The following is a 71,597-nucleotide window of genomic DNA, read 5'->3' as shown; positions in this document are numbered from 1 at the left end:
ATCCAGATACCCCAACTTGGCCGCTTTCACAGTCGTCTATCGTAGCATGGAGTCTGGGGATTTGATCAGGGTTCTAACTTTTGCGAAAGCTGGATTGAGAATAATGTGAAGAAAGGTTCAACTTACTGTGATATTTGATCAGTGAAAAGCATATGATCCACGATGATGGGTCTTTGCTGTGAAGAGCACGACGCGCTGTGATTTAAGCCAGACATGACTTTGTAACCCCTGGTACTAGAGTTTAAAAACCTTTGTGTCGTAAGTCTAAATCTGCTAAATGGTATTTCCACGACTGTCGTCTGCCTTACAGCACTTAGACTAGGAAAAGCACTGATCTTTAGCCGCAGTTTGTTGTTGCAACCCAATACCAAGGGACTCCGAAAAAATTCGAATGTGATGACGGCTGTCATGAAAACAAACAATGCCGATTTTTTTTATGACAATGGGATAGACTATAGACAAACATACCTAATATGTTTTGTAAAAGAAGTTTTTATGTGATAGAAACTTTAATATTTATTATTACACTACGCTGAAAAAGTTATCGCATACTGCTGTTATTGTAAGGGTTGGGCTATGTTTAAATCATAATATTATATTACGTCAGTGTTGTCAACTACTTATTTCTCTTACCTTGCTCCTCTAGTTATAATATGAAGGTTTTGTTTTGGTTCACACACGTTGCTATCGGGATTTAATCAGTACGTGCATGGTTGACGTATTATGTAGATATTAGGCCCGGTTCATATTTAAAATAATGACGTCGGTTAACATTAGTAGTAAATAAGTCACCAACGCTGCAAATACATAACATACATACTTGCTAGAATCCATATTATTTAGAGAATAAATAACAAAACAGACTATGATAAACATTCTCCATGTACTTATTAAATACTAGCTTCTGCCCGCGACTTCGTACGCGGATCCTGTCCCTTATGCCACCGACTACGGGGTCAGCAAAATCAAAGATCTGAATCGTCCGATATTGAATTTTAAGGGCTCGTTGACTTGAAAACAACAGAATGCGCATAGCCATTAGAAACGATCCATATATTTAATTTTTGTACTTCAACGGCAAAAGCACAGCAGACTAAACAAAACGTGAACCGCAATAGACGTAACCATAGGGATAAAAGTAGTGATTCTCATTTAAGTTGAGTGTGGCAAAAATATTACACGTATTATTACGTAAAAAAACATTAAATGTTACTGAGATGACATAGTCGTGATGACTTAGTGGAAGTCGTGGTGGTTTAGTGGGTAGCGAACCAATCTCTCAACTATGAGCGTGCGTCTTTGATTCCAGGTCTGGCAAGTACCTGCCAATGCAACTTTTCTAAGTTCGTATGTACTTTCTACGTATATTTTTGATACCAATGACCGTTATTTGGAGGGGATGTTAAACTGTAGGTTCCGGCTGTCATTGAACATTCTTGGCAGTCGTTGTGGGTAGTCAGAAGCCAGTAAGTGTGACCAGTTTTATCAAGGGGTGTTGGGTTGAGCGGTTAACTGGGTTGTGGAGGTCAGATAGGCACAGTAGCGGCGTAAGGGGGGGGCGGAGGGGGCGGTCCGCCCCGGGTGCCACGTCTAAGGGGGTGCCATCTCGGTCGGCACATATCTGCACGACCAGGATGGCGCGGGCAGAAGGGACAAGTCACTGAGGGTGCCATTCTAATCTGCAAAGCCTAGGTTCACTAAATGCACGATATTCAAACAAAACCACAACAGTGCATGCGCGAGACGTCGAGGCAACACTGAGAGGGGTGACACAGTCCGGCTGTCACCCCTCTCTTTCTTGTTTATTTTTGTTCTGTTTCCTGATTACTTAAATTAATTCCTCAAACTTAGAAAAAAACTTCTTCTGCGTTTACTTCTTGAGTCCTCAATCTAACAAAAAGTTAAAGCACCGAAGTAGCAAACACAACTGACGCTCTACACTGACGATTTCTAAGTTGTTTAGGAAGTGGAGGACTTTTGTGTACCAAAACTCAAAAAATTTCGCGCTCGCTCCGCTCGCGCCTTTCACATTACGGTGGTTTTTCTAATTTCTTTAGGTGTTATTGAGTCCCAAAAATCAAAAATTTCGCGCTCGCTACGCTCGCGGCTTTTCCACTTTACGCCTGTTTATTTTAATCTCTTTAAGGGATTTTACTGTCGTAAAACTCAAAAATTTCGCGCTCGCTTCGCTCGCGACTTTTCCACTTTGCGCCTGTTTATTTTGAACTCTTTAAGGGACTTTACTGTTCTAAAACTCAAAAATTTCACGCTCGCTACGCTCGCGGCTTTTCCACTTTACGCCTGTTTCTTTTAAACTCTTTAAGGGACTTTACTGATCTAAAATTCAAAAATTTCGCGCTCGCTACGCTCGCGGCTTTTTAACTGGACACTGGTTTTTTAGAAACATGTTTGAGTTATTTTAAGTCTCAAAACTCAGATGACACGGGATCGCTTCGCTAGGGCTTTTTATAAGTTTGCAGTGATCTGTCTCCGGTTTCTTTATGTTAAACCTAGCAAAAAGCACCATGAATGATTTCTACACGATTTTTAAGTACTTTAATTTACAATTTTAGCCCGTGATTATATTTTGTCGTTTTTTTTTGGGGGAGAGGGGGGACGGGGGGGTGCTCAATAGGTAGTACGCCCCGGGTGCCACCCGATGCTACGCCGCCACTGGATAGGCAGTCGCTCCTTGTAAAACACTGGTACTCAGTTGCATCGTGACTGGAAGTCGACCCTAACATAATTGGGACAAAGGCTCTTGAGATAATAACAACAATAATAATGAGATATAAGCAACGCAGGACATCTGAGGCTGATGACGGGGAGTAGCGACCCCGGGCATATATGCTGAGTTCTCCAGGGAGAGTATACTGTCCCCCATTTCCGGCCGGTCGGAGTGAACCATGATGGGGTAGGTCTCACGCCTCTGGCTTGGCTTGACCTACAGAGTGGAGTCGCTAGAGTAGGGTTAGTAGCCCTGCTCTGAGGATAGGTGCCTCGTGGTAAGTGACCCACAGAGAGCGCGTAATCTGCGTTTAAAATCCGCCGAGGTATCCTAAAGCGTGTTCAAAATTCAAGCGTGTTATATCTTCGTTATTATTTGTTTGTGAGAAGGAGAAAAGAAAAAATACGTGTCCATTATTTTAGGGTTATCTAAAAGATGGACTAATTACTTTTTTTGATTCACCATACCTATTTCATAACATTCGATTCATTTCTATACATTTCGAGTGTAGTATTGCTCTTGAAGTTCCACATCAGGTGTTCCAGATCTTCGATGTTTATACGTCAACAGAGAGTGCTTATCAGATTGAACCTCTTTTGCTAAAACGTCATATCTTTATATGCTATAGTCTAGCTGGGCTCCTGGGGTTCCACATCAGGTGTTTTACATCTTCAATTTTTTTAAGTCAACAGAGAGTGCTTATCAGATTGAACAACTTTTGTTAAAACGTCATACCTCTATATGCTATAGTCTAGCTGGGCCCCTGGAGTTCCACATCAGGTGTTTTAGATCTTCAATTTGTATAAGTCAATAGAAAGTGCTTATCAAATTGAACAACTTTTGCTAAAAGGTCATACCTGTATATGGTACAGAGAAGCTGGGCTCTTGGGGTTCCACATCAGGTGTTCCAGATCTTCGAATTTAGTATCTCAGCTGAAAATGCTCATCACATGAAACAATTTTTGCCATGGCACCATTTTTGTATCTCTTATAGTTTTGTTGGTCTGTTGGTGTTCTGCATCAGGTCTTCAAGTTTCGAAGATAAATTATAGCCTATATGTTGACCCGGCTTAATACTGACACAACAAAGAAAAAATCATTGAAATCCGTTCGGTAGTTCGGAAGATTAGCGTGTACAAACAAACAGACATACAGACATACAGACATACAGACAAACAGACAGAATTTTTTTTTTGGATTTGTGCTCCATTACTGTTTCTAAACCCCACCCAATTATTATTTTTTTAATATATTCAATGTACAGACACAGGTTTTTTACAGATTTATTATATGTATAGATTAATAAGTAAATTTAATGCTGTGTAAAACAGAAATTGAGAATATTTTTGAAAATTCTGGCCTACACGCTACCTTGTAAGGTGCGCTACGCATTTTACCGTAGCTCAGGCGTAGCGTGTAGCACGGCTACTGGCTACTGTTCTACGCATTACCATGGAGTTAACATTTAATTATACAGAGTCTATTGTTTATCCATTTTTATAATTATAGTTATGTCTGTTTGTTATTGCAAGTTGAATTGTATTCCTGCCATACAAATAAATGCAAAGAAGCACGAATTAATATATTTTTGTATGCAAGAGATACATGATTGTATTATGACTGTTTACTATATGCAATGCTAGGGAGTGAGTTTGTAAGTTCTTACTACATATCTAATACCTAAATGCAATACCAATTATGAATATGGAAATTACATGTTTTGATCCAGTCATGCGCATTGAAGAATATTTTGTTATTATCTTATTTAGTTAATAACATCATGACGAGTTTGATCATTAATTAGTTCAAATACATATATACGTAGTGAAAAGTGGATAGTAATTATTGCTAGCTCATTCATACATGACATGATATTTTCTTATTATTAAACATACTTACATATTTATTTGTATTGAGAATAAACAGTACTTTAGGCCAAGGTTTTAACATTATGATTTATCAATCAGTGTTCAAGTCATGACCTAACTCTTATTTATCAATATCTCTCTAAATTATGCATGAAATAGAATACCAAATATTGTTAGTAAATATTTATATTCCAATAACGAATGATATGCAAAACCGATAAGAGATCAATTAGCAAGTTATTAGCGGCATTTAAAATGCACTTTTAGATAGCATAATGATGTGACTCATACAATTTCAGGATTTCAAGTTAAATCCAGAGCCGATTTGTGAAAATAACTGAAAACGAACAAAATCAGTCGTTAAACAATGCTTATGGATATACATTTGACATGGTTTATATAAGTACAATAAAGAGGAATGAGAAGAGAGTGAAGTGTTTGAAAAACTCAGTTCGAAAGCTACACTCTTCCCGAGTAGCGTAGGCTTATATATTTTATCCCATGGGATGCGGGAAAACGGCTAGTGTAAAATAAAAACCTTGATAAGTTTATGCTCAGAGTTTATAGTAAATACTGAAGAAGACTTAGATAATATTCTCTTGTATGTAACTGGGTTCAAAGGTTCATAACCACACGTGTCCCTATTTTGCATTTCAGCTTTCAGTAGCTATCTACTTGTATTAGTTTGTCTATTCCTTACCTACTCTATATTTATCAATGATCTAAGAACGTAGTTTTTTCTATTAGGGTAAAGGCGGGATAGATGCCGCAGTGGGATAGATGCCCCATTTTTAAAAAACCTAACTTCCCATGCTCGCGATTAAGAAACAACCGTTTAACTAGAAGCCACAAGCACCCCGCACCTAAATTAGCCCCGCTTCGCCGAGGGGTGAGGTCGCGTTTCGCTCCTGTGTGAATTCATCTCCGCGGCGAACATACAGCGAGCGTAAAATTTTTAAAGGTGAGTATTTGCTGTTGTATAACTTTATAAGTAGATATTAATTCCATCAAATTTTTTATTACATATGTATATTGTTTCATGAAGTATACATTTTAATGTAAATAGTTGCTCTATTGTATTTATTTATTTAAAAACATACTAGGGCATCTAACCCTGTCAAAAAGGATAGTTGCCCTGATTTTTTACGGTATAGGTGCCCCTAGGGGCATCTATCCCTTCATACGCCACGTGTACCCTGAATGTATTATAAGTGCTTTGAATATATATTTTATATATTTTTCATGTGTTTATGTATGGGTATTTACACTTTTTTTTGATTACGAATGATTTACAGTTCAAACAGTGAAGATGAAGACAATTCACCTAGAACAAAGTTAAGGAATAGAAAACTAAAGGTTTGCCGGTGAAGAAGACTAAAAGAGATGGACAGGATGAGCCTAAAGATACAAATAAAAATAACTGCATAGAATGCTTTGAAAACTATGAACAAACAAAGTCTAAATCCGACTGGATTCAATGTGTAATGTGTCAGTGCTCACGAGATGTAGAAAACTTAAAGCACTGTCCGGTTAAATATTATGATGCTAAGTATATTGTGTTATTTTAGTTTTTAAGAAAGAATGATTTTTATGATTTTGCATGTTGAAACTAAATAATTAATATTTTATAATAAGGGTTTAAAATATAAAATACATTATTTTTGTTGAACAAATACTTTTAGAATTTTATTGTGTTAATTTTAATTAATCTGATAATGAATATAAAAAGATTTAAAAAACTGCAAAATACTTTTCATTTCAAATAATTAAAGTCAAAAAATATATAAATATTATTAATATAATATACTTAAACAGTATGAAGGGCATCAATCCCGCACCGTAGGCATCTATCCTCGCTAGTATTTTCAAGGTGGGGCAACTATCCATAGGGGTAGGCATCTATCCCCAGCTGCGGGTTGTTCGAAAGAGATACCGCGGCCCTGGTACATAAAAGGCCTATGACGGAACACGACGGTTTTTAGTCAGTAAGAGTCTGACACTCCCTCTCCGCTGCTAACCCACAGCGGGAGGGGTCATTTGATGAAATTTAACGTCGGAAAAAAAAAAAAAAGGCATCTATCCCCAAAAATTGAGGTCTACAAAAAGCTAAAATCTGCAAAACGTGTAGTATATAGGTCCAAAAAGACAAATCACAAATAAACATAAAGGATTAAACTAGTTACATTCATAGGTGTTATTAATGTAGAACCAATATTTATTAAATTATAAGCATATTTCAAAAAGTGGGGCATCTATCCCGCCTTTACCATACACTGTTGTATGTATTAGTTTAGTTTCTAATGCAAAGTTCATACAAACATATCAGAGCGGAACTACTCGTATATAGAATAGGTGTTATTTTTGTGATTCATTAAAATGAAAAGAAATATGAACATTGTTAGGGCATTATCTAGATTGAACAGAAATAGCCTGAAATAGTTCCAGTGATTCACGTGTAGTATAATATTCAGTACACAAGGCCTTTCTTTACCTCGAATTAGCATCACACAGTGTAACATAGTATTTCTGAGTTATCGTTATTAGTAATCTACAACCTGGGGATCCCGATATTTTTCAGTTTGCCATGAACTGAAAAATATTGAGAAACACAATAACGTTTAGTGCGTACTTGGTTTTTTCATATGTCAATTTGTGGTCGAGGGGCACACAATTACAGAAGTGCCTTATGTGTCAGGTAATGTAAAAGAGCAATGACTTTTTTACGATTGTTTTAGGGTACAAAGATCCTGGTAATCTATAAAATCGCTCGTCATCATATGATTTTGTGACACCCTTACTACTTAACGAGCGAAATAAAGCGCGAAGCTCAAGACCGAACGCGATGGCGGAGCACTGTGGGTGGATGCCCTCTGTCCCATCTAGGGGACATAGGACTCTAAGTCAAGTTACTACTTAATTCTTATTTTATAACACTTACATGCTAGGTACAAATACAGGCTCTATTTTACTTACTCTGTTTAACTAATAGGTACCTAAACGTATCTCACACATTTATTTTATTTTTATTGTTGTTTATTTGCCCCATATCAAAATAATTTTAAATACCTTCAAAAGTTGAATCTAATGTTAGCTCCTATCAGTTTTGACTTCAGTTTCTTATCTGGGATGACGAATAAATTGCTCGTACGTGATTTCCGAAGATCGAAGACATTGACCTCTGGTTTGGCAAGGTCACTGATTGTACTGAAAGAGCTCGTTATCACGTCTTTTGGTTTTCAGAGCACACGCAGCTATCTATGACTAAAAATATAATGAGTTTGATGAGCGTTAGGTTAGGTTATGTCATCATGAAATACTGGCTAAGTGTGAGAGGCTCGCATGTCAAGGGGTTCGTGGGGGGACCATCGTAAATGTGAGCTTCAAGTACCAAGTCAGTGTCACGTGGGGAGTTTAGAGCCGTGGATGCGGCCCTAAACTGAGCCACCCACGAAAAAGATTAAAAAATCCAGCACTAGCATTAGATTGATTCCAGGAATCTAAAAATAAAACTTTTCATGAACTTCTCCAGTTTAATATTCCAAAAGTTTATGTATTTGAGATAGAATCAATAACTCCACAATTGGTTTTCCGAAAAAATTATATGCTCGCGCCCTTGATGTGTCAACTTTAAGTTAAGAAAAATATACCGTTGGCCTATTCTTCTTCTTCTTGCTTGTTCCCATTCGGTTCCAATACCCTAAAAATATAGGAAGTTAAAAGGAAGGTTAATGATTTTTTGTTAACACATATACAGTAAATCTACAACTACACTTTAGATAAGTTGAACCTGCAACCTCATTTAAAATGAGAACGTATTATTTCTTACCGTACCAGCTTAAAATTCAGTCAAGCATGCCCTTTTACAGACCCGTAAGTTTCTTCTCGTATACCTAGGTAAATAAGAGAACGAGATGGCGAGACGAAATATTGTCGATAAAAAACATTTTAATTATAAGATAAGATATCGACACAAATCACGACAAGCTATATCGATACCTCCCACGTAAGTTGTTGTATCTTCAAAATTGTAATTTTACACTACAGCGTTTTAAAGAGGAACACTCGCGTCAAATTGTCTTGCTTCAATATATTCTTTTCAAATTTTGCATACACATATATTTTAAAGTGCTTTCAATGTTTGCCTACGATTTTTTTGTTCAATAGTTGTAGTTTTTGAGATTTTGTTCATACAACATTCTAGACTGTAGTATTACCTTACATAAATGTTGTACAGGATACTTACAACCATTTACAGCGGAAAACAATATTTGCATTTAACTGTATGTGCTAAATACTATAGTGTACGTTGATATAAATTTAATATTTTGTGGCAGTATGTGTAGTTCCATATAATTAGGGCTTAGTAAAAAACCATATTTAATCCTCTTAAGTAACTCTGAAATAGTAACAATGCAACATAATTAAAAAATCTAAGTAAAAACTGTTTCTTCTGACATCAAATAACAATCAAGATTCTAGGTTAATTATTAGTAAGATTAATTATTCCAGTCTTTTATTTATTAAAACTTTGATACCTATATTATGTTAAAGTTACTTAAACATAAAAAGAAATAAGGTATCGATGAAATACTGTGTGATACCTCCTGTCACAACAGTCTTAAAACAGTAAAAAATAAATAAATTGAAAACGAAGTATTAAAATAAGAATAGTACTGACTGTAGAGGCGGATGACGGGGAGTAGCGAACCCGCGGGGCTATAGATCCGAATGCTCCAGGGAGAGTATACTGTCCCACATCTCCGGCCTGCCGGAGTGAAGCATGGCGGGGGATAGGTCTCCCGCCTCGCTAGAGCAGGGTTAGCAGCTCTGCTCGGAGGGTAGGTGCCTCGTGGTAAGTGGCGAGTGGGCCGGTGATGCTGGACCCACAGGGAGCGCGTGATCTGCGTTTAAAGTCCGCCGAGGTATCCTCACCCTTCAGCCGCTCATGTAACTGTTGCCCTCTTGTTACCATTTAGCGACTGATTCCCGGGGGCCCAGTAAGTGAGTTGGCGAGTCTGCACCTGCCATTTTTACGTATACAAAACGGCAGGTGCCATAGTTCCCATAGTTATCCCCATTCCCAGTCCATTACATTAGCATCCCGTCACAATAGCCCTAGTAGTTTTATTCCATATTTAGCAATAGTTTAGCACAGAACCGGGGATTGTCTTTGGGTACGTTTTTATATAGTATACAGGGATAATCGTCGGTTTTGTGTCGCCATTTCATTAAAGTTGTCTCAAAGGGCTTCAGCGTGTTGGCTTCGGCCCCACGTTCGCCTTCAAAATCCGGGACTTTGTAGTCCCGTGGTCGAGTAGAGACATACAAGATAATAATAATACCCGTTGCCCTCTTGTTGCGATTTAGCGACTGATTCCCGGGGCCCAGTAAGTGAGGTGGCGAGTCTCCACCTGCCATTTTACATGTATTTAATACATTGTCATCGGCAGGTACCATAGTTCCCGTAGTTTCCCCATTCCTAGTCTATTAGCATCCCATCACAATAGCTCAAGTAGTTTTCATCCATAGTAAGCAATAGTTTAGCACAGAACCGGGGATTGTCCTTGGGTACATTTCTATATTGTATACAGGGATAATCGTCGGTTTTGTGTCACCATTTCATTAAAGTTGTCTCAAAAGGGCTTCAGCGTGTTGGCTTCGGCCCCACGTTCGCCTCCCAAAAATCCGGGACTCTTTAGTCCCGAGGTCTGGCAAAGACATACATAATAATAAAAAAAAACTTAAGAAACTCTACTACTCCGAATCAGAAGTTTCACTATCGGAACGCGTTGCTACCACAACTGGCAGACTCCTGAAGAAGTTATGATATGTAGCTGGGATAAGCCCACTGTTACAAAGATCCATCAAGTTTATAGTTTGCGGACTATTTGATATTACGGACGGTGGACTATTTGCTTGTGGAGTTGAACAGCTACTTTATGCAAGTAGCTGTTGGTGATAGTTGAGGTACAATATCCAACACTGATGAATTTTCTTTTTCTCGTCGTGTGGTCGGAGTCGTGGTGGCCTAGTGGGTAAAGGACCAACCTCTCAAGTATAAGGGCGCGGGTCAGGCAAGTACCAATGCAACTTTTCTAAGTTTGTATGTACTTTCTAAGTATATCTCAGACACCATGGACTGTGTTTCGGATGGCACGTTAAAACTGTAGGTCCCGGCTGTCATTGAACATCCTTGGCAGTCGTTACTTGTAGTCAGAAGCCAGTAAGTCTGACACCAGTCTAACCAAGGGGTATCGGGTTGCCCGGGTAACTGGGTTGAGGAGGTCAGATAGACAGTCGCTTCTTGTAAAGCACTGGTACTCAGCTGAATCCGGTTAGACTGGAAGCCGACCCCAACATGATTGGGAAAAAGGCTTTTCTTTTTCTATGTAGTACGGGCAGAAGTTATTGTCACAATCATAGTCCAAATGATTAATGCTACAGGTAGGTGAAGGATGAGCTGTTTCAAGAATTACGGAGTCATTAGAATTTGTAGTGTTTGTTATCTCCAGATTTTCAAAAATGTCAACATCTGATATCATATTCGCTAATTCATTCATCTCAGATTCATTAAAAGTAACTGGCAACGGAGAATCTGTAATAAAATTATCAATTTCATAATTATCTATTGATTACTGAACTAAATTCGGCCCATGATCATCACAACTTTAAATCAAAAATTTTTAGAGCGTGGTAAAATCATCAAAATCATCCAGAGCAGAGTGGAAGGGACTGTCAGACTTGTACTGACTAAAATCCACGGTGTTATTCAATAGCCCTTTACCTATATTGTTGTATGTCATTAAAAAAAGAAATATCTTCGCAACGTAAAATATACTATGTCAACATACAATAATTATTTGTGTGTGTAATTCAGACGTAAACTGTTGTATGTATTACTTCACATATAATTTGTTATTATTCAACAACGTAAAGTGTTGTATGTGATTATACAACGCTGATTTGGTATCTTCTAAGCGACGTAAGTTGTTGTAAGTAATCTTTAAAACAGTTTAGGTTGTTGTCGTTATAAAACTACATAATTCTAAAATATCGTTATAAATTATTAATTACGTAAAAATCGACGATCATAGGCGCGCGACCTCCACGCTTTATGAAGTCCGGCGTGAACTGTCGTATGTCATACATACGAGGCGCGAGCGCGCAACGCACCCCGCGCCCTCGCCCGGGTAAACCGTTGCGGAGGTAGATACAATGTTACACGCCGCCGTTGTAATGATGATACAACTTAATACGTCTGGTAAATATAGTTAAAAAAAATTTTTAATTTTTTTTTTTACTCTTAACGCATAGAGTAGGCAAAAATAGGCGGTTTGGTTTAAAAAACGTAAAACATGCATATTGTGGGTTACAACAACTTACGTGGGAGGTATCGATATAAGCTATATGGCTCCATAAACATTGTAATAAAAATTACTTATCATTGAATTACTGGTAAGGTATTAGGGTAATATTCGACGTCAGGACTGGGTGTTAGGTACGTAAAAAATGCTTAAGTCTCCCTTGCCATCGCTGGTTTACCTGTGACAATGCATTACCTATCAACAGACAATCAACAATTCTTCCCAATTGCTGAAATTCGACAACATGATCTCATACGCTTTGTTTAAGAACAACACATGTTTTCACCAATTTTCAATCACAGCCGAATATAAGTAGGTCCATAACGTGATTAATCTATAGTTATCTATTGATTGTGGTTGCAGATAATTTGTAAACAGTGGGTTGTTTAGCACAATAATTAGTACGGCTGTCGCCACGAATGAAAATACATTCAGTCCTGAAGACAATCAACAAAAGCTGTTTTGGATTGTACTCGTGCCGGAATGTTTGACGCTATTCAGTTTCCAAACACTTTCGTGGAGTGTCTTGTGTTGGTGTAGAATACAAATGGACGTCCCCAAATTTAATCTGACATAACTTTTGTGATTTTTCTCAGTGATTGTGCCTTGAAAATATTTTCAATTATGTTCAACGGGTGCAAAAAGAGTGATTTATGGAAATTATGCAGGAACGTCATTTAATAACTAACTTCGTTTATTTTGCCATATGGATTTCGATTTTACATGGGACACAGGTAATTTAAAGATTTTTTATGGGTCACGACCCGGACCTCAAAACAAAACAATTTAAATCTCACTTTACATAGTTATATACCTAATGCGGTAGTCAGAAATGCATATTTTTTATTTATAATTACCAGCTGCCCAAAACACGTAAGTACATGTAATTACATGACTAAAACGTAATTGATTGATTTTTTATCTTTTTAAAGCATGGTTCTAAAAGGCCATTGTATTTTTCACTGATATGACTAATTAGTATCCACCCTAATTAAGAGTGTCTGAAAAGGCATGATAACATACTTAATTAAAATTAAATCTATACTAATATTATAAAGAGGAAAACTTTGTTTGTTTGTTTGGTTGTAATGAATAGGCTCAAAAACTACTGGACCGTTTTTAAAAATTCTTTCACCATTCGAAAGCTACATTATCCACGTGTAACATAGGCTATATTTTATCCCGGTACGGGCAGTAGTTAATTTTAGCAAAGTGTGTGATGCGGATCTGACGAATTCCTCTCTTCATTTAAATCAGTAGATGTCCGTTTTCGTATTTTATGCACTTTTCGATTTGAAAAGAATTTAGTAGTTCTGTATAGATAGTCAGAGAGGAAGTCTGAAGGTGGCATCAGTTCCAGAAAAGATGAGAGGCAAGGTTGTCACGGTATGGGCATGTAATGAGGAAGGATGACACTCATTGAACAAAGGTTGGAAAGGGAGATGAGGATATAAGAAAAGATGGATGACAGATGAAAGAAGACAGCAATAAGAAAGGAGTGAGTCAGTATGACGATTAAAGATCCCAAATAACATTGGGAATAGGGCAGATAGAGGAAAAAGACTCAGAACTATTTATACTTTTTATATTGTAGGCTGAAATGACTTATTTCTGAGATCTGTGACCCAACATCGTTGATCTTTTGTAACACCATCGATGATATACGACACCATTACGTAGTAAGCTCTATAAAAGATCGTAAATTTACCAATATGTAGTTCCTATACCTGTGTGCTATCTGTACTTAAATTGTTTATGCCCGTCCCAAGAAAGATAACAAAACACTAAACAACAATTCAAACACTTATAACTATGCGAAGTACCTGTAAGACCTTTTTGAAGACTTTGATATTTGGTATGCCTTACTGGAACTTGGATAAGTTTAGTCACGATTGAAATTATAGTGGTGTGGCTATGTAGTATGAAAAAAACGCTTAGGGAAAAAGTTTCTTCCTCAGAAGTGAATGATTGCGCCATATCAAGATTGGAAATTGCAATGATAGTATCTTCTGATGATAAATGCATGCGGTACCTACAAAATATATTTTTTCCATGTACGGAGATAAAGAAAGAGGTGTGCCCTACGTCCTTGTTACCTTTTTCCGGTTTTCAACGATTATGAATTCCTTATTTTACGGAAAAAATAAATATTATTTTTATTCTGCTTAAATAACGGTTGTCTTCGATTGTTTTCAAGGCATTGAAGTGCCCCCCAACAGAGCAGAGCGGAGCGGAGAAGTTTTTAAACAACCAATAGAATTCCTCTTCTTAGGCCCGGTTGTTCGTAAGTTACGGTAAGGTTAAAGTTAAAATTTGACCGATGTCAATTTTGACCACGGTAAATTTGACATTTTTATCATGAAATTTTAACGTTCAACAACGCTTTTTAAATTTAACTACGGTTAATTTTACTTTAACTAGAATTTAACCCTAACCTTGACGTAACCGAGCTTCGAACAACCGGGCCTTAGGGATACTACTGTGTGGGTCTTTATGTGGAACAGTGTCAAATATATCAAAAAAAAATCTATCTGCTTACCGTGGCTTGCCTATAGTAAAGAATTGCATTCTAGGTGACAGCTCACCTCAAAGATGTCCTGAATCCAGTGAACGTAGACTTTGATGTATGGCACCAGCGTGACACGCGGGTAGCCATCAGGGCCAATGATCTCCTTGCTTGCGAGAGGCCTAATATCTATATCTGTGAGGTAAGCAAACATACTATTGTTTTTGTAAATCATTGTTCTAGTTCGAAAACAATGTTAACCTTTTGTTAGATCATACCATTTTTGCAAAATCTGTCTTAGATCTTGAATCACTGCAGGCCTAGCGATATGCGACATACATTGTTCCTGAACAATGCTAGTTAGGCCAATATTGTAAGTACATAAGTATAATATCGAGAGATCAATCAATCTGCGAGTATCTGACAAATAAACACAACATATGTAGTGGTACCTACCTAGATAGATAGACATAGCTACTCAGCTGCAATGTGTTTATATGGGCCAGTAAGCACAGGAATTTGGAACAAAATTAAACATAGTCCTCTACCTACTTACCTACTATGTATTAATTAACTTAATAACGTCTTAGATTTTGAAATTGTTAATATTTTGTAGTACAGGTGTTGAAAGTCAAGAGTTAAGTTCAAGAAAAACTACTCTAAGACCTTCTTCTAACCCTCCAAATGGTTTAGTTAGACAGACCCTTTAAAAATCATTTCAAAGGCCAAAAAGCCTAAATTGCCCTACATTGGACTATTTCTTCTTGCAAAACTTAAACTTTTTGTAAAAATTAGGAGCCTCCAGAGACCGTTCCACCGGACGCCAGAAAGACCTGCAACTATCGGAATGTTCGCTACCATGAGCAAGTGTTCCGCTGGGTGGCGGGCCGAGGATGCCTGCTGTACACTCCTGACTTCCTCTTCGTGGCCGGCACTAACACCATCAACTTAAACGCTGGCTGCTTCTACGGGAACTGGTTCGCGCCCTGCTTGGAGATTGTAAGTATAGTAGATAGGTAGATATATAATGTTATAACGCTCATTTTATGAAATATTTTCATACATGCCATATATAACTTTAAATATTATTATTGTAAAAAAGTACCTTCTTATGAATGCCTACCTTATTCGCTTTAAGTTTAATACACCCTAAGATCCAATTTAGATGAGATTGAAGGGATTGTGGAAGCGCCGGCAACAGGACGCGCGGGAAACCACAGGAAACCCTGGTAACGAACATTTTTAGACAAATGCATTTACCGTAACATCAGTGCGATGTTTGCAGTGTTAGGTGTAGGTATCGGAGTATCTCCAAATAAACGATACGCGCTTATCTTTTACACGATTAACAGTCATAATTAGTTTTGGAAGTCCACGAATCGCCTGTTGAAGCAATTGTACTGATGACAATCGCCGCGATATTGAATCACTGCCAAAGATAATGGATTGTGATTGGTTTCAAACAATAAAACAATTTAAGTAAATTACCTAAGTACCTATACATATCTTGGCATGTAACCTTGTACTCCTCGAAAGATTAATCTGCCTATACCCTGGTACCTATATTGGGGTAGGGTACCTATATTATTTGCAATTGTGTGGTGTGCTTAGGACAATGAAGTTTACTATGCTGCTTTATCTTACGAAATACAGTGAAATGAAATGATTCAATAAGTTAAGTGTCGGAAACATTTACTAATTCGTCCTTTGAATCAACGTGACCAACTATATATAAAAAAAACCTACTGAATTTGACGACAACCATAGTGAGTAGTATTTTTTCTAGAGGTATTCCAAAAATTATATTCAAATGTACGTTATCATAGCAAACCATTAACCATTAAAGGTCACGGTACCATCATGATCTAACAGTGATTAAGCATGACTATTGTTTTATTTAATGTTTCGTATATTTAAACAATAAACAGAGGGCCCCGTGACACTGCCCTGGGGCACGCCGTATTTAATTGTCCGATGATGACTTCAGAAGCGTTTTCGTTTTAAAGTTCTTAATTGATCAGAGTTAAGACAACAGGGAATGTGATAAGAGTTTAGACCGACTAGACTTTTACACTTTCAAGAGTCTGTTTATTTTAAACAATATATGGGTTACGTGCACAATGTATGGGTTAATTATTAATTAGGTAACTGGTTAGGCTGGCAGAGCCAAGCCCCAAGGTAACTCCCTTCGTTTAAACAAAGTTGTTCAGAGTTACTGTTGTCGCAGGCTAAAGAGGACGGCTCATGTGGCTGTTATCCATTCGACCCTGGTTTAGAGGAGGTGGCGGCTGCGGTACACGAGGCGTTGATACCAGCAGCTCAGGGAAGGTGGGAGCGGTGCTTCTACGCTGCCAGCGATTGCTGCAGCCATTATATGCCTGACACATTAAATGTATCCGGTAAGTTGAACTATGGTCCACATAAATAAATACATATTGGTGCACACATTGATCTTTTTCATAGCCGTTCGCTTGATTGGAGACTATAATTACAACAATCAAGGGACCGGTCATCCTATGCACAGTGGAAGGACCCTTAGTCCGACTATTTCGAGACTGTTTGTTAATCTCATAACAGTTGAAAAATACTCGGCTATTGTTTATTTGTTTTGTAAATGGTAAATTGTTTTACTTTAAATTAAATATACTTTTGATTTATATCTACCAATCGGAGAGACATAAATACATAGGGTAACTGAAAAATGTCTAATCAGAGAAACGTCTGACAAGGTCTTTGACCTGAATAACTTCTATTTTTAAAGTTTTCAGACATATGTGCAGTACCCCTATCTTTACTTGTGTTACCTTTTGCAGTATCTACATATCGTTATCTTTTAGATACCAGCCAGTGTGAGGCAACGTTTGACGGCTGGACTTGCTGGCAGGAAGCGTATGTGGGCGCGTTGGCTACAGAAATTTGTTCCGAGTTCGCTTATTCTAATACCGGGCCCTCTTGTCATCGTATGTTCTTATTTCTTATCATAATTATATCACTAATCTTATTTTAAACTTCCAAAAAATATTCACTGTTGCCTTAGCTACTATCATAGGTAATTGAACTTGACCCTATCTCTTGAAATGTAGGTAAACTGAAGTATCGATGTTTTGCTCTTCGGGTAACTAAGGTAAAGTTATCAATAGGTCAGTGTAAAACAAAAACAAATTGAAAATTCTAGTCTAGATCTAACTGGTTTGAAAGTTAAAGTAAATAATGATGATGTTGTCATCTCCCAAAGCTCTTAATTTCCCAATGATTTTCATTTGTAGATTTTTCTTAGCTGACAAAATATTATCTTAGTACATAGGTAACCCAATATCGTTTTTGCAAAAATTAAGGATTTCTCTACAAAAGGTTAAAATTCCAGACTACAGCAGCAAGCAATGCCATACAAACGCTACATGGGAGCTACAAACAGACTACAGCACGTGCAGCATCACGCCCCGTCTGCTCCGCCGATACCAGTTCTATATCGCCGTGCTGTCCATTTCTATCATCGCTTGTCTCCCCGCCGTGTTCATCTTTTGTTTCTACAAAAGATTGAGGATCACCCGGGTAGCACTACACCGCAATCTTCTCATTGCCATCATTGTACGGAATGCGTTGGTGATTGTCAGCAGAAGTGAGGTAAGTGGAAACAATAGAATGACGTTATCGAGACGCGATTGTTTGCCGACGGACGAATACGAGAATTTTCAGGTGTTATTTCATCCCTTGGGATTGTTTTCTTGTGTAAAATAAACACGAATGCGTGATAGCTATATCTATACTGCTATCAATTTGAAATGCTTGGTTTGTGTTTTTGTTTTCCGAAATTAACGAACCTGTATTATATTTTTTACTTTCGCCATTTTACAGATTTTATAGTCAGTTAAATGATTTTATGGATACCATTTTCTTTGGATAAATAACAGATTACAATTAGGATCCTGTTCTTTCATCATCATAATCAGCCCCTTGAAAGACTCATTGAAGAATAGAAGAAGAGATGTTCTAGTCTTACTGTAACCCCAATGGTATTCTAGATCTACATAGACGAGTTAACAAACGCTGGCGAGACGGTGATGTCGTCCCACGGCGTTGCATGCCGCATACTCGCGTTCGCCGAACGTGTCGCTGGCAATATCGTGTTCGTCTGCATGCTCGTTGAGGGGCTCTACTTGCATCGCTCTATTGTTGCCGTGTTCAAGCAGAAGCTCAAGATCAAGTGGCTCTACAGCATCGGTGCAGGTTTGTATACTGTCGTCACTCTATCACTGTCATTTTTAATAATGTCGGGACACCTTTTTTCACTGTCATTGTGACTATTCTGCCTACAGTTTTCGTAAAAGTATTTTGACCCATGTGTGACAGTTGTGCTCTATAAGTATAGGCGCCGTAAAACCGACGTAAAAAGAAATTCACCAGTTACGTCTACGCCACCCCTAGATAGAGACCTCATTACATACATTCATCAATTTCTTCATAACCACTAGACTAAGATGCTGGCTGACTTAATTGCAACAGTAGTCGTAATGTAGAGTGTAGTAACGGGACCGACGTAAATGGGACCTTTGATCGGCAGTCATAGCGCTAGCTCCAGCCATCTCCTGGGCAGCAGTGATGGCAGTGCACAACGACCACTCCTGCTGGCTGATATACACCGTCAGGCACGTCCAGTGGATCCTCGACGTGCCTCGCATCGCCATCCTACTGGTCAACACTGGCTTGTTCATCGATGTCTTGAGGGTACTCCTCACTAAGATCAGAAACTCCGAGAATGCTAATCAGCTGTAAGTATAATCGTTTGTATTTTGTTTTGTTGGATGGATGGAAAGAGCAGTGGCCTGTTCACCGATTATAGTTAGGTATAAGATTATAGAGACAAGGTTTGTGTTTAGATATTATCAATTAATGTAATTCTGAATACCAAGTCGCACTGCAGCTAAATTAATAAAAATAATTAAACAAACTTGACAATGATATAGAACACCTGTATCCGCTACAATTTACTTTAATTTCAGAGGAAAATAAAGGTAAAAGGTAAATTGTTTGCAAGTTCCATTTTTTGTGATCAAAAACTGAGCGGAGTTGTGTTGAGTAATTAGAGCGGAACTTTATAGCACTGCTGAAAATTATTTAAAAGACGAATTGGGTAACATTCACATCTCAGATACATGTATTACCTAATACATAACAAACAACTTCTTAATAACTAAGTATATATAGATTTTTTTATAACTAAAGATAAAAAAATATGTACAAAATACAATGAATTTTTGTGCGTAACTATGAAATTTGAAATGAAAATTGCAACATCCCAACAATGAGGGAATTTTTTATATCGGTTCAGTACCAAGGTTAGTTACGGACACAAATAAACAGCTTATACTTATTCTAAAAACCAATTGATTTCAGGAGCACAGCTAAAGCAACACTGTTCCTAATGCCAATATTTGGGACACAGTTCCTCCTGACTGCATTCAGGCCTGCCACTAACAACTGCACTGAAGAACAGATCTATTACTACGCCTCGTATACTGTCGAGGGGCTGCAGGGTCTCATTGTAGCTTTGCTCTACTGCTATATCAATAGAGAGGTACTCATTATTACATACATTAAACGAAATAATGATTGTACTGAATAATGTATACGTGCGTACTAAATATCCTATTTATTTCAGGTTCACAGTCTAATCAAAGCAACGTACAGAAAAACAGAAACTGCAGTCGTATCCCGTATCCGAAGCGATTCCACCTACCCACGAATGAGCATGGGCCCAAACTCTGACAGAAGAATTACCTGCAGCACCGGACTGCCTTCTAGCCAATCCGATGACGCTAAAGACCAATACGCAACAATAAGACCCAAATTACATGTCGCTGAAATCATCTCAATACAAGCTAGCGAACGATTAGCCGAGATTTTAGAACCAGTGTATGAAACGATACAAAACGGAGTGACCAACGAAGGTTACGATTCACTAGACAGATCGGACTTAGACAATGATTCCGGCTTTATAGCCAACAGGGATTTCAAAGTAGAAGATTATTACGGATTCACGAATGCGTCTAGTATCTCGATCGATTGTCATGACTGGATACGATGCGTGTCGTCGCCTTCTAGCAGCGTCTACAACAATTCTTTGACCGATTACGAAACCAAATATTTAGAAAAGAAATTCGCGATCCAATCGAAACTTCGTGAAATTACTGAAGTTCGTGAGAAGAATTCCGATGAAATAATTGCGAATTGGGATTGTTTGGGCTATAGAAGTTCGCAAGCGGACTCTGAAGAAGTTAAGCAAGAGGTTGGCCCTGAGAGAGAGCCCGTCACTCGGAAGACGACCGACGAAGCTTTATACGACGACTGTGAGAATATGCTCGAGGAGATAATGCAATATATGGAAACTACGGATTCAGCTAAAGTCACTTTAGATCCTAACTCTCTCGCACCTAATAGACGCGATGGAGATAGGATTATATTTTTAAACAATGAATAATTACTTACACCTTGTTAACATTATCATAAAATCCATTATCTGTAGAATTAGATGACAAAGTGCTCCTGATAACGTTTTTATCGTGATATCCTGAAATCAATGGAACAATTTATGAAATGTGTTTATATCGCCTAAAATTACTAAATATTTTTTAATTTTCAAATTGTCTAGTGAGGAAAAGGACGCTTTAACTTATTTGTTAATCCTTTTTTCTTAGTTTTCAGATTTTTTTGATAGTATTAAGATACTTAGATACTTTATTCTTCGTAAGTTCAGTTTTATACCTAACTTATTATGTAACAAACTTTTTTAAAAATAAATAATAAAATATAAGCTTCATACAATTTCAATTCTCATCTACGCTGGTCTTACAAATGTGCATTTAGATAGTAACATGTGCGCAATATCTGCCACGATATGTGTAATTCGGCACACCTTACATCCTACGAGCAAAGCCAAACATTAATTGATCTATCAACTTGTACAAAGATCTAGATCCTTTCGAAGGGGGCTTACAAAACTGAGTGCGGCAACTTACTCCCGCACAGTCGAGCGCGAGATCTGTTACCTTTCAAATCAAACTTACCGTTGCCGAAATGTTAAAGTTTCTCGTAGGGTTAACGTTGTGTTGGCTCGTGCAAAGTTTCCCGGACGGGGCACCCATAGACACGTGTGTGAAGAACCGTGCTAATCAGCCTAATCATGGACAACACAGGACGCAACCCTTGTCCAGTCTACCGTACAGGGTCACGGCATCAGCTTTGGGTTACGGTCCAAATACTCCGGTCACAGGTAAGGACATAAATAATTTCTTATTATTGTTTTTATTCTTTAGGTATTTAAGTTTACTTATCTAAAGATGTCTCGAACAGATATTACTCATAACTTGGTGTCATTAATGTAGGTATAAGTACCTTTTTGTTATAATTTTAATGTTTGTTGATTTACCCATTTCTCGATTGTTATAACTGTAACGAAACGATATGAGAATTTTGGGGACTAAGAATCGGCCTTCTACTTGATTACATGAACTAGGGCCAGAAGGTATTCTAATTTTCGTACCCAAAGCATTTGGTGTTTATCCGTCACAATGTGTCATTGGTCCTTTCATAATACACACATCATCTATGTTCAACCAACAGCTTTTAGACAGGATAACGGTTGGGAAATTTATATAGCCACACTTTTTCCAACAAGATTTCGAATTTAATAACAAAGAAGCCAATGACGAATTTAGCATTGCAAAAGAAACCAAACTTTCATTCATGATTTTATTTATTTTTTATATAAATCTTTCTTGGCGTTGCACAACCACAGTCAACAACTCCAGCTACCTATCATTAATCATGATGATGGTCAAACTATTTTTGCAAGATATTAATTTTAGTTGCAAATTAACAGACACATCAAGATCAAGCGATAAAAGCAGTATAAAGTAGCATTCATTGATAAAATCTACCGGTGTGCAGCGAGTGCGTAATACACACAAGTTCGATTACGCAAGCAGTATGAGTATGGCATTGTAGGTCAGGCAACTTATGGTGGTAAGACCGGTTCGCTCCCAAAGATATGGGGTAACCGGATAAGACCTTGAAAAAAACAATAAATCAACATTTTGACAGCTGCGGAATAGAAAGGATGGGGATGGAAGACAAAACTCGACAAGTTTTTTTGTTTTTTTTTTGTCCCGGTTAGCAAATGTGCAGCCGCAAGAACTTAAGTATGTACAGATTACTAAATAATAACTCACGAGCAGATACTCAATTTGTGGTCAAGTAAAAGTAAATAAGTCCGAAAGCTGAAAATTTTTCCTGTTGAGTGAAATGCGAATGGAACGGTAGAATTATCGATTTGCTAATGGCTTCTATCTTAGTGCGTGAGTCACAACTGCGTATTAAGGCCGGGGCATACAAAGCCGGACAATGTGTCTACAACCGACGAAAACCGTATACACTATCTGGTAAATGTAATCATGACTGCGACTCTTCCCTTCCTTAATTTTTTTTTTCTTTATAATTAAATATTTCTTCTGAAAAATTTCAGTAAGTGACAGTTGGACCCATCTAAAAAGGCCCAATTAATTCCCAACCCTTGCAACAAACTATTCAAATACTTCACGATACTATTCAACATTTCAGTGACAATAGAAGGCTCAGAGCCGTTCAAAGGGTTCTTCATTCAAGCGCGGTCAGTGGAGCACGACAACTGGATCGGTGCGTGGGAACCGGCGCCCAACACGACCATACATCCAGAATGTTCTTCCATCACGCATGGAGATCCCGAGTTCAAGTCTAGAGCAACTCTACTGTGGAGAGCACCCCCTGATGGCCATGGAAGGGTCTATTTTACGTAAGTTTATAGATATTAATTCTAGGATATAGCTTTATTCGAAGATATTTTATAAGATTCAGAGGCGTAATGGATGGTGTACCTACTACGTGTTTCGGATTCGCTTAAGGCAGAATTCCGTGGGTCGCGGCTGACGCAGCCGCGCGCGGCTTACGACAGTCGTCGGCCGCGCGCGACAATAGTCAACATATGAAAATGTATGGCACCGCTGCCGAGGCTCGCGACAGTCGCGCGCGGCCGACGAATTTCGTGAGCCGCGCGCGGCATTGTGTTGAAATTAGTAGATTTTGTTCGTCCGTTTCCTCTAGTCGAAGTGCTAATTGATATCCTTGAAGAAGAAGAGGATGACGTGTTGCTGTGGCTGTATTATGAAAATAGATTACCAATCTACCCTATCTTTAAAAAGTAGAAATGATGAAGGATACTACCAAATACTGATTCAAAAGCATTTGTATTGTAATGAAAACAAAAGGAAGTTTTGCCGACTAAATAAAAAACAATTCAATTCTGGTTTTACTAAAATTCTATAGATGTTATTAAGCGCTAGACCATGTTGAGATGCATACGGCCGCGCGCGGCTCACGAAATTCGTCGGCCGCGCGCGACTGTCGCGAGCCTCGGCAGCGGTGCCATACATTTTCATATGTTGACTATTGTCGCGCGCGGCCGACGACTGTCGTAAGCCGCGCGCGGCTGTCGTAGCCGCTATCCTCGGAATTCTACCTTTACTTACAATAATTAAATTTTCGATGATGATAGTTTATTAAGGTATTTTTTCTTAGTTTGTTCTAAGTATGGCAATGTGCAATATTTAGGGATGCAGTTTTTGGATAAAATATGGCGTCGTTAAATGCATGTACGCAGTGCAATAAGTAGGTCTTGCTAAGTATGCTCTTCCTTGCGTTGACATTTGATGAAGTTAAAAGTAATTTCAATGTAATTTATGTAAATTTTCAGTTAATGTCTGTAATTTAAGTTAAATATTTCGCAATGCTCACTGCTTAGCGTAATTATAACTGTCAATCTAATTCAAACGAGTTAATCGATGTAGTAAATCGGCTCCCATACTTGGGTTTTGGGCCAAAGCGTGATAATGAGGTTGTCGACCCGTGCCCTACCAGCACTCCTTTCACTGCACATACATATGTCCCACTTGCGTAACATCAATGAGCCGTCATGATCATTTAACGTGAACTGACCTTAAGATAAACCCGGCTACGTCGGATGTGTATCAATCGAGAATGATCATACGTATCAGTTAAAGCGCAGACATAATTAGCCTTGAAATAATATTATGAAGTGATTGCGATGTCGGACATCCAGTGACTTGCGCGTTTTTTTATAACGACCATGTTTTGATACTCCGTTTTGCAATCATTTATTGGTCATTAATCAGCAATATTTTTGCTGCTATTGAAACGTACCTTGGGTGTTTCACAAGCTTTCAGCGAGCGTGATAACCCGGAGATGATTGTAAAACCAGATTCATCATGTTTGATTTTAGTGTAATAGGTCAACATTTAATCGTGCGAATATGAAAATTTTGTTCTGTTGTGCACAGCCAACATCTTATTTGGATTGCTTTATGCAAATGACTAGGTATTCTGATTATTTATATTGTATAACTATTTTGCCCAATGCACTCATATTAGCAAGTGAAGCCATAGTCGGCTATTCTAAGGAAGACAATAGAGAGACAAGTACATTATTTACACATGTTATGCACGGATATGAAGATGATCAAGACGATGGAACTATTTCTGTGATTCCGTGTCTCAATATATACTTACTTTTTTGGAGTTGTAACAGTACCAGTATATGGAAGAATTCTGTCTAATATAGTAAACAGCTAGATTTATGGTTGTTCTATTTTTAAGTATTATCTCACCCTAAGTCAGTCGTGCTGCCACATGTAATCTGACCGATATAGAATAAACATAATTTACATACTGCAAACTGATTCCACATTTTCCTTATATGACTTGCAAGTGTATTTACAATAAACATAATTATGTCTGTTTTCAGGGGGACAGTTTTGAAGAACTACGGAACTTTTTGGTCGAACCTCATTGCCGAGGCACCACAAGACCCGTCACAACTTCAAATACTTGGGTGAAGTGATAGAAGGCAGACGAGCAACATATCGTCAAATGATTTCTAAAATTTTCTTTTTTTAATCAATTGATATTGCTTTAAAAAGTGTTGCTTTTAAAATTTATAATCGTATTATGGTAGGCTAAAAATAATTGTAAATAAAACTAAATATAAATAAATAGATAAGTATATTAGTATTACATTGAGTAACATAAATGCATCATTTCATATCAAGATCAACTAATACATTTGTGTGAGAATCTCGCAGTTATCACAATTAGCAAAACGTGTTCAAATCATTATCTGGCAACGTGTTAAAACATCATTAAAGTGTCAAATGTCGTTTCTGATAAGCTGTATAAAAATATGAATCTCATATTTCTGTAAAGGTACGTTTTCACCAGCAGAGTCAACAATCCTTGGAACATCTTTACAAAATTTCCAACAGTCTTATTCGTGAATTACATTCTTATCGACCACAATAAATATGTCATGATGGCGGACATCACATTTCATCATGAGCATTATCAGCTTTTACAAGTTTAAACATCTCAAACAAACGCACATTTCAAACGAACATTCGTTCACACATCATAATTCCCAACAACACAGCTCGCGCAGTAAAACCGTACCTTAACACAGAAGTTCATAGCACGATATATTATCACATTAGCAAGTAAATATAATTATCTTCAGCAGTAAAAAAGTGAATAATATGCAGCAACTGAAACAGCTGCTAACAAATCTATTATAATTAGAGACCGAATTAAATACTGGTGGAAACACTAGTTCAATAAATGAGTAAAATTATTAGGCGTTTAAATAATAATTAAATTTAGTTCAGCAAATCAACTTTCGAAGTAATTCCGAACATTTTACAAAACAAGCAAGAAATTAAAAGAATACTGTTATAGAGATACAACCTATAATCACAACGAATTATTCTCACCGAATAGTAAATAATTCGGTCTTTAACAATTCAATAGACTAAAGCTAATCATTATCAAGCGTTAGTATTGGAGCCTATTCCATTTACTCAATTTACGCGCCTGCCTTTTGTTTTAAGACAGGCCTCTTGATGTCCATAAGATCGCATAGATCATTCCTTATGGGCCTTAGCTCTGAAACTTCTTGCTCCCAGTCTGTTTCAGCCAGAATCGACATTACCTGGTGGAAAAGAAAGGAAAGAAGTAATTTTAATTAATTTAATTTGTAAGATTAATCGTCCGTAGGTAAGCGACCGAAGGTGGCTGTAGGTGACCATGGTACCTATTAGGATCTTTACTTTTCGTAAATAAGTAGTTTCTTTCGGTATTAAAAAGGAACATAGTGTTAAAAAAAACAATTCAAGAATCCACAAAACCAATGTTGGCAGTGAACAGTGAACTTGACAGTAAACACTCCTTTCATATGACCCTGTTTCTTGCAGTTCAAGAGTTGTTTGGTATAAAACCTCATTAACAAAATGCTGAATCATAAAGAAGCCATCTTTATCGGCAGACATTCACCCGTTACGTAACTTATGTAAATATTATACGCAATTCATATCGTGATTACGTGAACGAAAAAAATATATCTACAAAAACAATGTGCCATTTTTTTATGTTAACCTTTTGACTGTAAACGATAGGTATTTCGAAAGTATCAAAATATTATTGTCTTGTTATCTCAGTACTTTGGCCACGTTTTATTGTACCTATCACATGCTAACTAATGGTTTCTTTAGCCTTAAAGAAATGCAGAAGATAATAACCTAGTGACCATGAAAAAGGTTCTTCCCGTACCCGATAAAAGATCCTCATGCACCCTGCACTTATTTTATGAATTACGACCTATACTTGGAAGACTCACTTTCTTTTTTATAAAATTGTCCGTGCTGATTTTCAATCTCCTTTGAATACATGACGAACCTTATTAAAAAATAATTAAGTCATTTCCAGCTTCATTCATATGAAAGATTTTGCAAATGTAGAGTGGATACTGGAGTTCTGCGAAAAACTATTACGGAATGGCACCGCGCCAAAAGAACAACTTGCTCCAGTTTACTGCAGTTTTCAAGGTCTAGAGTTAACGTTCAAGAAATTGATACCTATGTACACGAACAATAATATTGTATGATGATAACGAAAGATTTTAAAAAATATATATTCTTAGCTCTAAAAAAATATTTTTATAAACTCACTCAAAATATTAATTTGCTTGTTAGGTAGTAAATCACAGAATAGAATTCAATGTTGCTTCAAAAAAAAAAGAATTCTTTGTAAATTCTAATGGTAGCTGGTAGCAGGTAATGTTAGTCGTAACATTAACTAAAAAGTTTTTCATTACGTATCAAACGATCATTGATAACTTATATTATTAATGAACTGTTCTTAATTATTTTTCTGGTACTCTGGCACAAACCTACTTCAGGCACCGGTCTCTCACAAAGTTCACAATCCTGAACTACTAAATTCTATTCTAGGCATGTACTTAAACTTGTATATGAAATTGAAACTTGTAGAGAGTAACCAATAACCAAATAAATGATATTTTTCCACGATCTTACCTGATCGATATTATCCTGCGGCACTGAGCACACGTCGCCGTACAACGTGAGCGCTTCATACAGTCTCGCGGCGGCGCAGCGACGCACGTAGCGGTCGGCGTAACACAGGTAGATCACTAGTTGTCCTAGAGATCGGCTGCAAACTACTCCTCCCACCTGGGAAAATTGGTGGTATATTCGTTTTTGTATTATTCAGGCCCTGATTTATATATAAAAAACCGGATACATAACTAAATGTTCGTATGTGTGAGGTTTGATCTTTATTGTAATTCTCGAACTTCGTTTGTTTATTTTCGCGTACTGAAAATAATAGTCGTGACAAGGGACTACTAACTAGCAATATGTAAGACATTCTTATAGAGGAAAAACCTTTTTTTTTAAAGTATTTTACCTTGGTCTCAGGGATTGAAAGTTTTGTCAAGTTCTATCTAAAACAGCTTATTTCGATGTACAATTTTACAGCTTAAATTTTAAGACAGTCGAAGCGAGAAAGCTGGTACGACTTTCGCGACCGGTGGTTGATATAATACTAATTATATTTTAGAACAGATTTTGATTGATGCCAGCATTCGCTAGGTAGGCAGATTTGTGAATTAGAATCACATCCAATATCAAGAACAAGAAATGATTTAGGTAATAATATATTTTTTTGTAATAAGTCCCCGTAGACATATTGCCGTCGCATTATCAAAGCAAATGGTCCATACCGCAATAAATTGCGAACTTTATGGGTCAATCGACAATTTGGCGAAAGATATCCGGGGCTGGCACGTTATCGAACACGCGCTTGATTAAGCAATAAGCGTGCTTTAATTATTGTCCAGTCATGTTTCATTAAAATTGAAGGGTTCATAAAAAATTGGTCTCTGACCGTGACCCAGTTATCTAGAGAGAACTATGAATAATCATTGAAAGTTTGTACATGTAAAATTACAGAATGGATTTTGATGAAACTTTACAGTAAAATAGCTTATGTAGAATAACTTTTCGATTGTTGTTTATCAGGATGCGGGATGCGACTTCCTCAGGTATAAAACCCTATAAACACTCGGTTGTATTATATTATAGCTTATACATCAGAATACCATAAGGGATATTTTTATTCTGGTGCCGGAATTAATTTCTGATTAACGATTAATTACCTGGATTAATTGACACAAAACGTTGATGGAATCCAGGAGTTTGTAAATATTCTTCCCTCCTCTCAGTTCCAATTGTAGATGCTTCAGTATGTCCATAGCAAAGGTAGACTCCGGGTCATCCAGTATTGGCGAAATGGACCCTAGAAATATAATGATTTCCATTAGCCGAGTAAGGAAACATGGTAATTTTATGCGGAGCTAGTTTATTCAAAACTCGAAACTCACAATTTGAAAATGTATTTTCTGTTGGGAAGCTATAGCTCCCAAACTGACAAAGTCTATATTATTACAGAAAGTAGTTTCCATTTGATGCGGATCAAACCGCAGGAAACAGCTAGTTTTTACTACAGCCAAGACTAATATATTTTATACTAGCTGACCCAACACACTTCGCATCGTTTAAACCTTCCCTGGACCTTTACGATCATTTTAAAACAAAAATTAACCAAATCGGTCCAGCCATTCTCGAGTTTTAGTGAGACTAACGAACAGCAATTCATTTTTATATAAGAGAAGAAGAAGATAGAGTAATAATTATTCTTACCCGAACTCAGCAGTCTATCTAAGAAGTTAAATATAGGTCCAGTAATTCTCTTGACGTGCAAATTGTCAGCGAACACTTTGATGATGGTGTCGCATATAGAAGTAAGCATCACTTTGTCAGTGTGTAGAGTATTTAGGTATGAGTAGAGAGACTGTGTTGTATGTTTAACCTGTGGACAAAATTATTAAGTCAGCCATACAAAAAGTTACAAAATATATACCTATGGCCTATGAATTTGAACTGGAGTCGTAAGACGACATTAACAAAGTTATTAGTAAACCAAAAATAGGGGCAGTTATTTCGATAGAAAAGCAAGGGGAATTTGATCGAATATGATAGTAAATAATATACTAACTGCTACTATATAATATAGATAAGTAAATTAAAAAAGGTAGATTGCAACCATTTAAATATAACCAAACCAAAACGAGTTGTTAAATCGCTGAGTTGACTAATGCCAATTTCACGACTGCTTATCGTTATACTTAGTTAAATGGTGCAACACACCCTAAAAAAAAACAACTTCCGATACATACCAAACTCTCAGTGAGCTCCCCACCGCTGACGATGAGCCCTTTAATAACGCTGTACCTATAGTCCGGGTACGTTAACAACTGCACGAATCTCGGCATAGTATGTCCCGGGAACAACCACAGCACTACGTTAGAGTTCTCGCTGGTAGCTGTGAGTTCAATATCGTCGGTGTCCTTAGTGGGTTTGAGTTCTACTTCCTCGCAAGGAAATATGCGTTTTAGGGCGTCGTGGTGAGGGATGTTTGAAATTGGTGGGTCGCTGGAAAGTGAAATGTTTTGCAGTTAGTCTTGATAGTCATAATGTGAGGTAACTTGGGAAGAGTAAAGTTTACGAGAAGAGGGTACGAAATGATTCAATGTGTCCTGTATCTCCGCAAACCAAACATAATGGATACGTCGTGATCGACTGGAGCACGCTCGGAGCACGGCGGAGCGCTGTGGAAGCGGTTTTTTGCGCGAACTCAAAGGGGAGCGCAGTTTGTTCACTGATGTTGCAGTCAAGTGTGTACACTGTACATGTTCACGTTCGCGGAGCACACAGTGTTCGCAAACCGCGGCGAACCTAAGTGGATACCCGGCTTTACAGAAAGGTGGAACTTAAAGGCCAGACTGAAAGATAGATCACAGTGGGGGCAATTGGTGTATAGGGATATAGTAACATCGTTGAATTTTTATAAACGGTGTCTAAGAATTTTTTTTGATGAAAGGAGATTGGGCAAGAATGTATGAAGTTTGGTCCAAATGTCCACCACGAACGAGACCTATATAATTAAATAGTCCACTTAATTTAGAGCAACTGAACAGCAACAGAAATTTCACTAAGAAAGTAAAAAAAAAACAATGCCAAAAAAAGGTTATAGCCAAAAATGTATTCTTAATTTTCGGTAGTTTTTGTATGTTATCATTATTATTTTTTATTTTATTCCACTTCCATTTGCGCACTTTATCTAAAACTAAGATGAGTAAGACACATTTGCATATAAACAGCCCATTTTTTTTGCCCAATGGATGTACAAATCACTAACCAATTGAGGCGCCAGAAGTGCTTGAATATACTGAGCGGTACCTGGATCTAAGAAAGTTCGATGTGACTGGTGGTGTCTTCTCTCTAATAATGAACAATTATATTTTGTCAGAAGTCACAAAAAGTACGAAAATCGAACAACCGAAAATTAAATGAAAAACTAAATTGAAAAAATCTATAAAATGTTTTATTTGATTTTGCTATAACTTTTTTCCGGCATTATATTTTTTTTTACTTTCATAACAAAAAATGTTCTATATTTAACGGGCTATCTAGCCATATAGGTCTCGTTCGTGGTGGGCATTTGGACCGGAATCGCCCATTATCCTTTGACAGAAAAACACCATTCAATACGATGGAAGTGAAGATTGCGATATAAGCTGCAAGCACATGATTCGACCTGATACATTTACTTTTACTATTTGGCAAACGCAATATTTATCCAATATCGAACAGACTGATTATAAATTATAATGAACCTAAAATAATAACATTCCTGTAACACTTACTTGTAAATCAAAGACGTGAATATCCTGCCGGCATGTGCTCTAGTGCGGTCTATCTTCTCTACCGCCTGCTGCGCCACTCCACACATGATCTCACGCACTACTTGCGGCGAGTTTAGGTGAGGAGCTTCTACGGCGCATTGTCGACAGATTGACAGAAGGCCTGAGAAGATAGTTTATAAATATTGAATGTAATTTTTACATTGTATAGACTGAGGTGCCACTGGCTATTAGAAGTTGAATCCCAAAATATATAACTGGAATACCTAGAGAAAATTAACAAGGCTTGAATAATAATGCTTACTAATTATTTTATGTGTAAAACAACATAAAAACAGATCTACGTCGTGTGGTGTTGCATTTACACATTTCGGACCTACAGTTAACCCCTTACATTAAGGGTGGTTTAATGAAATAGGGAAGCCGCAGCAAAAAAAAACTGGGAGGGGGAGTACTCAGGGATGGGGGGGGAGAGATAATGTAGGTAATTTCTCAGTCCACCTTTTAGCACTGACTGAGAAACTGATAGTTTGAACATGTTTTCTCGAGGAATTCGGCAGATTATTAATATCTATAAAACTTTATTATATTTAGTTAGGTATATTAACTACTAGAATCTGAGAAAACTTGGCACATAGAAACAATACATTTTAAGTATTTAATTTACAACGGCCTGTTAGCCATTGATATTTATCGTAGGTATTTATCCGTCAGGACGTTAGTTATTTTAATATAGACGTAATATTGGTAGGTAATTCACCCGAGAGGCGTGCCCGGCCCGAGTTTTATAACACGTTTTTATTCTCAAAACTTAACTTAAACGCGAGGATTAGACATGGGTAGTTCGCGAACGATTGAAGGAAATGGACTACTTCACTTCCGAAAATAAACGTATCATTCCTTCACTACTCCTTCGAATGTGTCTCTACTTCATTTAGTTCACTACTTCAGGATCCTTCCATAGATCGGATCGGCTACATATTTCGATTTTTAAATACGCCAACCTAAACTAAAATATATCTAAATTACTTTAAAGCTACATAATTTTGTGTTTATTAATATTTTCACGGTTGATAGTCCTAAGCCTGCATAAAGTATGAAGGAAAATCAAGATATCGAGATAAAAAACCGGCCAAGTGCGAGTCGGACTCGTGCACGAAGGGTTCCGTAAATTACAGTTAAATCAACCTATCTCAAAAACTATAAGAGATACTTTGATCAAACCAAAAATCGTTGAAAGAGTTAATTAGCATGCATCACCTCTATTTTTTTTAGAATTTTATACCCCGTAGTTATAAAAATAGAGGGGGGGGGACATACTTTTTACGACTTTGAGAGCTGATATCTCAAAAACCGTTCACTTTAAGAAAAATGTTTTTTAGAAAACTTTATATCATTTTAAAAGACCTTTCCATTGATACCCCACACGGGTATGTACATCGAAAAAAAAAATTTCATCCCTCAGTTACATGTATGGGGGGCCCCACCCCCAATTCTTTTTTTTACTATTTAGTGTCATATTTTTGTAGCGGTTCATACAACACATATTCCCATCAAATTTCATCACTGTAGTACTTATAGTTTCCGAGTAAATCGGCTGTGACAGACGGACAGACGGACAGACGGACAGACGGACATGACGAAACTATAAGGGTTCCGTTTTTGCCATTTTGGCTACGGAACCCTAAAAAATCAAGTGATTCATTCGTCGTTACTTATCCCTCACACTATAGATTGATTCGTTTTGATTTACTGAACTAAATGAGTAGACTACGATTATGTTTCCTAAGAGCTAGGTGACTCATTGACTCGTTCAGATTTGGTGAACTAAATGAAGTACTGAAGTAAATGAGTGGACTACTTCGTTGAGCGAAAAGAACTACTTCATTCATTTCTTTTCAATGACACATTTTGCGCATGTCTAGCGAGGATTAGTAGGGAGTAGTGATACTGCCAACTACTTAAATAATACATTTATATACCTACTTGGAGAATTCAAAAAATATAAATTCCCAACTAGGGTCATTAAATCGCGGAGAATCTTAACACCGCGATTCAGGATTTGCATAAAAATGCACAACGCCATCTATGTTGACATAATGTAACTAAAAAACTTAAACTAACATAAAATATTGTACACACACGAACTATGTTATTTCCAAATGATACACTAATAAATTCAATTAAGTAATACAAAGAACAAATTGTTAATGGTATTATCTAAAACAAAATAAGAACAATGAGAGTGAATTTGTCTGATTTGTTTGTTTACATATTTGAGAGCTCGCGCGTAGACAGATATAGCTACTCTACTCTTGACGCGTTCTTTCTCGTTCACTCGCGAGTTTTGATTGGCGGAACCCGCTCCGTGAGCCGGCTTACCGCGTGCCCATATGCCGCGAACATCGCCCGGCGCGGCGTGGATGACGTCACGCAAGCGTAGTTTTGTATGGAGGAGGAAGCCGCGGCTTGTTTAGTAGGAGCAAAATGTTTCAAGTAATTTATAGACAATTTTTTTTACGGTGGTAGGCGTTTTGTTATACCTACATATTTAGATTGTGTGGTTTAAATGATTATATTAATTATACCTATACCTATATTATAGCTTATACCTATGCTTCTTTCTTGAAATTCGAAAGGGAAGCCGATGGGAATCGGCTTATAAGGACGCCTCGCCACTGGTGTGTTGCACAATGTTATAATGATACCAAACCATAACTAATCGATTGCTTGTCGCTGAGTGAAATCGCCGATTTGACAGTTGATTATGCTTTATGGTTATCGTTATGGTTAAATGGTGTAACTCACCCAAAGAAAAATCACAATAGTTTAGGTAATAACAAGTAAACACCATTGGGAAATACCTCCCACAATTATAGCAATCAATTACACAACCAAAACCTAAACTCTCAAAAAAAGTTTGCCACTTAGTCACTAACCTGTCATGCTAGCTTCTCTGACCCAAGCGCCAATATCTCCTCTCATATCAATAGTATACTCCGACAAACTATCCAACAGGGCCGCTACAATGTCCCCCACATAATCCTCCACGCCGCCAACTATCCCTTGCGTTTGACATACTTCTGTAAGCCCTACGACGGCGTCGCGACGCCCTTCGGCCCATTTCTGGGTCCCTTCAGTCAGTTTGGTGCAGTCGATCAAAGATTGGATGACGGCTGGTAGATGTTCTGTTAGAACGAATTTTGGGAGGGAACCTGGAATTGAATGTTTAAGTTTTAAATATTTAGATTGTTTGTGGTTTATGTGTAGAGAAACTGGCAAAAGCAAACCTTATTTGCGAAATAAATGATTTTGATTTGATTAGATATACCTAATATCAGAAATACAAAAAATAAACAGAGCCAAAAACACTAGGATCAAAATATTTCTAATTTATTGAATTGTATTTTTTATTTAATTTCGCATTTTTGCTGATAGCATACATAAAGCCAGCCTTTTAAAAAATAGTTTAAATTTTTTTTTACTCTCACCCATTCAAATATTTTTTAACGATAATAAAAATTAATCTTTTCATATAACTCACCAACAGCTCTTGCATAGCCCATCCTCAACACAAGTCCATTGACACCGGTATTGCTCAACTGTTCGCAGTACTTATCCATCAAATGCTTGCGTTTCTCCTTAGCCGTCACTTCGCCGTACTTGAGGTCATCATCACGTAGGTACTGGTCGAATACCAGAGGTAGGGCGTAGATGGCCTTCTCTCGAATAGCTTGGACTTCGTGGGATAGACACTCTTCGATAAGACTGAGCCATTCATCTAGAATTAATGATAATAATCAAATCAAAGAAGTTGAAGAAATTAATTTAATGTGGATTATGTTATGTAAATGCAGCCATAGTGTGAAAGGTGTAGTCAATTAATATTTGGATAAATAGCAAACAAAATTCTTGAATACATTGATGTACAATTTTTGATCCAAAGATAGTCTAGATCCGAGTATGAGGCAGTACATAAGCTAGTTTTTATCCGGGTACGGTACGTAGTTCCCTCAGAACTGCGGCTAAAATATAGTAACAAATATTGGAAGAAAATTTTAATTACCAATAATAGGATGTCCATGATAAGGCGCAGCAGCGAGTGAAAGCGAGGCGATGCACTGGCAGCACGCCTGCCGCATCAGCTCGCCGCCCAGCCCGCGGAACTGCTGCCGGGAACGTAGCGACGCCACCAGGTTGCGTACCGATATAGATACCTGTTCCGATATTAGCGAGTCCGCGGTATTGCCTAGAAGAGAATATAAAGTTAAATCATTTAACAATTTCTGAATGTCAATGCTAGAAAGAATAGGATATTTATAAAGTAAGGCACAAAAGTAGACTGTTGTTGGTCCGTTTTGAAGAGTTACTAAGGGCACAATTACTTTTGATTGTAAATCTTTTCAAAAATAAGGCATAAGAAATTTTATGGTTTCAACATAGTAAATACTTTCCATCTAATCCAACACTTCTTTAAAATTAGATAATTTAAGAATGATAAATGGGCCATAAGTAGGGCCAAATTTTTAATAGGATTATTAGTCATTCGCATCATTCCAAATAAATAACCAAAGACTACTTTCTCATAGTTCTTATACCGTTAGGCAGCGTAGATTGAGACAGTGCGTAAATAGCTTCCCCGATAGCTAGGATGGCGCCATGACGCACGTTCAGGTCAATGGACTCTGTCTTCTTCACCAGTTTCGGCAGTACCACGGTCGCAACGTAATCTGGAATCTACGAAAAAAGAAAAATATGAAAGATTGATAGAGGAAAATAGTAATTTTTCCTTGAAATTCGGTTCTGCGTGACAAGCCCTAAACTTTGTGACATGAAGGTTCAGGGCAGCAGCTAATACTAGTTAAGCTAATGTGCTATAAGTCGCCAAGTTATATGTTTAAAATGATTATGAACACTGGCATGCCATTTAGGTAAGGGTTCAGACAAAATGAAATCGACAAACCAACTTACTTCCCGCATCCTTAAGTTCAAAGATTTTCAAAAAATGGTGAATGGCTTGTACAAAACAAGGGCACAGTAGTACGGGTCAAACATCAATAAGAAGATATTAATAAAATAAATAAAAACAAAATTAAAACATAACTAATCCTACTTAACCTAAGTAGCACAGAAAACGAACTGTGTCAAATTGTCAAGGAATCATTTTGATGTTCTAAATTTGAAAATAATCATACAGCATTTTGTAGATGGCCTGTTCAAGAGAAGATAAACTTCTTGCATGAAACTTTTTTTTAACTCTTTGGAATAGAGGGCAAGTTTATGATTTTTTCATACTTTCGGTGCAAAGTGAAGTATATACGAGAGCATAGAGCAACATTCTCTAGCTAAAATGGCCTTAAATAGCACATAAATTATATACAAACCTTATAGGTGAGTTTATGAAGCGCTTTAGCAGCGATTTCCCTGATCGCACAATCCCAGTGTTCCACCTTAAGGTCCACCAGATGATCTATAAGTGGTTGCGTATATTCTGGATACGCAGCTACTTGGGAAGCTATGACTAGGTAGGCGTTGTTTCTTGGCCCTACGGACTGGAAGTCGGCGGTGGTTAGAATGTCTATGCCGTGGGGAAACATGCCGTGACGGCCGACGTTCTCTTGGTAAGCTGCTGAAGCTGCGCGACGGCAGTTGATCTGTAATGGAATAGGTGGTTTTTGTTTTGAGTTTGGAATTTTTTAGGTTTAATTAGGTATTAGGATATCTTTCTGTTTTTGTCAATTTGAGTAGTTTTGGAAAAGTGAATAATTAATTTTGGAATAGATTACATGTTTGGGCAGAGAGATTGTTTCAATTATTTAAGGCGTTTTAGCACAGTATAGGCTAAATGAATTGAAGGAATAAATTATCCATTAAAAATAATTGAAAAAAAAAAGTGAAAAGTTAAAGAATTGTAATTGTTATTTACTACTAAAAATAATCTTAACATTATTTTATTTTTAAATGAGTGTGCGTGTGTGTGTTTTATATTTCTATATAAAAAAATGAAAGAGGTAGGTATACATTATTGGCACGGCACGGCGTAGCTTTAACCTAGCGATTAATTTGCAGCTATCTAACAAGAGGCGTGATCCGCACAGTGCCGTTCATGTATTCAATGACCACAGTACCTCTCTATCAAAACAAGCAGTAGTGATGAGCGCATGCGCGAGTGCAGTGGCATGCGGCGCCAGTGCCCGCGCGTCGTAGGCCCGCGCGAAGGCCCACGCCGCGTGGCACGCCGCGTCCCGCGCCGCGCGCCCGCCGCCCGCGCCCAGCGACGCGCGCGGCTCGTCGCGACGTAAAGCGGACACCACGCTAGCGATACCCGCGCCCACCTGCGCCGGGGATAGTAGCCCGCGACGTGCTGCGGAACATTAGCATTACTAGCTATACATATTATAACACAAAGTATTAACGCCGCATGACACGTCTTCGACAACTACTATGACGTCACTCATCATTTCCCGAGCCTTTTCCCAACTATGTGAGGGTCGACTTCTAGTCAACCGGATGCAGCTGAGTACCTACCAGTACTTTACAAGCAGTAACTACCCTATCTGACCTCCTCGACCCAGTTACCCAGGCAACCCACAACAATACACGCAAAATAGGCAATAGAACTTTGAGTGAAAAATAAATTCGTCTATTATCGATAAAAAGTTACCATTCGACAATCATCATTATCGTAGATACAACACTGCACAAAAAAACAGTCAACATTATTTGTGAATTTGACATTTTGCAAGTAGTCTACGAGATTAAAAAACAGACTATAGGTAAGACTGGTTGTCAGACTTACTAGCTGCTAACTACCCATAAGGACAGCCGAAAAAAAAGTTTAACGTAGCATCCGAAACACAGTCATTGGTGTCCAAGATATACTTGGAAAGTACATACATATTTAGTTTGTTTTACAATATGAAGTAAAGTCCCCACGCCAAGTCACTCATAAAAAATTATCAAAAATATATGATAATGCCCTAAGTTCAACAGCCACGCGCTAATTGACCCACCCCTTCAGCAGCAACTATGACATCACTATAGAACTAATATTTACCAAGTTCAGCCAACGCCATACACCCTCCATGCCAAGCAGTCTCTCGTTCGTTATCGGCGAACAGCGAGAGCACACTGTCGCAGACATCGGCGGCGGCCAGCGCCGGCAGCCGGGCGCCGATGCGACCCACTCCCTTCGCCGCCGACCATCGCACATTATGACGTCACTATAGAACTTACCAAGTTCAGCTAACGCCATACAGCCGCCATGCCAGGCGGTCTCCCGCTCGTTGTCGGCGAACAGCGAGAGCACACTGTCGCAAACATCAGCTGCAGCCAGTGCCGGCAGTCGGGCGCCGATGCGACCCACTCCCTTCGCCGCCGACCATCGCACCACCGTGTCGTCGTCGCGGAGAGAACATAGTAGCAGTTCTACTACGTCTTCAACCTAGAAAAAAAAAGATCAATAAATGTGTATTAATTATAGTTAATTTTAGACTTCTGTCACTGCCACAACCTTAGAGAAAGATACAATAAATAAAAAGAGAGTTTAATGTTTTTGTACATGATCTGATCATTCATCATCTATGTGTATACTGCCCACACATATTACAGACTGGTAGCCTGGTTATAATTTAAATATCCATGAGATCAAAAATACGACCATCAACTTTGCATAAATTGAGTTAATGTTAACTTATTATGACAGAAACATTAACTATAATTTATTACATATCATACCTCTTGAGGAATATCCTGATCATCGTCATCGGGAGGCGAGGTGATGGGTTCGGTGTCCCCGGCAGCCGCCACGCCGCCCAGCGTCACGGCCAGCGAGCGGGAGCCGCGCGTGTAACGCCATGACACCACGCGTGGACGCAGGAATGTTAACCCTGGAGGATGATGAAAATTTAGATTTTATAGGGATAAGGACTATTAGATTTGTGGGCTTGTGAATAGATAAAATAAACTAAGTATTTTGTGAAATGGTAACTGATACAGTAACTAATAAAACTAAATAAAAAGAAGAGTAAAACTGTAAGAAATTGTGATGTCTAAGGCCACTATAATGTTTAGATTACAAATAAAAATCCAAGATTACGTCTGTGTTGATAAATAATGGCAGGTATGCTTAAGGTATATATAATTTTATTTATAGCAAAACTGACAACTTACCAATCCTTTGCACAATCTTCACCCCATACTTCCTAACAAGCATAGCCTTGTGGGACTGATAGTTTTGCTTAGTAACCCACGCTAGCAACTTGGGAGCGAGAGGCAGGAGATCATCTCTCTTGCCATGTTTCAGTACTGCGGCCACAGCAGCCAGTACTCCATAGTGAATGGATTCCTCTTCTTGTAGATTGGAATGTAGATCACAAGCCCAGTCGAAGAATGCACCCATGTATAGCTCTTTTACATCAGACCTGCAGGTGAAAGATACTTTTAAAATATGGGTTTTTGGATCCATAACTCATCTCCATTGAATTTGGCGAAATTGTAAGGGAGACTCAATCGATAACTAAAAATCTAATTAGATCTAGATTCTAGATTATCTAGACTTAGGCAAGTAAGATGGTACTCTTGAGTAAGGCAATTTAGTAGTTTAATTTGAATTAATAAATATATGAATGGACAGTTGAAACATTTACCTGATAAGGAATTTGGAAGCTAAATAAGCACTGGCCTCAGCACATGAGTCTTTAGTCAGTGCATAGGTCTTACAAATATTGAAGATTCTTTCCATCACTGTCAACTTTTTTGAACCATCAGCAGCATCTACAATAATAAATAAAATTACTTTACTAGAAGAACAGGTAAAAACTTTCTCACAGAGTTGGCATTTATGGAAACCAGCATTGTACATAAGTTGCAGTTTAGCTCAAATATTTTGTTTCTCAATATGCCTCAAGTGATAGTGAAAATTATTTCTACAATACCAAAGAGCTGTATTATATTCAAGATGAATTCTGCTGAAAGAACCCAGGTAACTGGATTGAAAAGGTCAGATAGATAGTCAATCCATGTCAAACTATTTCTTATAACGTACCCAACATCTTGTAAGTTTTTCTTGTTACATTTAACTATAGTACAGTGATAATTATTTTAACAACATAGCTAGGCTACACGTTTAATTATATCTAAGTTAAAATATCCACCTGGTTGTCCAGGAGCGAACCCATCAAGCCGGCTCATGTGGAATGGTATGATCACTACAATAGAAAGCCACAGCAACAGAACAAATCTGCTCCTCCATGTCTCCTTGTCTTTTGGATCTTGAGCCTCCAGGAATGTCAGTACTGTTAAGAGATCTGAGACCTGGAATTTTAAACTTGTTAATTATAACTGTCTATGTAGCTGTAGTGTTGTGCAGTCTTGATACATTAATTGATGCCAAATAATATTAATAGCAACTTAAAGGATGTTAATTTACTTATGAATTTCAATGTTCCTTAAATATAAGTGCTTGAGTGGATGACATAAATATTACTTACCTCATGTGGGAGATGCCTTATAACAATCTTATACCCTCTTACTCTGATAATTTGATACATATAGTTGAACGTTGCATGCTTTAGCTCAACCGGCGAGTCTTTATCTTTAATGAGGCTCAGAAACTTGGACAACATCTTATCCAAGTGGGGATCAAGCAAGTGTGGTTGCTCATAGTATTGCTTTAAGATTCCGTAAAGTTTATCATATTCTACTTCCAAAGCTGGCGTGTTATATATATTTTTAACATTATCAATCATGTTTAACACATCCTCTACTTCAGAAAAGTGCTCTAACGCACATCCTAAGCCAATATTATCGCATTCGTCGTCCCGGTTCATATCACTATCGAGCCCGACCATTTTTCAGAGATGTTTTGAAAGATATTACTACAAAATATAAATCCCGGTAACTTCAAATAGTTATCGCCGTGGTTGGAACCTTATTTATCGTGGTAAATATTATTTCCCAACAACTTTAACCCATGGAATAAATCACAAAAACAATATTGACAAGGCGATGCTTTTGTTTGAAATTGACAATGACATGACCATCTGAAAATGACAACTACTCACTTTTCATGCTTAATATCCTGAAAAGCGGTAAACGTACTCAGAGGAATGGAACGCAACATCATCATAGACTATAGACCATTTAAGAGAGGAGACAAATCCATCGAGCATAATGCAAACAACGCAGCGCAATGCAAACCTAGCGCAGTTTGGTATGGACGATGAGAATATCATCCATATTTTTAATCTGTTTTCGAGGAAAAGCATTTTTCAAAAGCTTGCAACATTATTTCTTAATTTCATGGAGTATTAGAATCTATTTGTGTGAGAAATTCAAGAAATAATGAATTTATTCAACTAAATGTGGTTAATAACTGAAAGCTTTAATATAAAATGAACAACCGTAAGTATTTTAAATGTGTATTAGATGCTTGCTGCATTGGTATTCACAATATTGACATGGCGTAAAAATGAACAAAAACGAAATGATACTTTTTCAGAGAGCCGAGGCCCGGCTAAGCGTAAAGTGAAGCCGGTTGAGCCGCAGTCGCTGTTAGATTTTGATCTTGGGGAAGGCGAGAGTTCCGACGACTCCGACTTTCGGATAGAAGACCACCCCGAAGAGAGCGATGATTATTCAATAAACACCGATGATGAAGAGAAGAGTAAGTAGTTCTGATGCTGTTCATGACCTATAAGACCTTCTCCAACATATTTCTTACTGAAGTCTCTTCGCGATACACGGGTATTCAATATGCTCAGACCCATGCTTCCATGCCTGTTCTTTGTCCTTATGCTGTGTGTGCTGTACTGATTTTAAATGAGGATATAGTTCCTCAAGTCTCTGAAGGGACTCAAGGGGTTCACCGATTTTTAACTCCTCATTTTAACTAAAACAAGCCATTTTGCATGACACCGCTAGGACCTCAAGCAAAAATAAAAGTTCTATATCATTTATCTAATATACTAAGTCTCTGTTTACATGCATTGTTATTTCAGTTCTTGATAAATTTTCTAAACAAGCAAGAAAACTACCTTGATACAGGTGATAGTTATTGGGTACCAGATTGTAAATTTTATTATGTCTCTTTCACAGAGGCAGCAGTACAAAGTGAATCTTCAGAAGAATCCGGATCAGACATTGATGATGAGTTCAAGAACGCTACTAACAAGATCGGAGAAGACAAGCCTGTTAATGATGTACTGGAAAAGTCGAAACATAAAGAATTTAAGGTATGTGTAAATGAGTCCTACTAAGTTTTCTTTATAATCATGTAAAATTAGGACTCTTTATATCGACGGTAAAAAGGCAAAAGGGGTCAAGCGCCACATTTTGTGATTTTAACTTTTTTATTGACCCCAACTCCACTATTTTTTCTCTTTCGAATGGTCGTAATATCGTTTTCCTAGCATGAAAAAAAATCACTTGGACCAAAGAATTATTTGTACTGAAGTGCCAAATCGATACTTGCCAAAAAAAAGTGCTCAAGCGACACCAACTTTACCTTGCTTGGTTGAAGGACCATTCTGTGTATTACGTTTTTGTATCGCCTTGTCATTTGGCATAATTTTAAAAACAATATTAGAAGTAAATATGTCGTTTGTATTCATTTCTCTTTTATTTGTTTAATACCTATAACGTCGCTTACACCAATAGTAAAAATTGACAACTAAACATAAATTGGCGCATGGCCCCTTTCTTAAATAATTTTATTTTCATTACGTTGCATTCGATCCACTCAGCACGCGCCAGCGCCTGGAGCCTAGGCCAGAATCTAAATATTCCAACATTAAATATTGGTGCTTGACCCCTCGCGAAAGCGATAAACATGGTTAAAACCTGGGGTCAAGCGACATCTATCTTTGAAACTATTGATCTCAGGCTTATTTTGATGTAAAATTATTAAAGAACATTGTATTTTAGTAAGCTTTTCTGAAGATTGTGATGTGATTCAATAAAGCAATAAAGAGATATTATTTTTTAAAACTTTCTTTTTACTCTCCTGAACAATATGATCTGTGGTGCTTGACCCCTTTTGCCTTTTACCCGTTGATATGGTCCAATAAGTAGCATTCTAGCGATCTAAGTTTTTCTAAATAAATCCAATAAATGTCCATTGTTTTTGTCATTGCCAACTTGAATTGAATATTTTGTGCAAAAGCACTCTCTAGTGCAGTGCTCTTTAGTTGTCCCTAAAGAGCTTTTTATTTAATACTGTTTATTCTATTCTCTCTTACCTTCAGTGCTTGAAAAGATATATTATTGAATCAGTTATTACATAAGTTCTTATTATTTCAGTTTCCAGTTGAATTGGCGAATCTGTTGATATGTGCGGGCTGCCTGGGCTCCAGGAGTGATGACTTCAATGAGATTGTTGAGTGTGATGGTTGTGGAGTTACTGTTCATGAAGGTAATTTTTATAATTATATCCTAATTATTTGGCACAAGCCAGGGGTTTCAACCACATCCTGAGTCACCTTTTGCAAAAACCCAGATAAAAATAATATAATAAATATAGCCTTCCTCTAAAAATGGGCTAAGTGACACTGAAATAATTTTTCAAATCAGTCCAGTAGTTCCTGAGATTAGCATGTTCTAGCAATCAATCAAACAAACTCTTCAGTTGTATTATTTTAGTATGACCTCAAGGGAACTCAAATTTCATCTCTATTGTAAAATTTACAATAATATTCTATGTAAATGCTAAAGTTAGTAATAGGATATTTTATTTTCCATTCCATATATTTTTTTGTAGACACAACACTATATTTCCTTTGATTGCTGGCCCTACCCTACCCATATCTACCCATATTTACCTATTACTGTTTTCTTTGCAGGTTGTTATGGTGTGTCAGACACAACCAGTGAGTCTAGTACAGTCAGTTCAGCATCTACGGAACCCTGGTTTTGTGAAGCTTGCAAGGCAGGGGTCACTGACCCCAGCTGTGAGCTATGTCCAAACAGAGGTAAATGTTTCATTCTGTAGTGCCATAACTACACTCGAATGAGATATTAAGTATTGCGTGTAAAGGTTGTAGATGGAATTTACTTTCAAAAAGATATTTAGATGTTCAACTGTGAAATCACTTTATAAGCTTTATGATACTATTTTTTTTTTAATGAATGTATGAAAATATCAATATTTCAGGTGGCATTTTCAAGGAGACTGAAGTAGGTGCATGGGTGCATTTAGTATGTGCGCTTTATGTGCCTGGAGTGGCATTTTCAGAGGTAAGCTATATTAATTCCAATCAATAATGATGTATTCGTTATGGGGAAGGTCAAGAATTTACAAAATATTAATGTTAGCTTCCGCTCACGGTTTCCAAAGCGATTTGAGGAAATACATTTTATAGCTACAAAATTAGCGAGCGCGAAGTTTTTGTTATGTTGCAGAATTAAAAAGTAAACATATTTTTTTTTTATATGTGGCTGGCGCTTGGGTAATGATTCCATACTACAGGAGCTAAAACGCCTTTGACTCATCTTTCGCCTTTTCAATCCCCACTTTATTTTCGTTTGTTCGCTTTGCTCGTGTTTTTTTACAAGTGAATACTAGATGTGTCCGCAACCATTTGAGGATTTATCGTTCCCCGCAGGTGGAGCGTCTGTCAGGCGTGACGCTGTTCGAGATGGCGTATTCCCGCTGGGGCGCCCGCGCATGTGCTCTCTGCGAAGACGCCACACTCGCGCGCACGGGCGTCTGTGTGGGCTGCGACGCCGGCCTCTGCAAGACGTTCTTCCACGTCACATGGTCAGATACATACACTATCTATACACGCGCGGTGGGAAGACATGGTCCTTATGCATACACAAAAACAGACCTTTAAATAGATCCCAAAAATACCAGGAGAGCATCGGCGCGCATTTTTCTTTTCACACAGACCGGAGCGGATCGGCTGCGCGAGCGTTAAAGAGCTTAACGAAGCCAAACGTCAAGAAAAAATACACGATCGGAGCCGGTGGGCTCCTCTTATTATTTCACACCGAGCGCATTCGAGCATTCTCAATGACAAAAGCAGTGCGCATGCAAAAATAAACCTTCAAATACTAAGTAGGTACTCAATTTTCAACGTGTTAAGAATTTGCTCTGCTCTCCGACCCGGTCTGTCTGAAGGGACCCTTATGCTGTAACAATCAAAATTGTAGTTAGTGCTTATTTACACGAAGATGATGATGATGATTTTTTAGGATTGGTTATTTTTACCTAATTTTAAATACTCCCCGTTTACACCGTTTACAAATCTTGAAATATGACGGATACGTATTTTCAAAATGACGAATCGTAAATATTTTCTAACTATGACTGATATTTCACGATTCCGTATTCGATGTGAACGCCCGATCCGTGTTATAACGTATCGTGTTTTTGACGAATCGTCAGAAGCGTATCTCATGTAAATGAAACCTAACTTTATAAATGTTTTTGTAATTAAAATATAAATTAATTTATTGTTGTCACAGTGGTCAACGCGCCGGCCTCCTAGCAGAGGCACACTCGGAAGAGGCTGAACAGGCGGACCCGTTCTACGCACACTGCAAGTTACATTCCGATAAAGCTCTAGTCAAGAAACGCAAGAGGAACTGGCTTGCTTTGCAGCTGAGGACTGAAAAAAGGTGAGTAATATATAGCCAAGTTTAGTAATTATAATTTTTTACAATTTTATGCCCTTTTGCTGGCGAATTCTCTCCTCATACTTGTAAGGCATGTAGAAAAAATGCACAAAATTATGTTGCTGAAGGTAACTATTTCATCAACATTCGCATGAATGGTTCATAATGATCACATTTTCAAAGGCTACTTTTTTGAAAGTTTTTTTGTGTTTTCCAAATTCCTGCGCTAAACTACATACCTATATAACTTGTCATCTATTTTTACAAATAAAATTATTTTCTAATATTCTAGGCGATTGGAGTTGCAAAACAATTTAAGTACAGAAGAGAAATTAAGAATACAACGCAAATTAGTGAAATACAGGAAAAAGTATCTTATACAGAAGGAAAATAGAAATCCACCATGGGGTAAGATAATTTATAATTATGAGTAGGCAATAAGAACTTGTTATATACATTTTTATGTTGTAGTAGTGTTTCAAACACTTGACTTTTATTTACATTTCTTTAAAACATTTAAAATGTTATCAAAATACCTTTGACACTAAAACTAATTCTAATAAAAAAGTAATCATATTTCAATCTTTTCTATTGCGATAAAAATATTATAAGCTCACTTTTTTCTTCAGTACCAACACAGAAGATGGCTCGATTGCTCTACAGCAGTGCATCGGCTATGAGAAAGTTCCAGAAAAAGGCAGAGTGTATGGGCATCGATACACACGCTTTGGAGTTCCAAGATGCGCAGGTAAGAAACACACAATGTGGATAAGTCGCAATGAACGTTATGTTAAACCCTAAAACTAATTATTCTTTGTCAAAGTAATTAAAATGGACCTCTTTTCATAATCTATCGAAATCTATTGAGAAATGCTTTATCTTTCATAGCAGATTAAACATACGCAAGTATTGTCAAATACCCAGTTGAAATCTTTTTACATGACTACCCCATTAAAGGACTTAACTACCCCATGAGACTTCATGCTTTTATTTTACAATATTATCCTTATGTATGTTTTAGATCCGCTTATGTATGATTCTTTAGTGTTAAAAACCATCCTTAATTCAATAGAGAATTACAATTAAATCCATATTGCTTATAACATTTTCCGATTCACAGATGGCAGCACTAAAAGACGTGTCCCGTCGTTGGCATGTTCCCCCGGCCTTCTCCGTGGAGTTCGTGGGGTATTACCTAGAGAGGAACACGAGAGTGTCCTCTCTCAGGCAGTCTCTCGAACGTCTAACTAAAGAGAACGAGAAGCTATTGGCGGACGATGATAAGCTGAGACTGGATTATGATGAGGTAAGTGTATAATTCATTCTCTGTATAGTGGGATGTTACTTAGAGAGGAACACGAGGGTGTCCTCCCTCAGGCAGTCTCTCGAACGTCTAACTAAAGAGAACGAGAAGCTATTGGCGGACGATGATAAGCTGAGACTGGATTATGATGAGGTAAGTGTATAATTCATTCTCTGTATAGTGGGATGTTACTTAGAGAGGAACACGAGGGTGTCCTCCCTCAGGCAGTCTCTCGAACGTCTAACTAAAGAGAACGAGAAGCTATTGGCGGACGATGATAAGCTGAGACTGGATTATGATGAGGTAAGTGTATAATTCATTCTCTGTATAGTGGGATGTTACTTAGAGAGGAACACGAGGGTGTCCTCCCTCAGGCAGTCTCTCGAACGTCTAACTAAAGAGAACGAGAAGCTATTGGCGGACGATGATAAGCTGAGACTGGATTATGATGAGGTTAGTGAGTTTATTGTCTATAGAGTTTGTGGGATGTTACTTAGAGAGGAATACGATAGTGTTCTCACTCAGGCAGTCTCTCGAACGTCTAACTAAGGAAAACGAGAAACTATTGGCGGACGATGATAAGCTGAGACTGGATTATGATGAGGTGAGTGAGTTTATTTTGTAAGTATAGAGTTTGTGGGATGTCACTTAGAGAGGAATACGAGAGTGTCACTGAGGCAGTCTCTCGACCGTCTATACAAAGAGTACGAGGAACTACTGGCCGACGATGATAAGCTGAGATATAAGCCGGATTATGATGAGGTTAGTGAATAATTCATTCTCTCTAGTTTCCGTGGGATGTTACTTAGAGAGGAACAGGAGAGTGTCCTCACTCCGGCAGTCTCTCGAACGTCTAACCAAGGAGCACGAGAAGCTATTGGCGGACGATGATAAGCTGAGACTGGATTATGATGAGGTGAGTGAACTATTCATTATCTGTAGGGTTAATAGGCTACTGCCTGTGACCATGAATGCTATAAAGTATCCAAAACGTCGGGATCAAATATATTAATAAAACCGCGATAAAATCCGTAAAAGTAGTTTTACTTCAATGTCTAATAGTCGCCTAAGTGTCAGAAGTCATCAAAAAAAAAAAGATTTTCCTGCTAAGCATGTCTAATTATTTACAAACTAACAGGTCTTAACACGTTAGTAAGTAGGTATCTACTAAATTAACATTGACAAGATCTTAACAAGCTTTTACTTAATCTTAATGACTTGCTTAAAATTACACGTGTATTGCTTTCTTTGGGAACAATAATGACAAAAAACAATTAAGATCACTATCAACCAAAACATGACATGTTTGTGATGAATTTGCACTTTTTAATCTAAATCTATTTTGTATACAAAGCTCCAAATACTTTTATCAATAACAGGAAAAGATAGCAGAATAACTTTGACCTCACAGCTTTTTCGGAAGGTGCCTACAAAAGTTACAAAAGTGTTACAAAAAAAATTTCAAACATAAAGCTTGCGCATTAGCGAGATTTTTATGTTCTTCTCCCGGTGTTCTCATACCGGAGTGTTGCGTTCTGACTTACAAAAAAAGAAAACATTTAAGTGAGAAACAAAGACACAACGACGCAAAAGCAACAAAACGAAACAAATAAAACGTAAAGAGCATTAGTAGCAGGCAATTTTTATACACATGCTTGTAGTCTTCGAAGGGCTGGTTAAACAGCGGGATGTAGGTAGTTTTGTGTCCCGTCAATTGTCGCAGCAAAATAATCCAGCTTTTCCGTATCCATTAGGTTTTTTTTTGCTACATAACAAATCCTAAGAAAACAAATCCTTAAATCTAGACTGATTTAAACATACCTACTTCCCTTACTCCATTCAATTTTAGTGACAGCTCAAACCGCATCCTGTCTCCGTAACACTTACGTAAATTGCTGCGATAAAAAACTTTTAAATTAGAATTGATTCGTGTATTTCAGTGTAAATCTTAGTTAGAAAATCCATAATAAATATTACTAATTTCACTTCTCTATGCCTAGGCTTCAAAAGAGAACACGGACGCCCTAGCAGCATTGACATCAACGAGGCAGGCGTTACAGAAGATATACGACGCTATAATCGCGCTGTGTCCCAAGAGGACGCCTCCCACCATCTTGGAAGACAAACCTTTGGTACCACCGGAGTTACCGCGGTCCACGCCCAAAGTGACTCCTCAGCAACTACAGAAACGGTAAGTCATTTGTTTACTTAGAAATGGGATTTCAATTTTGGAATGTGTCAAAGATGTCTCAAGTGTTGTTACCAGCCAGTACGCCTTCATACAGAAGTTGAAAAAAAAAAAAATTGTTGCAAGCAGGTTGTTACAGCACATTAATTTCGAAATAGAACATTTGAAGCAAAGCTCGCATTATGAAAGTTAAAGAGCTATCAATGAGAAGCTATGCCATTTGGGGTATACAACCTTTTTTTATTGACTTATTATTATCTACTTAATCAAATCACTAGTAATTAATCAAGATCATAATGATCCAAATAATTATCCTATTAACGTCAATTGGTATTAATCGCCTCAGTATTTATTAGACAATGACTACATTACATCACGGTGGGGAAATATTTTCTTGATTGTTATCTGAAAAGGAAAATACAAAGTATATTATTATGCATAAGTTCACCTTTCACGTGCTTCGTGAATGTTATTAACGTGACAATTACATTTTAATGTGTTATCAAGAGGCTTGTTTTGTTCAATTGACGTCTTTATTAGGATATTGGTACCTACAGGATTATGTTCTAGATGCCTATAGGTATAATCCGTTCACTGTTTTTGTGTATGGACGACCTACATTTATCTTTTTGCCCAGGAGAAATTTGACAATAGTGGAACTTTTATTAAAATCGCAGAAACAGCTCCAAAACTAATTAACTGATCTGCCAACTTTCTTAATTTTATTATTTGAAAAAAAAAAAATGCTCGACTTTTTCAACGTACGGCAGATGCGCCGTGCGTTCAAAAAACGTGCAGTGACTAACCCCCGCACTCGGAGACAATTAATGGTTACTTATAAGTCAGTAAGTGTAAGTAGTCTCTGAGTGCGGGGGTTAGAGCTCTAATATATGTTGTATCGAGATGTACTGTATCTACGGTCGGCCAGCAGGTCTATGTCTGTGCCAACCGCGGCTGCACTTAAGATGGGCGTTGGTTTTCCTCTTAGCGACAACCCGGACGCTCGCCAAGGAAAAGTTTTGTCAACCTCTTTGGAAGGTAAGTATCGTTCTACGTTGATTCTTGTACTATTTATTACCATATATTCTAATACATTTGATTCGAGCTACATAATGATTGAATATTGTTAGTAAAAGCATATAAGCCAGATGACAGATAAAGAACTCAACATTTTCATCACTTGATAAGTTTTTTTATTTCTTTTTTTATCTCCTTTGACATCCATCCCACCATTTCCTTCGTCGTTTACTCCCTTCAATTGCTATAATTACCTTCCCCAAAAAGGTTTTTTGTTATCATTTATTAAATATATAAATCAGTAAATCTTTTTTCGTTTCCATAATAATTGAATGATCTCATTATAGTACATAATTTTGTACTAATTCGCATTATATTCAAAAAAAAATCGGTAAAAAAACTTTTAAGTTAAACGGTTTTTTTATCTTATGTGCACTGAAAACTAGAAAATAAAAAAAAAACTGTTACTTACCTTAAACCTACGTAGGTGGTCCCGGTCATATTAGACTAAAATAAAAACGTGGGGCCCATTACCTAACTATTGCTGTAATACTTTCTTCTAGAGGTATAATAGGTGTGGATTTCTACTTACTATAATCGTAACTGGAGATTTTGACAATCAATAAATCAGCCGTAGCGGCTTCACCAGCGAACGCCGAGCTCACGATCTACCAAAGTATAAAGATATGCTTTGCCATAAGTAGGATTTCAGAGGGCCCCCACGTTTTTATTTTAGTCTAATATGACCGGGACCACCTACGTAGGTTTAAGGTAAGTAACAGTTTTTTTTTTATTTTCTAGTTTTCAGTGCACATAAGATAAAAAAACCGTTTAACTTAAAAGTTTTTTTACCGATTTTTTTATTTTCTAGTTTTTAGTATTTAATGAAAATGCCTACCGAATATTCCTCATTCTATACATGGGTCAGCAGCGGTGAGGGAGTGCCAGACTCTTACTGACTAAAAACCGTTGTGTTTCGTCGTAGGCCTTTTATGTACCAGGACAATCCCGCAGCCCAGGCAGGCCTTGGCCCTGTTGGGCCCCGCTGGGGTTGCTGACAGTATTCTACTTGAGTAGCCCTTTCATTTGATACCCATATTGAGGGGGTTGTGGAAAAAATATGTAATCCGCCATTTTGTACCGGCGGCCATCTTGGATTTAAAATGTTATTGATATTAGTATATTGTATTGTCATCGGAATTAAAGGTGTGTACCAAATTTCAGATCAATCTGACAACAGCAAGGTACTTAAATTTGAATTTCTAAATTTGACCCAAGAATAAATAATAAAACAAACGGGGTAAGCTAAATAAAACCGTTTAAAAACAAAATAGTTTTTATAGGACGCTTGCGCCATAGTTATATAACTGATTGACTTTTTATGCCATAGCAGTAATTGGCAGGGGTACCTAACTACATATTTTCAAAAAAAAACAATGTACCCAAAATTCCTTCTTTTTTGTGGAGACTTGGACTTGTTTATTAGATTACATAATTATGTTTAATGATAATTCTGGGAAAAACCCGAGTGGCACTGCAAAAAAATAAGAGCTTCTGTTTTCTATCGCATATAGTGCCTTCATATTTATGTTGCCACATCTGAGTTAACAAAGCAGTGTTTAAATGATAAAAGAATGCTCTTAGTTAGACAAAGTTTTCCACAGCTGGAGTTTTTCTATCCACAATAAAATAATAGGATTCGTTATTTCCAAAACTGCTGAAAATATCACAAAACAATGAAAAGTTAATTCTTTGTTTATTTTCCTTATATTTTGAAATCCAGAAATAGCAAGCTAAGCTTACTCTGCGTAAAGAATTTTAGTCCGGGGTCAGTGCAAACACGACAAGATACATATTTATTTACTTAACGACAACTATCGTTATGATAACTCCCCGTGACGCAGCAATTATACTATTTATCTGCGTAGGTTTTATTGTGATGTTATCAATTTGTCCATAACAATAAATACTTTTTTTTTTAAATTTAAAAGTGCTAAGTAATGGTGCTTTCGTTTCAAAATTGAGAGTCATCGTGAGCTTAATGTTATGTGAGGTTAGATAATAATCCAATTTTTGACAAGTCATGATGGCTTTTTGATTCATTGACCACTGTAAAATATAAGGAAAAAACAATTTGTTATGGATACTGGATTTGTGTAGGGGATTTTATTTTGTAGGTTTTTTTTTTATCTTGATCTTGTAATCTTTTAATGTTGTAGACTTTTCGATTAAACTCTGGTACCTACTGATAGTTGTAAACTGTTTCTTTTCAAGTGGTTGTTAGTTGAATGGTGGCCTCTTAGAACATTACTACTCAGTATTTTTTGTATTAGTACGAAGAAATGAGATCTGTCTGTCTGTCTATCTGCATATCAAACTACAGTGAAATTACTGCAATATTTTTTTTCTGATTTCCATTATTTACCATTTCATTTCCCTTTTTTCTTTTGGTGCATCTCTCCTTTACATCAAATACATATATTCATCCACATACCTCCTTACATGCCCTTATCTTAACGAAAACACGACCAACTTCTAACTTTTATACCGACTTAAAAATAGAAGGTTATCTGTCACTGGCATTGCTATAATATGTCCTCGTTTCTCACAATATTCAATATAGAAATAGGAGGAAAAAGTCTCTTATTATTCCTTATTATTTTTATCCCACGAAATACGCAAATTGAGATTCAAATGATAAGGCTGTTATCAAACATAGCATTCACTAATAAGTTTATTTCCGATTTTCCTTCTTAAATTGTCAACGTGTAATGATTTGCTAAAATGCTTATCAGACACCTAACAATAGATTTTATAATAATAATATTTTTACAACCACTGATAACGTAATTTTGCATTATCATTGTACTTGGCCAGGTGGAGGAAATTGTAACTTAAATGTATTATCGCAAGAAGCGACACTAATCTATATTATCTATATATATTGACACTGGCAATACCGGGGTTATCACTTTGTTGATAAAAATATTGTAGAAACTCGGAATTTGAAGGCAACCACACTTGTTTCGTACTTACATATTTGCATTATGTTTTGTATAGCTATTGTTATATCTTGGCTTCTGTTCTGTTGGATTGTTCTGTAACATTTTGATATCTAACGATAAAGATGTACCCACCATGTAAGCACCATGCTAGTAACAAATACAGAAAATATTTAAAATAGCAGTCTAATGCAACTAGTAACCCTTAAACTCAATAAAGCTTATTTGTGGATGTCGTGTAAGATATTCTAATTCAAGACTAGGACATATTATGCCACTACTATTCTTACACTAAAATGATTAATATGGAAGTATTCACACTGTCGGTACCTAAGTATCACTACCATACCCACCTGCAATACCATTCAAACTTCTCAGTGTTGTATCACTTTTTTATATGCCGCCACTGCTGTGATATAATACAACAGCTGTAATTACTATGTTCGACCACTTTTGCTGTTGAACCATTACCACCCTACTCAATACCTTGCTACAGTTCTCGACAAATAACTTTGTCCCTCCGAATTTGGCAACAAAATATACGTACATGACACTAACGCATGTTCGAGGCATCAATAGCTTCAGGAAGGCAGAGTTATTTACCACTAGTTGTACTATACCTAGTAGTATGGTAGCAGTAGAATCCGCTAAGTATGTGGTTGTGTCAGCCACATCAGGGTCACTGGCGGGACGCGAGTGCGCGGCCTGTGGGCGCAGCTCGGAGCAACACCTGATGGCCGCTTGCGACACGTGTCACCATCACTACCACCTGCATTGCTTGAAGCCGCCGCTGCAACGCCCGCCTAAGAAGAGCAAGCTATATGGATGGTGCGTATTTTTATCTATCTTTATTTTTTTGTTTTACGGGAATTGTGCATAGAGGATTAAAAAAAAATAATCGGATATGAGGGTACATGCTCGCTTTAGGTGTGCTTTAGGAGAATACTCAAACTGTGGTTTGCGGCTGATACCTTAATAGCTTGTTAAATTGTCATAGATAAAAAATAATTGTAGAATAGACTAAGTGTCATGTTGACAACCTAGATCTACGAATCCTTGTGCATTTTTTAGAGTAAATATCTCGAAAACCTGACAGCTTCAATAATATTTTACATACTATAATTTTTGTTTATCTTATTCCAAATAATTTTTGAAATTACGCTATCAAGTCAATTACTACTAAAACATCTATCGTCTGACCTTCTTTGTTAACCATGTGATTAATCGAGTAATATTATGAATACCTCTGGCCTTGTTATTTATATTGCTTCAAGACCTAATATTCCTAATTGAATGAATATATTTGAAGTACTTCCATTTATTGACAAATGTTCCACAGGCAATGTTCAGAATGCGACAAAACTTCAGACTCAGAACCCGAGCTGCTCGAAAAGAAAGTACCACGCCGCTCTCGAATCCGCTACAGCAAGGACGGCGCTATTATTACCGAACCTCACAGTCCTTCGTCACCGCCTAAACCTGGCTCAGAGAAATATCACAAAGTGGAGAAATCTTCCAAACTCACCACCCCTGAGAGCATATCGCCGATCAAAGTGACCATCAAACCATTTGAGTTCAGTAGCGACGGTAATGAGAGCTCCGAAGTCAAACTCAAAAAGGAAAAGAAAATAAAGAAGTCGAAACAGAGGGATCATGCGTCCGCGTCGGCCGGGGAGGGTGACTCGCCAAGTAAGAAGATACATAAACGCAGTTTCACGTCACCAACTTTGACCAACACTCCTTTAATGTCAATAACCCCCATCGTCGCCGACAGTCCCAACGATTCTCATAACGAAAACTCAAACGCATCCACTAATATTGCATTAACCAAACGAGAAGACAGTTTCGTACCACAAAATCTATCATTCTCATCTCTTCTTGTTGAAGGTAAGGAAAGGGACAGCAAAGCTATCGAGAGTTCAATAGAAAGTACACTAGCGAATCTATCGTCGGATATAGCGACGTACAAAGCGAATAGGAAGCGGAGGAAAGAAAAGCATAGATCTAGGTACTCGCCCGACTTGCTGCGCTCGCCTTCCAAATCGCACAAACATAAACGGAAGAAGAAGACGCAAGATATGGAGAATCCTGATCCTCCACACCCTAGAATTACTATAAAGGTAAATAAAACTTTTTCAAACCATAAAAAAAGCCCTGAAAATATACAGAAGTACGCTAATGTCGTATTTGTTTTAGATCAAGCCTATTCCTAAGCCGGACGGGTCACTGGACACGCAAATGTTTTATGTACCTACCGACAGCAACGATGGACCCCCACCCGCAGTCATGAAAAAGTTATCGAAGGTAATTATTACTGCAGATAGATATGAAACAAGTGATTAGTTAATTCCCGCGGTTTCACCCTCACGACCAGTTTCTTCATCAAAAGTAAAAGTCAAAGTAATGTCTAAAGTAAAAGTAACGGTCAAATTCGTTTTTTCAATGCTAAAGTGACAGCAAAATTAATAGAAAAAATGAATTTGACCGTTACTTTTACTTTAGACATTACTTTGACTTTTACTTTGGCTTTTACTTTTGATGAAGAAACTGGCTGTAAGTCTGTCAGTCTGTATAAAATACCTACGTTATGTTGACAAACAGTCACTGATTTATTTATTTGCGAAGATGTAAATGAGTGGAATTTCCTAATATAGCACGTGGATCACGAAGCTGCTAAGCAGCCACCGCCGCCCGTTGAAGAAGTACCTCCTGCGATAGAAACACCTGATGCGTCAATGGTGAGTACACATAGGTTAACAAAAATCATGGCCGACTAAAATATTATATTTCGATGTCCTGATCACTTGAATAAATGATCAAATCGATAAAATGTTATCGATACCAAAATTTACCATTTTCAATTTTCTAATTGGAAAGTGATAAAGTTGACTCAACATTTTCAAAATTAAAACAAATACATACATTGTATACCTATGTATTATTTAAACATTATGGACTCGATAAAAAAATGTCGTGTAATTTCATGCAAGCTTAACCCTGTGGAGGATAAACCAGTGGAATTGGTTGAATCAAAACCAAAGGTAATTATAATTATATTTGAGTAATGTGTATACTATTTATACCAATTGTATTATGTTCTGCTGAAGAACCCCAGAAGAAATCCTGAATGAACTCGTATGCCTTGGGTTGACTCAAATGCGATGTCATTCTATCGGTTGCGTAGTTGCGGCGCGGTCCATTTTTCGGTTGCGGATAAATGTGTGCGAGGCTTCATTGATTTCGATTCGTGTTATCCATTTCGTTCGGTTTATGATCATCGACCTTGAGGCTGCGAATGCCCATAACCCCCTTAACATAGTTTAACCTCTATAGGATCTTTCTTTTAAATGTTACTATGGGGGAATATCTTTTAAACTACCCCCCATTGGCTCCATGATTTTCATTTTTAAGGGAAAAATGTAGTTTTACGTAAAAACGAATTACCTGTTCAATTATTTATAGCAAGATAATGGACATGGTGTGAACATTTCGCAATACATAAGAAGCCGAATTAACCACCTAGGTATCCCACATCACATTAGGATCACAGAGGTTTTATTGTATTTGTTTTATTTTTAGTATTGATTTGTTTTGATCTTTGGGGACAAAAGTTATAAGTGACAATAGTGTTTTCAGTTCAGATTTTCAAGTATTCCGCAGTACGACTGGTATTTTACCGAGATAGATTTTATAGAGACAGATTTCGCGAGATTAGATTTAATCTATTTTGAAGATTTACGCGAGTCGGTGACGAAAGTACTTCCTGGTTATTACCTTGGCTCAAGGTGCTTTTGCCGAAGGGTAATTAGACACGGTGTCCTTAAATATAATTTTTCAATCCGATTATCACTTAGATAACCTTCATCATAATATTCCAATTTTTATCTATAAGCTATGCGCCATAACTTTAAGCGATATCCCCACCAAGCGTCAATTTATGTAATCAATTGGGCGGTGCTTTCTAGTCATTGGTCCGATTTTTACTAATAAAATATGTTCCAACCCACAACTTTGCTTGATAGATAAGATACGCAAGTGTTAAGACGTATTAATGGCAGGCAGCACTAAGTGCGTACTTCCTTGTCATCGGCGTTTTTAGGCCAATTTGTTACTTGGGAATCCCTGAGATCTTGATGTCATGTAATTAGCTGCGGATTTTTTTTACATATCTATCTTTTTTTGCGATAACAGATAATTAACCTTTATGGAGCTTATGTCAACATTTCATCTCCATTCGCAAAGCAACGGACTGATAGATCATAGGAATGTACCGTTAATCAAGAATGAAATGATCTAATACCCCTACCGCAGCGGGAGGGAGTGTCACACTCTTAGGTACTGACTAAAACCCACTATGTTCCTTCTTGAGCCCTTTATGTACCAGGGCCGCGGTAACCTTTCGAACAAACTTGCAGCTCCGGTAGGCCTACTATACGCTGGTGGAGCCCACTGATCATGAATGCTTCAGCCTTCACGTGATTTCGTTGTTTGTATGCAGAGAAATCGTGGCGAGCGGTCTCGTCGCGGCGGCTCAGGCGCTAACAGTAGCGGTGCCGCGGCTGCCGCTACGCCTTTAACTCACTGCGACGTATGCTTACAGCAAGGAGACTATACTAACCTTGTTAGGTAAGGCCTTATGGCGTCGTAGTGTAATCTTTGATATTCCAGCTAACATGGGTTTATAAAGGGGGGTGCAATTGTGAAGTCGTAACTTGGCTAAATGAAAGAATATCAATGTACCTGTAGAATATTTACAGTCCTTAATCCATTTTGTTTGTTTTCCGCAAATAAGTCTTCAGAATTAGGAAATTGTATTTTATTTTTGCCGGAACCTCGGCATAAAAATTATGCTCTTACCTTTCTAACATTTTTAGCAGTAGTTGATACTTTACACTTAATTCCTTAGATGCGATGAATGCTCGAAACGCTACCACTTCACGTGCTTGGAGCCACCGCTGAACAAGAATCCCAAGAAACGAGGCTATTCGTGGCACTGCGCAGACTGCGATCCCACTGTAAGTTACGTTCAATACCTATATTGTACTAAATACGCTGGTAGCATTGCAGGACCTATTCAAATTATTTAAAAATTACTTGAAATTGCATATTGGTATTATTTATAGTAATAAGTATTTAATTTGGAAAAAGCCTGAAGATATTTCAAAATATAAAAAGAATATATTCCGAAAAATAAAGACAGGAGATAAAACTACCATAACTCCGGCCTCTAAATCGATAGAGGTGCTTACTGGTGTCGCCTCTGAAAAACTCTGAATAGATGCATTAGAAAACTAGATCTTGGAAAATTATATTATGAAAATCGAATGTAGCTTCTTGAGGGTCCAGGTAACAGCTCCTATTTAAGATCCGAAAAGCTCTCTTAAAGATTATTGAAAAATATTACGAAATGTTGAATATTGTCCAATTGATTGGATGATAAAGATAATAAAAATCCGGTCCAAGTCAGTTGGTGACAGATATTACAATAAAGTTTTTCATAATAAGGAAAAAATACCATTAATTGTATTTACATTGTCATTGTGAGTTGGTGGAAATCTTCCAATATATGGCACCAGATAAGGTTATCATGTTTTCAGCGGAAGAATGCATAATTATTACTATCTTCAGTTTAAAAAATAAAAATGTCGACTCATGATCCTCTAACTAGCTACTATTTCAAAGTTTAGTAGAAAAGCTTATAAAATAATGTTTAAAATTTTCACTATATTGTCTTTTTGATCCTTAAAATTATAAGCCTTCTGTCAAATATATTATATATTTTTTTTTGTTTCTGCAGGATATCGAGGAAAACAATTGAATCTGCTGAGTATTGACAACGTGGAATAATCTCAAAACGGTATTATTAAGTTCGTTTACGTACATGTGCATACTTCAATCTAAGTTGGATATTAATTTTTATTTTTATATGTATGGATTATTTTTAAAATATATGTGTTGTATTAGAAATACATGCTGAGAATACTGCTTTTACAGTGAAGATTTACTACATAAGTAGATAAGATTAATTCTATGAAATTATAGACAGATGAGGACAAACACAACTTGTTTTTTATTTATCCGCTTCTTTTTTCTCATCAATCTTACAAAAAGTTAAAAAAAATGTTTTACTATCGGAACAGGTGGCACTACACGTGCGGAGCAAGAATAGTTTCGTACGATGGCTTATGCTTAACTTACAAGTTGCTGTCGCAATTATATTTGCGCGGGCACAGGTAAATTCTAGCCCGATGGATCGGCAAACCGACACAACCAATATTTACGAGCTCTTTGGGGCCATGCACAGATAAATAGATCATCAACTTTCTGAATCCGGACAGTTTGTTAAAATTAACAAAGCGATTTCAGAACGTCCTAGGACTACTGTTTGATAGATTGGCAATGCCTGACAGGTAGCCCGTTCAAAAATCGACCATTCTAGAAGCCCCGTTTGTATCAAAAGCGAATTACTACAAAACTCGCGGTGTATAAATATTTTTTATTTCTAAATACGATCATTTTCAAGCAATACCACAAACACTGATTTCAAGTTGAGGGAAGCTACACATACGTATTTACTCGCACATGAAAAAACACTACCTACCTAAACTTCTATTTCATTTTTGGCTTCAGTAAAATCCTTCGATTGCCGATCTATCGACTATTCCATATTTATGCACAGTTGACGTGGTATTCGACTACTAGAAGTAAACGTAGTGTCGACTCCGCGACCGCTCTAGCAACAGCGAAACGACGCAAAAGAGTGGCAAACAAACACGAGTGAAGTTATATAGTATTATTTAAGTTTCCCTTTTCCTGTTATTTTTAAACTTCTGATTATTTTGTTAACGAGTCACAATGATTTGCATTAGTACGATATAGGGTCGTATATTTATTATTTAACTTAAAGCGATAAGCAGTAACTTATTATGAAAGTCACAATGACTTACCACACTGTTTTTTTGGCGATGCGTAGGTACAAGTATTTCTTTTTAATTTTCAAAATTACACAAAACTTCTTAATCGGTTGTTGAACATATATAATGGGACTTATCACAAACGGAACTTGGCAACCTTCGGATTTTCGGACAGAATCCTGCCATCATTCATTATTAGGCAAAATTTATTTCGTACTTACGTCCTAGTCCCCCGACACGTCAAAATTAAGATAGTTAGTGAGAGTCTCACATGCTTTAGTTGGTCCTAATGTACCTGGTGTTAAAAGTATTTTTTTTTGCTTTTTATAGGGTTTAGCGTTTTTAACCTTTTGTCATAATAATTGCGTACTTTTTTTGGGTCGGGATTTTGTTTATTTTATTTTTTTATTTCATACATTGTTTCTACCCTTAATTTAAAGCTAAAAGTATAGGCTTTCAAACGAGACCATAAACATTAAACTGTAAATATTGTATCATTAAAGCCATGTATTCACTGGGAAACAATGTTTCAGATACACTGTTTCTGAAACATCACGTAGATGTTTACAGCAACAATGTTTCGGAGCTCTGCCAACCACATAGTCCACAGAAACAAAATTATATGTTTCTGAAACAAAATTATTTGTTTCAGAAACACGTAGATATTGTTTCTGAAACAGTGTTTATAAACAATTGTTTCTCAGTGAATACGTGGCTTGACAATTGTTGTAATTGTATAGCGCAAGGGGGCGATTCAATTTTTTTGCTCGGGAGTGTATAACTAACATAATAAAGAGAAACTATTTTCTTGTTTGCTTAAACCAGGCTCCGAAACTACTGAAGTGATTTGAAAAATTCGTCCACTGTTGTGTATCTATAGGCTATAACATATTTTATTAGTACGGGCAGTAGTTCTTACGGGACGCGGATTTCATATTCATTGAGAAAATGATAGGCTGTTTATTAGGGTGTGTAATGGAGTTGCTATTTGCTGGCCAAGGGTGAACCAAGCAAGTAAATCAATATTACGTTCCTAATTTAAAAAAAAAATACCCTGAGTAGGTCTGTAGCCATGTTCTGATAGCTGAACCCTAAAATCAGTACCGATCATAAAATGACGTCTTATAGTGATCGCGCATAATATGATAAGAACCATATATAAATTGCAGACCTCCATGTGCTTCGACACATTCTGAGTCCGAATCAAACAGTTAACTTTTGAGTTGCAAAGTGTGGTGTTCAAAATGTTTCTACCCATCATTTTATCCGGCCTTGTCGTACTGTTAACATGGTACGTAATGGGAAAACGCAATGAAAACTACTGGAAGTCACGTGGTGTGAAGTTCTACGGCAAGAACAAAGTGACAGGACCGTTTTGGGACTACTTCACAACTCAAGGCGCATTGTTCGAAACATTTAATAATCTGTATAATGAGTTCAGAAAAGAGCCAGCGGTAGGCCTTGGACAAATTTTAACACCTTCATTGTTCGTCATAGACGCCAAGAACGTCCAGCATGTCTTAGCACATGACTTCCAGTCTTTCTATCACAGAGGATTCGACCCCGCGGAGGATGACCAATTGGCCGATAGTATAACGATGATGAATGGACCCCGATGGAAGTTGATGAGAAAAAGTATGACCCCATTGTTCACGGCAAACAAATTAAAGAACATGTATTACACTATGGATAAAAGTGCTCAAGATTTTGTGGATTATTTGAAAGCCAATCCTAACAAGTGGAACGGCGATTTTTACAACTCTGCCATGTTGTATTGTAACGCGGCTATATGCAGTGCAATTTTCGGGATTGGAACAAAATCAACATTTGATTCACCCTTCCTTGAAGTAGCCAGAAACATATCATTTTCAGGTTTTAAGAACAACATGAAATTCGCTCTCCTAAGTCTTGCGCCAAGTTTGATGAAAACTTTGGGAGTTAAACTTTTCAAAGATTATGAAGACTTTTTCATTGGTGCTATAGGCGAAGTTATAAAGAATAAGGAAAAAGGAATTACATCAAGGAACGATTTCGCTGATTTATGTATCAGTCTTCAAAAAAATGGTACCTTAAAAGATCCAACGACTGGATATGAAATGGAGCCTACGACTGGTCTACTAGCGGCACAGGCATTCTTCTTCTTCTCAGCGGGTGTAGAACCAACCGCAGCTGCTATCTTCTCAACATTTTACTGTATGGCTCGACATCCTGATGTATTAGAAAAAGTTCACCAAGAAATTGACGAACATTTTGAAAAACACAATGGACAAATAACTTACAATGTCATTAGTGAAATGGAGTATGTAGATAAGGTGATAAATGAGGCGATGAGGATATTCCCCCCTATTGGGGTTTTAACTAGAAAGTGTGTTCAAGACACTGTTCTACCCGTCGGCAATATCAAAGTCGAAAAAGGGTCCAAATTATTCACACCTATTTATGCAATGCATCATGATCCCACACTTTATCCGGATCCAGAAGTGTTTGATCCTGAGCGATTCTCAAAGGACAGGAAACCAAACGATGATATTTATATGCCATTTGGTATGGGCAACAGGACATGTATTGGAAATAGGTATGCTAAATTACAAATGGCGGCTTGTGTAGTCCAAGTTCTGCGTGCTTTTACTGTTAAAGGTAAACAATTGAAAGGAAAAGAAAAATTGACATTTGAACGACATGCTTTACTTTGTAGGCCAGATGATATGGAAATCCATCTGATTCCTAGACCTTTAAAATAAACAAGACTTAATTTGCTATTACATGTTAAAGTAATTAAAAGATGATGTCCTCCAAAATGTTTACGATTTCGCTTTGTCTCACTCTCAATGGTGTTGTTACCTACTGTTATTTACTTAATCTTGCTCAAATAAATGTTGTGATGTTTAGTTGTTGGTGTTTCTCTTTTCCCTGTACCTAGTGTCCCTAAGAGGTCTAGTTTGTTCCAACCCTACACCCTAGAGGCGAGGGTAGAGATCTAGGCGCGTGGGGATGAGGTGGCCTGCGCGCTGAGGAGCAGTTAGTTTTTCTACGCTTTCCGAAGCCATGGTTAGGGTTAAAACAATCTGTGAGCAGTTTGAGCTCGTTTGGAGCTGCCGGAGTACCGCAGCGCTGTCTGAGCAGTCACAGAAGTCATGCCTGCTGCACGTTGCCATTCTGACATATAATGGGTCATAGGTTTTACCACTTCGACATTCATAGAACTGCTCCTTGACAAGACAAAAAAACCCTTAATTTAGTATCTTATAAAAATTATAAGTAAAATAGCACGCGGCTCCGCCAGCGTGGTGTGTTGATAAAAAGTAGGTATGTATTAATTCAAGGTATCACATATCTTATCTAAATACAAAATTTCCGACAAATCGGTCCACTCATTTTTGCGTGAAAGAAAAACATACATAAATACAAAAAAAATAAGGTACCTATAGGTACTATGGAACATTAAGCTCAGATATGAAAAAGAATAATAAAATCGTAATTAAATTAATTATGTTTCTATGCCTTATTCACCCTGATTCACGTGATGCTCGATCAATTTGGTCGTTTGAATTTCATTTTTAAACCCCTCGTACACCACACAATTGATGTTTTCTGTTAGAAAAGTAATTCAAATAAAACGTCCAATTTATTACAAAACACTATATATACACATGTAGGTACATAATACTTATTATTAGGCATACCTTCGTTTTTAAGTTATTAGTGTGTAGATTTTTGAATACCGTAGCATTATTTTGATTTCCTTCGCTATTGAATTGAAACTAACAGGTTTGCTGTAAGAGAACCCATAATCATGTTTAAGCTACCCTTTATTCATCATCCTTCCAAAATATGAATGCAGAAGTATGTAAGTGCAATAAAATATTGGTTTGCCAATTAAATAAACAAAAGTTAGTAGGTACCTAAATATTAAAAAAGTACGTCTCAGAAGTTTAAAAAGTCATGTAGGCTATTAAGCTATATGGGTTTTTACCAGGGTTCGTGAAGAAGTTCCTACGGGATGGTGGAATCGATGGCAGGAGCTAGTTAACAATGAATGAAGATGTCAAATAAATAAAAAAAGATACCGAGAGGTAGGTACATAATGTTTAATCTTAATTTAATGTTTTGACTTGTGAAATCTGATTAATAAATAAGGTGGGTGGACCATGAAAGGCCACTCTAACAAATAAACATTTTTTTATTAGTTTATTTATTGGACAAATTATAAAAAAAATACACGAGTAGGTAATACCTACATACCTACTGTTTTATTTTGTGACATATAAATCACTATGTTTTCTCTAAATGTAATCACTATTTATGAAACTTAAGTCTTATAAAGCTCTTCCAAATGACCTTGCAAGGAACGGTGCTCCTTACAAGACCAATATTATAAATCAGTCGTTAAACTTAAAACTATATTTTTAACAATTCATATTCGTGCTTTTATTGCAACTAAATAATAAGCTCTTTTATTTAAGCGAAACGTTAAATGCTTAGGTAATATTTTTATAATCTACAAGCTGTTGCTTTGCATCCGTGCAAGATTCAAGGACATAATTATGCTAATGATTCTTGACATAAAATTTTAAATTTTATCACTTTATTAAAATAATAAAAAGATCTGGTTTACTAAATGGACCGACTGTTGCGAGTGACCGGTGTCGAGTCATTACATAATTATCTTCCAAGGAAACTTCCTTGGAAGATAATTATCTTCCAAGGAAGTTCATACGCAGAAAATGTATTAGAAGATGTATCTACCTACCTAACCAGTTTATGTAATGATTTTATCTGTTTACAAACAGTAAGCCACGAGTAAAAATCAGATGAATTAATATGCAGGCGAGACAAACATAATAATTACGCTTCGTAACAATGATTCGTAGAAACCAAACGCTGCGTGATAAGAAATCTGTATAAATAACGAGAGCTTAATATTTACAAACACAGTTCGATCGCAGTTGTGAATTTAGCTAGTTGTACTAAACTTTATTATTTTATAAATAACTACATCTCTGAGTAACAATGTTACAACTACCACTGATTTTATTTGGATTAGTTCTCTTACTAACGTGGTACCTGATCGGTAGACATAATGAAAACTATTGGAAGGCACGTGGTGTGAAGTTCTACAGCAAGAACAAAGTGATCGGACCATCTTGGGACTACCTCTTTACTAAAGGTGCAATGTTCGAGAAATTTGGTGAACTATACAAAGCGTATAGAAATGAGCCGGTTGTAGCCATTGGACAAATCCTGACACCTTCATTGTTCGTCATAGATGCCAAGAACGTGCAACACGTTTTGTCCTCAGATTTTCAATCTTTTAATCATAGAGGACTTGATAGCGTAGAGGGTGACCAACTGACTGAATCCATAACCCTACTAAATGGACCCAAGTGGAAGTTAATGCGAAAAACCATGACTCCATTATTCACATCAAGCAAATTGAAGAACATGTATTACATTATGGACAAATGTGCGCAAGACTTTGTGACTTATTTAAAACGTGACCCCAAACTATGGAAGGGCAATTTCTTTGATTCTGCCATGCTTTACTGCAATGCTGCTGTTTGTGCTGCTATTTTTGGTATCGGAGAACAATCAACATTTGATTCCCCGTTCCTGAAGTTTGCTAAAGATGTGTCGATTTCATCTTTCAAGAATAATATGAAGTTCACATTCTTTACTCTTGCCCCGAAGCTATTTACGATGTTAGGGTTGAAAGTGTTTAAGGAGCATGAGGACTTTTTCGTTGGAGCAATAGGTGACGTAATTAAACAGAGAGAAGAAGAGAACGTAAAGAGGCACGATTTCGCTGATTTATGTGTTCAACTGCAGAAGAATGGTACCCTGAAGGATCAAGCGACGGGTTATGAGTTGGAGCCTACGACTGGCTTGTTGTCCGCGCAGGCATTCTTCTTCTTCACGGCGGGAGTGGAACCGGCTGCCGACGGCATTTTCGCTACATTTGCTTTACTCAGTCAACACCCAGAAATTTTACAAAAGGTTCACCAAGAAATTGACGAATATTTCGAAAAATACGACGGAAAAATAACATACGATGTTGTTTCTGAAATGGAGTACGTAGATAAAGTGCTTAGTGAGTCGCTAAGAATGTTCCCACCTATTGGTTTTCTGACTAGACAGTGCATTCATGACACTGTGCTGCCAGTTGGTAATGTCAAAGTAGCTAAGGGAACAAAACTGTTCACACCTATTTATGAAATACATCATGATCCCAAATATTATCCGGACCCTGAAGTGTTTGACCCGGAACGATTCTCTAAGGAGAGGAGACCCAACGATGATCTTTATATGCCTTTTGGAATGGGAAACAGGACATGCATAGGAGCCAGGTATTCCAAATTGCAACTTTTGGCTGCTATAGTTCACGTTCTTAGATCATTTACTCTGAAACCTATCCCAGAAAGCCAGCAGAAGAAAGTCACATTCGTCCGACATGCGATTGGTGTAAGAATAGGAAATGTAAAAGTGGAGCTTATTCCTAGAGATACAAAATAAGCTTTTCAATGCACCTATTTTATAAAATGGATTTATGCTCTGGATTCACGAATCAATCTTCAGGCCTGTATTAACGTTGTTGATTTTTTTTTATTTATTAAATATTTGAATGTTATTGATTTGTTTTATGATTTCTCTTACACATTTTAAACATACAACGATTACCGTAAATTACATGTTTTAAATTATGTTTAATTTTACAATTTGTAGGTAGTTAGGCACCTACATAAATTTAAAAAATATAAGAAAAATGATTAACAATTAAGAACTCAAGTCAAGTCGTGCAAGTTCAAATCTTTAGAGATGGCTGGTGAACTCTCATTATCAATTCAAAACTTCTATCATACAAAGTCAAGACTAAGTAGTTTGTTTAAAATCATACAAATATAATCTCGGGCCTTAGTCTAAGTAGTAGTTTTGTAACTTAATCTATCTATATAAATAAAAATGAATTGTTGTTCGTTAATCTGATTAAAACTCGAGAACGGCTGGGCCGATTGAGCTGATTTTGGTTTTAAAATGTTTGTCGTAGTCCAGGGTAGGTCTAAACGGTGAGCAAATAAGGAAAAGGCGGTACGAAGTTCGCCGGGTCAGCTAGTATTATAATAAAATAAAATAATATTCTAATAAACAACTGTGTAATTCTTTATTTACATAGATATTTACAATACATATTTACAATAAATATCAAAAACTATCCTAGTAAAACAAACAACTAAAAAGCGTCAAAAAATTCGTCCCCATCGCTGTCAACTGGGAGCGTGCCCAAGAGGCTGGCAGCATTACCTCGTTGGATCGCCATGCTGATTCTTTGTCCGAGGTAATAGCCAGCCTTCTGGTCACGAGAAGCGTCAACCAGCCGCCTAGAGAGATCTTTAATTAGAATGTGGGCATTCGGACCCCACGACCCGAGGGTTTCAACCCCAAACGGTTCGAAAATATAGTTTCCGACAAGGCCACTATATTTCCGCCGCTTGAGGTTCTCCGCAGCCGCAGCCGCAGCGGCAGCAGCAGCACAGCACGCAGAACTTGGAAGGTGTGATGGCGCAAGAGTATCGACACAGGTTGCGTCCCATACTAAAGGCCTACCCATCTTCCAAGGGAATAACGACATGCCGTCTGGTCTCTTACCGTCGTCGCGTGCCAAGCCGTTTTCTAATAAATATATGTGTATACCTAGTGGTTAAATTATTAAACTTTTATTTTAAGAAGATTTTAATTACCTAGACGATTCAGAGATTATTAATCATTTCCAAGGCTGACTTTTTCGCCCAGGTTGTTCTCATACACGGAGATCAGCCAGCTGCGCAGGACATACAGTGCATGAGCATTTGCGCAGACAGTAGTACACTCACTATTCTTTTGCTCTCATAGCCCGATGGGATGAAAAATCTGACACGACCTTAGATAGATCACGCTCAGGACCGTCGTTAACGTGCTCTCCAATGCACGGGTGAATCTAAACTCTACGGGCAGGGCCGTCTTTAAACTATTTGAGGCCCTGGGCACATTAGGATCATGGGGCCCCTATGACCTTGAGAAAACACTATTTAGTTATAATATATAAAGAAAATAGACAAACAAGGTTCTAAATTTATTTTTATTTAGTTACTAACTATAAAAAATAGGATATATAAAAAATTATCTACAAAAGTAACTCGCTTAGCATAAAATCCTTAGATTATCTCTATGTTGATTGCAAAGGTACCCTTCTAGATTTATGATGAGCAAAATCGTTAATCACTTCTTCAAAATCTATGGTAGGTATTGAGAATATCACATTCTATAGACATCAGCGACAAACTATTTAATCTCTCTTGAAGCATTGTACTTCTTAATTCATTTTTTATTCGTTTCAATTTGGAGAAGGAGCGTTCTCCGCCAGTGGCGGCGTAGCATCGAGTAGCACCCGGGGCGGGCTACTTATTGAGCAATCCCCTTCCAAAAAAAAAAACGACAAAATATAATCACGTAGTAAAATCATTCCGAATTAATACAAAAGTACCCAAACAAGTTTGAAAAAGCACTGTAACCCGAAGATATATATTTTTTTAATTTTTGGGACGCAATAGAGATGTAAAGAATTCAGAGAAAACTACTGCTAAAGCGTAAAGCGCGAGCGCAGCGTTTTTGAGATTTTTAACACAAAAGTACCCAAACAAGTTTGAAAAAAGCAATGCAAAGTGAAGAAGGCGCGAGCGCAGCGAGCGCGAAATTTTTGAGTTTTGGAACACAAAAGTACTCAAACAAGTTTAAAAAATAGATTTTATACTTTCTGTACACAGTTAGGTGCTTCATTTTAACTCTGAACATTTTTTAAGTATTCTTTTAAATGTTCATTATCATTCTTTTAATTGGTCATTATCATCAGATTTTAAATACCTAAATATCGGTTATCATTTGGTAATCTGGCAGGAACTAGGGGGCCCCATTCGATCGCGGGGCCCTGGGCACTTGCCCATTGTGCCCAGTGGAGGAGAGGGGCCTGTCTACGGGTGCTAAAACTCGCAAAGAGAAATTTAACCCGAGACCACTAGACCAAAATGAGGCAGTCGTAGCCTATTATCGATTAGCCCGAAGATAGGTATTTTGAGTTCTGAATGGAGACTACCCATAGCTATAGTATGAAATTGAAAACAAATCCTAGCAAAATTATGTGCAGACCAGGCCCTAAGCTTGGGCGACCTTACCGTATGAGATTCATTAAGAAAATAATGTTGTTGTTTAGTCATCCGAATACTTTTATTGCAAAGAAATTACGCTATCACTGTTTGTCGCCAAGTTGCATATATACCTAAACTGGTCCAGCAATTTGCCATACATTGGCCATACGATCATCATGAAACCTATATTTTTGGTGATACTAAAATATCTTATTACATACTTAGGATACTTTTTATCAACACATCACGAGGGCAAAGCCGTGGACGGAAGCTAGTTTTCTATAAATGTTTTCTGTTCCAACCTATTTTCATGATATTAGTCGAGTTTTTGTCACGAGAATTGAAAGACAATAAGTACTAGAAAAAAAATACTTCTTGTATAGGTAATACGTGCAGGTACCTATTGCTTAAAGCAATTAGTGGTGTCTGGAAACAAATCAAATACTTCCATTTCGTATATCTCTATTTGAGCACCGAACGATTATATTATGGATATAAATTATATCATGACAGTTGAAATGCATTTAAAAGCATGAAAACTCTTTGAAAGTAAAAGTTTTTATTTTAATCCATTTGTAATGAAAAAGCTTTTACGGCTGCAATTTAATTAAGGTGCTCAAGTTTTAAAAATAAAATGGGACAATATTAATACTATTATAAACTTTCCTTATGTAATTACTAGCTTCCGGCCGCGGCTTCGCCCACGTGGTGTGTTGATAAAAAGTAGAACTATATACCAAATTTCCACCAAATCGATCCAGCTGTTTTGTATCCATACATCCTCCCAGACTTTCATATTTTTAATATCAGTAGGATTACCTACGAGTGAGTTAATCATTCAATTCTCACTTTTCAAAACATTTAAGACAGAACTATAAACGAATGCTCAGCAACTGTTATTTTATTTAAAACAACCCACTAATGTATAGATTTTTAATAAATATTCAAAAAAGGATTATACTAATTTAAACCTAGATTTTCGAATAGAATCAAAGGCGCTACACAAAAGCAGCTTGTTAGCTATTCGACCATGTACCAAAAGATACTCAAATAGTATATTCAAAATTGCCTTTTCTAAAATATAAATATAAGATCCTTAGCGATAAGTTAGTATGCATATTTAATGGTCCTTCACTATTGAAATTCTCTATCACTCTAAGGTATGCCGTAAGAGAACCCATATATATTTTGGTTTAAGCTTCCGTTTGTACATCAGCTAAAATGGAAAGCGTATACCTATAAGGGCAAAAAAGTATAAATAAACTCTGTCTAGTCTAAAAAATGTACCGATGCCTTTTTGAGTCTATACTTATAATACATTTAATACCTATGATGAAGTTGAATAGGTTGTTTTTTAAATAATATATTAAGCTGCCCAGGTACATAATGCTTAAATCTTAATGATGTGCGAAATCACTCCAAAAATAAAACATATTATTACCTAGGTACGTACGTTTTGTCTGATTAAAACAAATAGGGAAATAAAAATTCTGGTTTACCAAATGGACCGACTGATGTGAGTGACCGGTAAAATCATTACATAATTATCTTCCACAGAAAAAAATAGGTATGCAGAACGTGTATTAGAAGAGGTACCTAACCGGTTTAAAGTTTTATGTAATGATTATCTGTTTACAAACAGTAAGCCATGACTCAGCCAAAAATCTAAAATAATATGCAGGCGAGCTTCAGGCGAGACA

General features: G+C 37.2%; 6 protein-coding genes across 7 annotated transcripts; 5 read left to right on the top strand and 1 right to left on the bottom strand.

The window, feature by feature from the left end:
* The first annotated feature begins 12,349 nt into the window (after window positions 1–12,349).
* Window positions 12,350–21,277, top strand: LOC110373470 (uncharacterized). 2 transcript variants are annotated; one of them, XM_064037101.1, is made up of 10 exons: window positions 12,350–12,694; window positions 14,534–14,668; window positions 15,262–15,465; window positions 16,694–16,865; window positions 17,280–17,426; window positions 17,831–18,090; window positions 18,489–18,693; window positions 19,028–19,235; window positions 19,861–20,041; window positions 20,126–21,277. In XM_064037101.1, the coding sequence occupies exons 1-10, from the start codon at window positions 12,614–12,616 to the stop codon at window positions 20,942–20,944; spliced, it is 2,412 nt and encodes an 803-aa protein (XP_063893171.1). In that variant the 5' UTR covers window positions 12,350–12,613; the 3' UTR covers window positions 20,945–21,277. The 2 variants fall into 2 exon arrangements, with proteins under 2 accessions (XP_063893171.1, XP_021186433.3); XM_021330758.3 differs by having other exon boundaries at window positions 12,351–12,694; window positions 17,304–17,426.
* Window positions 21,278–21,416: 139 nt separating this feature from the next.
* Window positions 21,417–25,587, top strand: LOC110373486 (putative defense protein 3). Its single transcript, XM_021330776.3, has 3 exons — window positions 21,417–21,736; window positions 23,083–23,293; window positions 25,319–25,587. The coding sequence occupies exons 1-3, from the start codon at window positions 21,541–21,543 to the stop codon at window positions 25,407–25,409; spliced, it is 498 nt and encodes a 165-aa protein (XP_021186451.3). The 5' UTR covers window positions 21,417–21,540; the 3' UTR covers window positions 25,410–25,587.
* Window positions 25,559–41,711, bottom strand: LOC110373461 (tubulin-specific chaperone D). Its single transcript, XM_064037100.1, has 18 exons — window positions 41,176–41,711; window positions 40,840–40,999; window positions 40,333–40,459; window positions 39,857–40,107; window positions 39,422–39,573; window positions 38,921–39,128; window positions 37,813–38,048; window positions 37,069–37,338; window positions 36,283–36,421; window positions 35,751–35,933; window positions 35,229–35,465; window positions 34,624–34,899; window positions 31,688–31,847; window positions 30,158–30,413; window positions 29,622–29,790; window positions 29,078–29,217; window positions 27,936–28,091; window positions 25,559–26,554 (listed from the first exon to the last, which is right to left on the bottom strand). Exons 1-18 carry the CDS (start codon window positions 41,533–41,535, stop codon window positions 26,429–26,431), a joined length of 3,606 nt encoding a protein of 1,201 aa, XP_063893170.1. The 5' UTR covers window positions 41,536–41,711; the 3' UTR covers window positions 25,559–26,428.
* Window positions 41,712–41,929: 218 nt separating this feature from the next.
* LOC110374401 (PHD finger protein 14) lies at window positions 41,930–59,872 on the top strand. The gene is made up of 21 exons (XM_049838627.2): window positions 41,930–42,088; window positions 42,186–42,350; window positions 42,782–42,918; window positions 43,985–44,096; window positions 44,524–44,652; window positions 44,835–44,917; window positions 45,286–45,440; window positions 46,151–46,303; window positions 46,593–46,708; window positions 46,930–47,048; window positions 47,421–47,606; window positions 49,604–49,794; window positions 50,720–50,829; window positions 54,488–54,638; window positions 55,150–55,930; window positions 56,007–56,114; window positions 56,465–56,548; window positions 56,801–56,851; window positions 58,309–58,436; window positions 58,717–58,825; window positions 59,608–59,872. Exons 1-21 carry the CDS (start codon window positions 42,079–42,081, stop codon window positions 59,626–59,628), a joined length of 3,099 nt encoding a protein of 1,032 aa, XP_049694584.2. The 5' UTR covers window positions 41,930–42,078; the 3' UTR covers window positions 59,629–59,872.
* Window positions 59,873–61,901: 2,029 nt separating this feature from the next.
* On the top strand, window positions 61,902–63,612 carry LOC126054176 (cytochrome P450 6B5). Its single transcript, XM_049838637.2, has one exon. It carries the CDS (start codon window positions 61,969–61,971, stop codon window positions 63,463–63,465), a length of 1,497 nt encoding a protein of 498 aa, XP_049694594.2. The 5' UTR covers window positions 61,902–61,968; the 3' UTR covers window positions 63,466–63,612.
* Window positions 63,613–65,639: 2,027 nt separating this feature from the next.
* On the top strand, window positions 65,640–67,349 carry LOC110374557 (cytochrome P450 6B7-like). The gene has a single exon (XM_064037227.1). It carries the CDS (start codon window positions 65,735–65,737, stop codon window positions 67,232–67,234), a length of 1,500 nt encoding a protein of 499 aa, XP_063893297.1. The 5' UTR covers window positions 65,640–65,734; the 3' UTR covers window positions 67,235–67,349.
* The last annotated feature ends 4,248 nt before the right edge of the window (window positions 67,350–71,597 follow it).

This window comes from Helicoverpa armigera, chromosome 12, assembly GCF_030705265.1.
Source record: "Helicoverpa armigera isolate CAAS_96S chromosome 12, ASM3070526v1, whole genome shotgun sequence".
In the NCBI taxonomy this organism is placed as follows: Eukaryota; Metazoa; Arthropoda; class Insecta; order Lepidoptera; family Noctuidae; genus Helicoverpa; species Helicoverpa armigera.
Note: the sequence above shows the minus strand (reverse complement) of the source record. Positions and strands in the feature narration are given on the sequence as shown.

What these genes read in the sequence shown, in the direction of transcription:
- LOC110373470 (XM_064037101.1), top strand. Translation starts at nt 12,614, where the DNA reads ATGGAAATTATGCAGGAACGTCATTTAATAACTAACTTCGTTTATTTT. An exon ending in TCGCGCCCTGCTTGGAGATT is followed by an intron (nt 15,466 to 16,693) that starts GTAAGTATAGTA and finishes CTGTTGTCGCAG; the next exon opens with GCTAAAGAGGACGGCTCATG. An exon ending in TACCGGGCCCTCTTGTCATC is followed by an intron (nt 17,427 to 17,830) that starts GTATGTTCTTAT and finishes TTAAAATTCCAG; the next exon opens with ACTACAGCAGCAAGCAATGC.
- LOC110373461 (XM_064037100.1), bottom strand. Translation starts at nt 41,535, where the DNA reads ATGGTCGGGCTCGATAGTGATATGAACCGGGACGACGAATGCGATAAT. An exon ending in TCAATCTACGCTGCCTAACG is followed by an intron (nt 35,934 to 36,282) that starts GTATAAGAACTA and finishes ATTCTCTTCTAG; the next exon opens with GCAATACCGCGGACTCGCTA. An exon ending in CGCAGGATAATATCGATCAG is followed by an intron (nt 26,555 to 27,935) that starts GTAAGATCGTGG and finishes CTTTTCCACCAG; the next exon opens with GTAATGTCGATTCTGGCTGA.
- LOC126054176 (XM_049838637.2), top strand. Translation starts at nt 61,969, where the DNA reads ATGTTTCTACCCATCATTTTATCCGGCCTTGTCGTACTGTTAACATGG.
- LOC110374401 (XM_049838627.2), top strand. An exon ending in CCTCAGCAACTACAGAAACG is followed by an intron (nt 49,795 to 50,719) that starts GTAAGTCATTTG and finishes ACGGTCGGCCAG; the next exon opens with CAGGTCTATGTCTGTGCCAA. An exon ending in AAACACCTGATGCGTCAATG is followed by an intron (nt 56,549 to 56,800) that starts GTGAGTACACAT and finishes ATTTCATGCAAG; the next exon opens with CTTAACCCTGTGGAGGATAA.
- LOC110374557 (XM_064037227.1), top strand. Translation starts at nt 65,735, where the DNA reads ATGTTACAACTACCACTGATTTTATTTGGATTAGTTCTCTTACTAACG.
- LOC110373486 (XM_021330776.3), top strand. Translation starts at nt 21,541, where the DNA reads ATGTTAAAGTTTCTCGTAGGGTTAACGTTGTGTTGGCTCGTGCAAAGT. An exon ending in TCCAAATACTCCGGTCACAG is followed by an intron (nt 21,737 to 23,082) that starts GTAAGGACATAA and finishes TCAACATTTCAG; the next exon opens with TGACAATAGAAGGCTCAGAG. An exon ending in CATGGAAGGGTCTATTTTAC is followed by an intron (nt 23,294 to 25,318) that starts GTAAGTTTATAG and finishes GTCTGTTTTCAG; the next exon opens with GGGGACAGTTTTGAAGAACT.